At 47.0% G+C, this 72089-nt stretch overlaps 1 protein-coding gene and 1 non-coding gene across 2 annotated transcripts; both read right to left on the bottom strand.

The window, feature by feature from the left end:
* Positions 1–8638: 8638 nt before the first annotated feature.
* On the bottom strand, positions 8639–8720 carry Trnas-aga (transfer RNA serine (anticodon AGA)). The gene has a single exon. It is a non-coding gene; the product is annotated as a tRNA-Ser (tRNA).
* A 31272-nt stretch (positions 8721–39992) lies between these two features.
* LOC125944129 (uncharacterized) lies at positions 39993–41234 on the bottom strand. The gene has a single exon (XM_049664174.1). It carries the CDS (start codon positions 41202–41204, stop codon positions 39993–39995), a length of 1212 nt encoding a protein of 403 aa, XP_049520131.1. The 5' UTR covers positions 41205–41234.
* Between the last annotated feature and the right edge of the window lie 30855 nt (positions 41235–72089).

Raw genomic sequence — 72089 nt, 5'->3', positions numbered from 1 at the left:
TAACTGCAAGTACTAAATATACGAAAAGTAATGTTTTAATTGGCACACATTTATTCACACACATTCAGGCATGCTTTATGATCCGAAAAGTAGGTAGCGAAGGACCGGCAGCGAGGCACTACGGGTACTTCGCTGTTTGTAAATACAAAGTCCAAACAAGAGCCAGCTGTGCGAAGAGCTGCATTATTTATTCGACACAAACAGCAATCTTAGAACTTCTTGCATATTGTAAAAACCAGGCGTTGGGGGATGCGTTATATTGAAACTGAAATCACCCGTAGCAATTAGGGGCACGTCGTGGTCAGGAACCAACGTCTGTGTCAAGAAGTCCCCTATCTTCCTATGTTGCGCACCTGGCGACATATGCAGAGAGGCCTCCTTCGCAGTTACCCACTGCTCACACTTCTGCTAAGTCTTATTCCGGTGCTCCTATGAGTTCTAATTACACACACTCATTTCCTCGTTCGTATATCGCTGCACCCGAGGCCCGGAGCACACCACTATTTGCTGATACGACACACATGTAGCCGGTGATTTCCTGTGGACGACCCTAGCTTATGGAGAAACACAGTAGGAGCGCTTGCAGTATAATTGGGTCGAGCATGAAGTGAAGCCTGTGTGCAGCCAGCTAACGTACATTCAGCGAGCAGATAGAAAAAAAGAGCATATTCGGTACAAGAGGCGTCGACGGCGAGCTGCGGCTTGCACTGCTCTCTACACAGCGGTCTGCTGAGCCTGACGTTGCCTGGTTGCAGCTGCGCTCGTCGCTCTTCGATTGGCTTCTTTAGCAGCGGTTCGTACTTTGCGAGCAGGCGCCATAACGTGTACCGAAGAGTAAGCACAGGTAGCAAGACTACGCGGTGCACATGTCACATCCCTGGTACGGTGGCTACATCGGTAGGTGAGCAGACCGGCGTGTCTGCAGCGTAGTTCACCACTTCTCCGCGTCATGACGCAAAATTGGCGCTGCGGTCATTAGAACGGTCCCGCAGCGCGCGTCGTCTGCTACAGGGGGCTGGCGGCGAGCAAAAAAAAATAAAGCCCGTATTGGAATAGTCGTATGTCGTCTGTTCGTGTCTCATTTCAAAGGTTAAGAGCTCCGCGTCTCTCATACTGCTTGCAAGTTCCTAAGCGATGTGGAATGTTCCAGGTCAGAAAAATGACTGGCGAGATTAGCCGTGGCATTTCTCCACCAAAGAAGACCACCAAGGAGACTTACTGCTTCGCTCCGAACTGCAAGTCAGGCTCTATATTTGTGAGAAAGACAGCGGAAATTTTCGCCCCGGGCTGCTCAGTAGCTTGCTCAGTATCGGCGACGTTAATGAGCAAGCCGTACACCGAAAAGCGTACGTCGATGAGCTCCTCGACATTGGCAATTTGCAAGCCGCACATGAGGTGCTCAGCGCCGGCGACATCGAGCAACGCTTCGCTGCTACAGGGAAAATAAAAGTGACTCTAGGCTTGTATTCTATATAGCAGGCTATGTAGCAAGGAAGTTCCTGCAAATAACCAAGTGCTCCGATTGCTCACGGACATTACTGAATTCAACAGAATGAGATGGTCATGGCTGTTGCTCCCTTCTGAAGCACTAAAAAAACTGGTAGCATTGCTCCAAGACGCCTTCAAGCTGTGCTTCAGTTTAAATAAGTTACGAAGGAACAGTATCGCCGACTTTGCATCCTTTGTGCAGCTGAATCCTCCAAACTTGATCGGCTGTCAGCGGCACAAGAAAGAGTTCACAAACGATGTTGTGAAGTTCTATTATTCAATTACACGCCTTTACTTTGTTGTCAAGGGCAATAAAATGGCGCGCGAAAGCAAGAGGGAGAAGAGGAATCACCTGAAGCGGAGGCGTGTGCTGTGAATACTGTTATGATGTGGTGGACCAGCGTTGCGACCTTGCTGCTGCTAGGCTATTTATGTTGGTGCGTCTGCTGACTCAAGTTATGAGAGCGCTTCTTGTATTTCAAATATATTCATGAATCTAGCCCAAGACGTATTGCTTTATTTTATTGCAACCAGACAGTGAACCATATGCACTTAACAACACAATTCGTCTCGTAACAATTTAAATACCGTAACTCAGGCAGCAATAAACACAATTGCCGGATTTCTCGAAATTGAAAAATTAGAACTCACTAAATATCACGTAAACACATTTCCATATACCGTATAAAACCACTGCAGTATTGTTTTATGCATGGAAAAAAATGCATCTATGTATTTATTGCAATGGCTGGAGCGCCGCGTTTACACCAATAAATGTGACCAATGGCCGAGCTAGAAAATTGACTTCAGCATATCGTGTCTTCTGACTAGACGACAGTAACAAATTCCCCATTCTGGCTTTGCCTACACTGCTCAAAACGGCATTGTATAACGCGTACTTCAAAGCTAGAGCAGAGGCAGCGATACTATCAAACACGCTGCTCGTCTACACAGCGCAGCCGACGTTGCGCGCAGCTCAGCCGTTATACTGTCCGCAGCGCCACTTCTGCGTCATGATGCGGAGAAGTGGTGAACTACGCTTCGTCGGCACACCTACCCATCTAGCCACCGTATCCCTGGTGACATGTTTCTGGCGGTGGGACTGGCGGCGGACAACATTGCCAAGCGAAGCGGCTGTTGGATAAAATCTTACGCTGTAAAACTGATTCTGGATATTCGCGAGAAATTACAGAAACTTGAACTTGAATAACAATACATAAGTGTTAAAATGATATAGCTAAAGTCTGCAGTGAAAAGAAAAAGTTACAGCAGTATCGAATACATCAGCAATCAATGAAAGAAATGTTATTATAAGATGCTAATACAACAAAAGATAAGCTCTTGTAATAAGAAAACAAAAGATTGCATTACATCCTGATGGTATGTAGATTGTAACAAAGCTAACCTGGTACAACAGCCGTTCGCAAACTCATTCCGTAGAATGAAACAGACACATGGCTAAGATCCATGAGGAACAATATCAATTAGAGTGTTGGGATAAATTTTACATATATCCACTTGACTGTTATTAAATTTATTCAACAGACGTGGTAGTATGTTACCTAAAGTTTTACTTTCGTAGTTAGTTGAGCATTTCGGAACGTACCAAAGCTCGGAGTGGGCGCTTGTATACATGGGTACATTGGTATGAAGATGCGCCAGAGAGCGCAGGCATTGATATTACCTCTCATTTCTCTCCTCCAAGTATCAATAATCCAAAACTGGTAAACGCCATAATTTTTAATAAAACTTTACTTCACGAACAAATCACTTACGTGTCTGAAAATACCTTCGTAAGACATTGCGCGCCATAACATGAAAACTTTTGCAAGTCAGTAGCATTTGCTGCTCCCCATTCAAGCTGGAAATAATTCACGTGTGACAAAAACATGGAAATATACTATAATCAAGTGGCAGCTCTGTTTAACGTCGAAAGGACAGCTCATACGAAGCTACCAACACTCGGCGCATGCAATTTGTCCGCATCGCAGATCGCTTTGAAGATGAGCCCACGCGTGCGCGCGCATCGCCGAGATCGCAGATCGATACGGCTCCCGCGCGGCCACGCTGTGAGCAGCATCCGACGGAAGCAGAACGCCCCCCCCCCCCCTCCCTATTCCTCTCCGTTGCCTCGCCCCCGTGCCTTGTGCGCAATAGAGGACCGAACACTTCCGGCCTGCCTTCCTCCCTCGTGTGCGCTACGTTGAGCCACGATTTCCGGCTTACCCTCGTACGCTTTCCCTCGCACACACAGCGTACGGCGCGCGGCAACCATTTTATTGTCGTTGGACTTCATACGGAACCTCACGGCGACAGCGTCGCCTACGGCAGAAATGAGCTTGAAGGGTCCATATAATTGCTATCTGAATCAAAATGTATACTTTAGTTTGAAGGAAGTGTCGATGCCAGCCTATTACTTCCGTAATATCGAGAAAACTTACTTGCAATTGCATTTACCTGATTATACCAACTCAGGTTACTCGAAAAATTCACACCTACGAGTCGTACGCTTTCTACGATGTCAATTTTTGCGGAGCCATAATATAAATTAGGCGAAATTGAAGCTTGTTTACGTATAGCCGTGAATATTACTGATTTGGCTTTGGACACATTAATCTTCAATTGACTTAAAGTTGACCAACACTGCAATCATTTCAGCGAAAAATGTGCTTCTTCAATCATGTCGAATACTACATTTGATGGAAATAGTAAGGTTACATCATCTGCATAGATAATATATTTCGCACTCGTAGACATGTTAACTATATCATTTATATATTGGTTAAAAAGAGAATACCAAGAACATTGCCCTGCGGGACAGCAGTTGTTATTTGTTTTAAAGAAAGATTTATAGTTGTTTTTGCTGGCATACTGAAGGCAGTGTTCAAAGTTTGATGAGACAAGTGAAAGGACCGGATGCCGGAAGCCACATGTGTCAAGTTTTCCCACAAGCTGTTTATGATTGAAATATTCAAAATCTTATAAAAAATCCACCAGTTCACCTAGCACAGCTATCCTATCCTCATACCACCGTAAGATGTATTCCTTTAGCTAATGTAACGCAATATCTGTTCGTTTGTTTTACAAAAAAAAACAAATAAACAGAAATTGTGCAAAACATCTAACTAGGGAGGGCGGGCTTCGGTCATTCTGTTGTGGTTTTCATAAACATTATTCATGCGAGTGTGAATTAATTTTTGTAGACCTTTAGAAAATATGGGTATTATCGTTACCGGTCTATAATTTCATAAACACTTTTTTGACGTCTTTTTGTACAGCGCACAAACTATAGCTACATGCATACGGCGAGAGAACACTCCAGATTCAAGGCATAAAATAAAAATGTGTGCAATCGATGGGGTTCCTATGTTCAATACGTACTTCATTGGTGTAATCTGCGAATCGTTCACATCGCAGCTCTTGCGGCATTTTAGGTTCGCAAAGTGTGCGAACACCTCAGAACCCGTTAATGGATATGTCGTGAACACTGAGTCCAGATTGATAACAGGGTGTGGAACGTTAGCGGGCTGATCAGTGCTTTAAAAATATCTCGTCACAAAATTTGCAATAAATTAATCTACTAGGGCTGCTTCAGATACATTTTGGCCATTAACACTGACCTCGTCTGGAGTGCCACATTGCTTCCGTCGCAAGATAGTAGCCCAGTATTAACACTCTTCCACAATTTGTTTGCGTCACGATAAGATTCCAAAGTGCTGCTATGGTACAAATACCTTGCCTACCTTAGCTCGCTCAATAATTTCTTCCTGTAAGATTTTTATATCACAATGCGCTCGGGACCACGTGTAACACTAAATCTTAGGTACGCTTTATCTCTCGGTTGTATTTATAGTGGCAAACTATCGTAGGGCTTTCTTCGAAAACTACTTCCAATATATTGTTCAATGATATATACAGGGTGTTTCAGCGAACTCTTTCAAAATTTATTTAAGGTTGCCTGTGGCAGATAGCCCAACTCTAGTTAATGAGCTGGTCTACTCGAAGCGGCGGACATTACTTGGGCAAAAAATTGAAATGCTTAGTCGACTAATTAGTAAAAATTCACTAATTAAGTTTTTTAACTAATTACCTGATGGCCCATATTGTAATCTACAAATTGTAGCCATGGAATTCGCAAGGCGGATTCACTTGGAACAAATTCCCCGGATGGCACCGCTTTCGAGATATTAATTCCCGAACTTTGCGAATAAATGCACTGGCGTTCCAGTTAGTTTCTTAGCACAACCTGTATTTATGCATTGAAGCACAAAATTAACTGGAACGCCAATGCATTTCACTGTAAATTTCGGGAATTAATATCCCGAAACGGGTGTCATCCCGAGATTTCGTTTCAAGTGGATCCGTCTTGCGAACTCCACGGCTACAATTTGTAGCTTACAATATGGGCCATCAGGTGATTGGTTAAAAAATTATTTGTGAATTTTTATAATTAGTCGATTATGTATTTCAATTTTTTGCGCAAGTAATGTCCGCCGCTTCGAGTAGACCGGCTCATTAACTAAAAGTGGGCTATCTGCCACAGGAAAACTTTAAGAATTTTTGAAAGTGTCCGCTGAAACGCCCTGTATATACAAATATGTATACAAATATATACAAAATATATAAATACAAATAATATATATACATTATATTGTTCAGTATATATAATACAAACGATATCCATAAGTTACGGTCGGAAGAAGGCAACGCTACCATCAGTACTCGCTTATTTCATACGAGGGCATTGCTGCTTTTCTTAACGGCGTATACTTTACTTCCACCATTATTGGAAAATGCTGACTACAGAGATATCTGCGATTTGATTGTTGCATATACCGCGCCATTACGTCCCCTGCCGATTCAAGTATCTTACAAGTGGACCTTCTAGCAGTGTCCACGTGGTGCCATAGCTGGAGCATGAAATTAAACTCTGCCAAGTGCAATGTCATTCGCTCACTAACAAGAGAGTATCGATTGTTACAAATTACTTTCTACACACAGAAACATTGATTGAGGTAAGCAGTTACAAGTACTTAGGTGTTGTTTTAAAAAATAATCGTTCTTGGAATGGCCATATAGGGAGCGTGGTGTCTAAGGCTAGTCGTATGATAAATTTTCTAAAACGTAATTCCTGGAGAGCCCCCCATAAGTTAAAGGAAACACTTTATTTAACAAACGTTCGTCCGATGTTGGAGTACGGTTGCTCTGCCTGGGACCCGGAGACAAACACAGCCATTAATCAACTCGAACGAATAAAAAAACGCGCCGCCCGGTTCGTTACCGCCAACTATGATTTCATTCAGCGCTCATCACAAATACGTGTTAACTTGGGAAGGCCACTTCTCGGGAACCGACGGAAATAGTTACGACTTAAACTTTTCTTGAATATTTTCACAGGCAAAACTGGTTTGTGCAGGGACATATACATGAAGCAACCAAGTTACATATCACCCAGAACAGACCATATGCTAAAAGTGCAAGAGTTCAAATGCCGCATCAATCCATATAAGCATTCCGTCTTTCCCAAAACTGTACACGACTGGAATGAACTGCCGCATGAAGTTGTCAAATCAACGCCATCTGTGTTTAAAAATTTGTGGTCGCAACATTTGTATGTTTAGTACAAAAATCTGTTTTCCTTCTGATAGAATAGGTCATTAGTCTTTCCTGTCCACGGCTTTTATTCTCCTCAAGCGTATTATTGCCTTAATCGCTGTACTTTTGTTTTTAAATATTGTTGTGTTGTATTATGTACTACATTGTATTTATATAGTATTGCATAATAACCTTAGGTGTAATCTTTCATTAAGTGCTGCATTTTCGAATATTGATATTGTGTTGTATTGTATTGTGTATTAGATGTATTGTTTTGTACCATCAACAATCTATTTTTGAACATATCTATAATATTCCTTTCCCCTGATCTAATGCTCAACATTGGGCGCTCTAGGTATCTAAGTAAATAAATGGACAGATGTTTGCCATTGGTTTATGACAAAATTGGTAATGAACAGAATATTCAGCACCGTGACGTAAAGAGGTGCGCTTAGAACGTGAAGCAAGAGAGGAGCGCTTAGTGAATGGAACAAAAGCGGAGCACTTTTCCCGTGAAGCAAAGGTGAAGGGCTTAACGCGTGAGGCAAATGAGGGGCAGTTAGTGAGTCAAGCGAAAGAGGAGCGCTTTGAGAGGAGTGCTTAGTGCCTGAAGCTAAAGAGCGCTTACCACGTGAAGCAAAAAATGTTCTAAGCACGTGCAGCAAAAGAGAAGCGCTTGTTCGATGTACATGCCTTACGCTCGCGAGCTTTGAGGTTCTGATTACGAGCGCCGTTAATGACCGACTGCTTGCAAAAGTGGCACCTCGTTCTCTGCCCCACCACCTGATCTCCTGCCGCCCATGGTCAGTCACCCCTCGGTCGCCAACCACATCGTAACGTCACTCGCCAAGCGCAAGGTTCCAGGATCCGGCGTCGTAACCGGTTGTGGCGAGCCGCGACACGACGGACGAAGGCATGTAACAAGTTTCTCTTCACCACGGCTTCCACGCTTCTCTTCTCACGAGAGAGCGCGCACATGTGACATCCGGGACTCGAACGCTCTGGCTTGCCGTGGCCGAGGCCGTGGCTAGTCTCCTTTTATAAGTGCTGGACGCATCTCACATCTGGTCCCCGCACAGGGACATCTGGAATGTGCTGATTCCAGTGCTATACTCTGCATAACACTGAAGTCCACAGCAATGGGAAATCACATACTCACTTTGGGACTGTTATCAGGAGCTGGCGTTCTACAGACAGTCACTGTGTCGTCACCCTACAGCCGTCGCCATGGTCATGGCTGACCTTGGCGAGCGAGTCACAGCAAGATTGTTCGTTCCCGGAGAGACAGCATGGCTCGCATAGTCGAAGCAATGGAAATCTCAGATTGACCCCCTACACATTCTAAATAAAGGTGGCTTCAGCAGTGAGGTATGCCGCTACATTGCTTGAATTCCAGTCGCATTAACGTCGACAGTCATTTTGAGATGGGTTACGCCGGAATATTTATTTTATCATTAGGTAATGTGAAAGATATAACTAAATGCAAGAGACTGGCTTCACCTGCAAAATGCAGAATAAGGCCATGCTGGTTCATAAAAAAATGAAAGAAAAAACACGCAGTCGACAGGATTCGAACCTGTGCGGGGAGACCCCAATGGATTTCTAGTCCATCGCCTTAACCGCTCGGCCACGACTGCTGCTGTAAGGGGCACAAGTTGTCACTGCTTTGTACAAAAGCAGTTGCAACTTGCCCCTTTTCTTTTGCTTGCTTGCGCTGAGGTCGCACGTACACGTGACCTGCCAATTTTCCACGAGGTCACATAAGCAGATGAAGAAAAAGATGAAAACTTCATTATATGGCGACTCTAGCCAGAGTCGTTTTTGTAGAAAACGTGAACAATTCTTACGAGTGACATCGGTTCACGTTTGTCTGTGCGCGTGTGACACCATGCTTGTTTATTTAGTAAGCCAATAGTTACTGCAATTTACACGGCTGATAAAACTACAAACCTAGTTCGTGTACCTGTTTTAACTTTCACATCGCTATTAATGGTTAGCCTTGCGGGCGAAACTACTACACATTTATAATGTCACTCTTCCAGCTACCACAATTATCAGTTTACCTCCTCCATCTCCGTTTATTTGGCTAGTAATTATGAAGCAAAACTTACCCAGTAACTATTTTCCTAAAGGAAATTTTCAAACCAAGCGTTTTCGAGCGCACGGCTTGATGATGATTTTCATATTATGGCACATGCCCCAATGACAGATGGTTGAAGAAGCGGGCAGTAAATTTTCGGCAAATTATAATAAAAGAATAAATGAAAAGTAAAAAAACAGTTAAAGAAAAGAAAAAGAAGTGAAATCATGCCGAATTCCCTTCATAATGAATGATATAAAACTCCGAATATAGATGAGAATGTATAAGAAAAAAAAGAAGGATAATGTAATACACGTTGTGTTGCTACTGAAACTCCAGGTTGCTAGGCAAAAGTGGCACCTCTGTGGCTCAAGCCTAGAGCCGAAGCCCCGATAGATTGCATAATTGGGAAGCCAATATGAATCCGAGTTGGTGAAACAGAGCCTAAAGATGACTTTTTATTTGTGGGGAAGATCGACGAAATAACAAAAATAAATCAACAATTGCATCTCATTCATTACAGAAATAACGGAGAAGCGATTGCGTCAGACCAGCCTGTGCAAAAAAAGTTTACTGCAGAATGCGGCATCGCAAGGTTCTAGGTTCAACGCCATAGCGCCTAGGTGGAAACCATTGATAATACCAGGAGAACTACAGGTGCTGGAAGTCAGAATTCAATAATGGGGGATTTTTTAGAAACTTGATTAAGACATAGGTTTATGTGCATTGATAAGAGACGTACGCCGTAACCGGCAAAGGGTTACTGCCGGGCCATCCAGGGAAGCTTTGGCAAGTCAGTCTGCCATTTCATATAAGATATAGTCCTCACGCACACGGCTTGACCTAGCGGTACTTTGGTTCTTCGTCCTTTTCCGATTAGAACTTGCTACAAAGAACCATGCAGCGTCGGCAGTCGTCGAGAACGGGTTAAATTCTCGCGCCTCGTGAAGCAACCGCGCGAGAGCGTGCCACGAGCAAGGCGTGCCCCCGAAATCGCGCAGATGCTCGCTGAACCACGAGAGGTACGACGCAGCATCCTGTTCGGCTCTGTTCCAGGAATTTCGCCTAGCACTGCGCCCGCACCTGGAGGCGATCGAGCTCCGTGGTCAATGATGCCGATGGACCTGAGGCGACGGCGACGCTCCAAACAAAGTGTAAGGCCCTTCCCTCACTCTCAGCTTCGTTGCTGGCTGCGATGAACGAAACCTTTGTTGCGCGCCGCAGTGACTCAGTATTATATGACGCTCTGTTGCTGAGCACGTAGTTACGGGTTTGATTCTCGCCCGATCGAGGCAGTCGCATTCTGACAGTAGCAGCATTATCATCGTCCAAGGTGGAGGAGACGTTCGCGCCAAATTCTAACTCGTGGTTCAAGTTCTATGTCCCCGTCAGTATGACTGGAAACGCGAACAAGAACAAGCTAATCCGAACACTTGTTATCTGTAATCATCAGGCAGGGTTATAACCAATTGATCCGTAGCCGGACTTTCAGAATTCTGCGTACCCAGATGCCACTGATACAATTATGTCTATTTTACAACTACAGGCAAAGCCGGAAACGCAGTAACGCAGCCTAGGCGGTATCGATTTGTTTGCGTTTGAATTGCTGCTGAGAGTACTTAAGAATTGCCACGGCTTACACGATAGTCAATACACTTCACCGCACGACATGGGCGAAAAACAGAACTATACCAGTTATAGAGTCATAATTTCTTGGTGTGTTGCCCTTCCAATAGAGCATGTGAATGTGCAATACAGCGCTACGCATGGTGCGAGGTGCTACACGTAACGAGGTGGGACGCTTCTCGTATGCACCAGGAATATTCACAGCTGGTACATCAGCCACCGTCTTTACTAACTGGTCTACATTCTTTGTTATGTTCAGGTTTAAAGACAAACGCAGCTAATATTTTCTTATGGAAAGTGATGCTTACTTCGTGCGTGCCAAAAAAAGAATGTTTCTGACGTCCTAAACTAAGTTTATCAATTACCTTGCAGCGTAGTGGAGGCTGTGAGGCGTTTTTTTTCACTCGATACTGCCCCGAGAAGGAATAGACAACGCTCCTGATTGGCTGACGCCAGCGGTAGCTTCCATCGCAATTCCTCATTGCTGGTAAATATAGTATTTAAGCAGACAATCTGCACATTGTGCTGTCACAAAGATAACCACGGGACCGTCTGTTTCATCTAGGAAAGAAATTGTACCAACGTGAGCTTTATCTAAAGATGAAATGAATATTTAATTATGAGCAATTTTTGAGTGATACTTGGCGATGAATATTCTTCAAAGAGGGAAATGGCGAAGAGGCGGAGAGTTAATGTGTTCGGGTACCATATTTTCTATGCATCAGCTAGTCGACACGAGGCTTCTTGGCTTACAAAAGTACATTGTGTTCGATTGGAGAAGGCTCCTTTGACATCTCCGCGCTCTACTTATGCCAACGCGCGCAATTGTGTGCTCGGATGCACAAAATGTTATAGCCCGTGAACGTTCTACTTTCTATGCGCACTTGAAGCCCGTGCAACAGAAACCGGGCATTGTCGCTGTGCAATGTCAAAAGAGGCGTACGAGTAGAACAGGTGTTTGTTTACAGGTCTACGAGATGAAGCCATGGAGTGGCCGCCTGCGCGAGTACGCCCCGTACCTGGTCGTCAGCTGTCCGAGCGTGTGCCTGTCGGTCAACCAGGCCTTGTCCAACCTTCGCCACCTGCTGAGCACCTTGAACCCTTGTCGGGTGGATCACGACAAGTCATGCGCGGCCAGCGTGGCCGACTGCTGCTTCCTCCTTGCTGAGCTGTCCGGATGGAACAGATTCCGTTCGATCGTGAACATCGAGCTACGTGAACTGAGACCAGGATGGCTGGGCCTGGCTTGCCTGAGCAGACGCGTGGTTCGCGTCTCGTCCAAAATACAACGCAGGTACCCGTTTCTGTTGGTCCATGGATTGCTCAAGGAAGGCCCCTCCATTGAGCTCCTGGAGCTGCGCAGTTCGAGCATCTCGCAAAATCACCTTTTCGTCCGGGACGGCATTGAGCAGAGCGGTAACCTCGTGGAGATCGTGAGCGCGTACTTCTCCAGCGTTGGCGTGCCCGTGCTCTGCGCGCTTCTCGTTAGGTGTGAGGCCCTGTGCACGCTCGTCTTACTAGAGAACTGGATCTACGTGCCCGAGGCTGACACGCTCACACGCTGCGGCGCCGGGCAACATGGCCTGCGCAAGATTCACGTCGACTCCTGCTACATGCTGGCCGACCTGGTGTCATGCAGCGCAGTCATCGATGAGCTCGTGGTAAGCCGCCGCGCGCGTTGCACGTACGGGAAGTATCACGGACTCGCAACGTTGTTCTCCGCCGTAGCTGATCGGTGCACGCCGCTCAAGACGTTCGAGATGTACAACCTCGAATTAAACCAGGTGGACCTCAGGGACTTCACCACGGTGCTGAGAGTCAACGGGAAAGTAGAGAGCCTGACTGGCACATGCATCGCTGCCACCGCGAATCTCCAGTTATCTCTCGTACCTGTTATTTCGCACATGGCAACGCTCGCCGAATTTCACGTCAGCAGCTGTCTGGTTTCCGTTGTCAACTTGGGTGACATCACGAAAGTGATCGACGGCAATGCGACTCTCAAGAAGCTATCATTCAACCAGGTGTATCTTCGCAACGACGCCACCTTGCGGCTCGTAGACATCCTCACGGTCAACTTGGCGCTGGGTCTACTGAGCCTGGGCATGCTCAAGCAGCGGGGTCTGGCGAATTTCTCGAAGCAAGTCGGCGACAGGGACAGAAGCAGGGTAAAGTTCAAAGGATTCTACGCTGTGATTGACAGCCTCGTGACCTATCTGCAACACGGCCCCAAAACCTGTCAAGCGACATTTCAAACGTCCGCTCCACTTTCCTGGTCTCAGTTCCAGGGACTCACCCGGCGACTGTGCGGCAACGCCTACCTCTCGCGTCTTGCGGTCCGCATGGTCTCAGTCACTGGCTGCAACCTTGCCGTTCTACTTCCGTGTTTGCCAGCTGGGGTTATCCTGCGGGATGCGCCGCTGACCCTCGCCGTGGAGACGCTGTTGCGTTGTTAAGAGAGGCCGGTAGGACCCGCAGCCTCTGCTCCCTCATCTTCGTTCGATTACCACCCGGCGACCGCCTTATGTGAAATGCTATGCACTGCGAGCCCACTATACTATCTCGCATCGCACGCGGTGTTGCCGCAATCCGACGTCTTCCCTATGAGAAGAGCTTTCGGGTGCCCCAGAAACCCGCTACACGCTCTTGAGCATGATAGACTACAAGCAGCGGGACTGCGAGCTCAATATATTCGAGATACGCGATGCGTGGAGAAGTAGCCTGTCCCTGCTGCGGGACCCGAGGTGGGTCGTCGTGCCTCCCGGCTGGAACTCCAAGACGGCGACCCCGGCCTTCTAGAATGTGTGCGAGAGCCGGGCGCTTCTCGCTAACGTGTCGTCACTGGCAGATCTGACCAAAACCTAATCGGCCGAGACCATCACTCGCCAGTGACGATACGTGGACGCGAACTTCCTAGTCCTCGCTACATGGTGTCGTCAAGGGGCAGTCTAACGCTGTCGCGACCCAACCTGCAGCGTCCGCACCCGTCAGCTGGATGAAATCGACTTCGCCATCGCTATTCTTCCGTTTTGACGCTATAGTGTGTTGTTTCTCTTATTGCATTTTGAGGCTTACCTTCGTATTCTAACTGCAAATAAAATAATTATCGGTGAGCGTTTGTTGTCTTAAGGAGACAACCTTATATGTCTCGTTCTGTGGTGACCTTGAAAAAGGGAAGCCCCTAATCGGGCAGAAAATCGGTAAAAATATGTAAAAATATATATATAACACAATCAGATCATTAGAAACCCCATACCATTATATATCAATCGTTGGGTAATTACATGAGGTATATTAATATCGATGTATGATGATAGTCTTTAAATAATTCTGACAATTAGCATGGCAAAGCGGGAAAATGGGGTCGAAATACCAGAAAAGTGGCCAGGAACCGAAAAATAATTATAGTAATGGGTGTAAGTATGGTAACGATGGTAATGATAGAGATAAAAAATGGGTGTACAAAGAGGCGAATGAGGTTATTTAGAGTGTATTGATGGTGAATTCAAGAGGTTGAGTTGGATGATAGGTGTCAAACGAAAGGTAATGATGAGATAGCGTGAGCTAAGATAAGAGTTAATGAAGGTGTGATGAGCAAACCAATTGTGATGAAAGTAAAACCGAGATGATAGAGTGAGTGAAGGTGAACAAGTCTGTGATAGGGTGAATCAAGAGTGAATCAAGTGTGAAGTAAAAGTGAATCTAGGGGTTATGGAGTTGGGGAGTGACTTGGAAAAAATGTGTGAGATTTGAGGGTCCAAGTGAGAGTGACTCAGCAATGAAAAGTGCTTAGTAATGGTTCGAGTTTGGGGAATCATAGAAAGGGCGACTTGCAAAAAGCATAACTTGCAAAAATGACTGTAAATTGTGGTTTCAGAGTGATGATTACTCACAAAAAAGTGCTTAGTAACGGTTCGAGTTTGGTGAATGATAGGAAGGGCGACTTCCAAAAAACATGATGACTTGGAAAAATGACTGTAAATTGTGGTTTCAGAGTGAATATGACTGAGCAGAAAAGTAGTCGTCGTTTCATTCAGTTAGCGGCGCTCGGGCTTTCGCCTTTAAGTCGTCTTAGTTGCAGCATAAGGGACCTCTAGTAATTTTTAGCACATATTTCTCAGGTCGCGAACATTAATGTGGCATAATGCTTACAGCCAAGATTTTTCTTTTCGGACTTCTTGCGAACGCTGGAACACGCGCTCATTATGTTCACAATGTATGCTGCACCTATTTCAGCCTTAACGCGTCGCTGTACATTAGCTTCCCGGAGAAATTTCTGAACAATATTGGTAACGCGATCAGTTACATTTTCGCTGTTGTATGCTCCATCCTGAAGTGAAATAAAACTACTTGGAAGAGGGTACAGAAGGGGGAAAAGATTTTATTCTTGAATATACTGCGCTTGGTGGCTTTTTTGGGGCCTTCAGTACGCGGCCTCGCTACCAACATGGCTGAGAGCCTGCTCACTAAATTCAGACAGCTGCGCTGAATCGAGATAGATGATCGCGGTAGTCAGGAACTCCGGAGGGCGTGTGTTGAGAGCAGGGTGTCGAACCGAACCCAAACGCGAACCGAAAACCCTATCCGAACCGCAATTTTGGACGTACCTTAACCCGAACCGAACCTGAACCGCAAGAAAATAATAAAGATTACCGGTTCGGCACGAAACGGTTCAAGCATGTAAGGCGACAACGGGTGCTCAATAGATTGCACGACTGTTCGAATAATTGTACTTCTTCAATCGGTGCACCCTAGCACTAGCACTAGCAGTGCTAGCACCCTAGCAGAGCGTTACGACTCCCGATTTGCGTTTTGTGCGAGAATGGAGATAGACGATGGGTACGTGCTGGTAACACAGCAGAAGCGAATGCGCTCCTGAATTCGGTCATGCCAGTTGTGTTCCGCAGCCGAAAAGTGGTTCCACTGCTCCGCGGAATCAACATTTCTGGTGCCGCTCCCAATTCAGCCATAAGGTCAAATTGTTACAAAAAATAAATAATTTGATTAACACGGAAAACGGAGAATAGACGGTCCTCGAGGAGGGAAATCAACGAATTCAGCGGCATGACTTATTGTAGCCATAACGCTGCGGTCACCATTGAATGCCGTCCCCTTATCAGTCAACCGTAATCGCAACTCTAAACGGCACGCAAAATCTGCTTTTCTTACGTGCCATGGTTCAACGCACGTTTGGTGCTTAGCCAAGCAGAGTACACCGCCATTCGAGTTTTGAAATGACTCGTGGGGAACGTACGTGCTTTTTTCCATAGGTCGGCAAACAGAGTCATGAGTCGACTCCCTTACTCGGACCGCGACCCCTGAGTCTGAGTTTGAGTGATCCTGGCTGAATACAATTTTGGTGAGGTTAAGTCCTCGGCTGAGTAGAACATTGATGAGTTTGAGGCAGGCCGGTTTAGAAAAATTTTGGCAAGACTGAGTCCGACTGAACTCTAAGGAAATAAATATATATATTGTGAGCGAATCTGAGTCGGTGCTGTTTATTTTGACGACACAAAAAAAATCGCTCAAGTCGTCGTGACCGTGGCAAAGCGATGAAGCGCGCCGTGTACATCGCACGAATGCATAAAAATAGAAAATATCAAGGACGGGAATACAAAGCCATCGTTCACATTGTCGTCCAGCTCAGCGCTGTACCCGCCCATCCTCCTGTACGCGCGCTGCCAGCTCTGAGCCTGTCCTTATACCGCAGCACCTGCAACGCAAGTTGGTGCCGCTAAGTTCAGCCTCAAGGCGCCGCACGTATATTCCCACCTCCATGTATACCCTTGCCTCGCGTTTGTCTACTAGCCACGCCTCCGCGGCATGCTGGAGGCTGGTTTAGAAGGGAAATGGCGAAAGACTCGCTGCGAAGCGCGAAACATCCAGGTACATGCGCGCAGTTTGTGTGCTGTGTAAAGTTACCCGTTCACGGTTACGACAAAGGTGAGACAAAGCGCGAGGCGCTGTGGACTGCGGTGCTGCGAGAAACGAGCTACAGCGACGTCTCCGAGTTTCTCGAGTTTGGTAGGTTAGGTCGGCTCAGTTACTGTTTCCGTTAAGTGTTCGCTCGACCCCTCCCCTGTTTTTCGTCTGCACTCCGCTATTGCTTTCGCGCGGAAGCGGTGACGGCTGGCGTTCAGCGCGACTGACGACTGATATCATGGCACGGCTCCTTGGCTGGTCGTGCTGCGCGTCTATGCTATAGATATTGGCAATTTTTATACTGAGGGGCACTCGTGTTTCTTCTGCGGAGCAACCGGACTTTCCAAGTGATCAGTGGTAAGCGCAACCTTCGACGACAACGAGGTGAGCTGTATTTAGAGCTGTGCTCTCGTGAATCGTAGTTCGATTGAATGTCGGCAGTTTAGCTTTCTGGCGGACACTTTCGTGCCTTCGAGGACGGTAACAAAAAAGAGAAAGCTAGGAGGGAGCATGACGTCAAGCATCTGACCTTGGCAAGCCAGCCTCCTCTGACGCCGCGCCACCACTTTCTCTACGAGGCCTATCTGTGGGATGTCTGTAAGAGGGTAGATCCCCCCCCCCCTTCCTTTTAAAGAGAAAGTTTGGTACGCGGTGGCTCTCAGTGGTGCCTTCGTCACAATCGACCTTCGTCAAGCCACTCTACGATCTATCCTCTTGCGTACACTCCGCGAGTTGAGCGGCTAGAAGTTACCGCTTGCGCATCACGTGGTGATGCGCAATTTCCCGTGAGCCTTTCCTTCTTCTTTTATGGCTATGCTTCAATATGGTCACGCGACGCTCTCTCCTAGTAGACTCCCTTGCTCCGTGTTTGGTGCTCGCGTTCAGCGCTATTGATATTTAATATGGATATCAGCAGCGCCACTGGTGGAACTGCGCGTCTGCAGTTGTGGGACGTATACTGTCATAGACAGAACTACAGCTCATTCGGGGGCCGATTAGGACCTAAGAAATTTTCAGCGCTTCACGCCATGCGCAACAACTGAAAAATCCAGACAGCGAGGCATACTTTCTGCAGCACCATCGTTAATCGCAGTTAAAAAGTAGCACAACCTGAAGTCAAGAGTTTTTCGTGTGTGTGCGTAATCTGTGCGCGACATTAGCTCTTTTGCGCACTATTCTGAACAAAAGTGTCCTCTTTGATTTACGAGGCAGGCGTTCAGGCCACACAGTGCTAGAAAGAAAGGACCCAGTTTTATCCTGACCTACAAAAAACGCGCGCATGCATGCATATATGCCCAAACACAAAAAATAAGATTTTCCACATATTTAAAGGATCTCTTTAGCATATTTTATTTATGCTTAAGGGAAATACTTCCAGCACTGCCAACATCGTGTGTCATACTTATTTGTTTCTTATTAGACATTGTGATGCATAGAAAATAAAGAACTTGCATGTATGTTTAACTTATGAGATGCTCAGGCAGAACAATTGCTGGCAAAGCATGCCAGGCTAATCCCACCTGCTGCTACACCATCCCCACCATTACCACCACCACCGCCGCCATAGTGTGCATCATCATCATCATCATCAGCCTATATTTTATGTCCACTGCAGGACGAAGGCCTCTCCCGGCGATCTCCAATTACCCCTGTCTTGCGCTAGCGTATTCCAACTTGCGCCTGCAAATTTCCTAACTTCATCATCCCATCTGGTTTTCTGCCGACCTCGACTGCGCTTCCCTTCTCTTGGTATCCATTCTGTAACCCTAATGGTCCACCGGTTTTCCATCCTACGCATTACATGGCCTGCCCAGCTCCATTTCTTCCGCTTAATGTCAACTAGAATATCCGCTATCCCCGTTTGTTCTCTGATCCACACCGCTCTCTTCCTGTCTCTTAACGTTAGTCCCAAGATTTTTCGTTCCATCGCTCTTTGTGCGGTCCTTAACTTGTTCTCGAGCTTCTTTGTTAACCTCCAAGCTTCGGCCCCATATGTTAGCACCGGTAGAATGCAATGATTGTACACTTTTCTTTTCAACGACAGTGGTAAGCTCCCAGTCAGGATTTGGTAATGCCTGCCGTATGCACTCCAACCCAATTTTATTCTTCTGTAAATTTCTTTCTCGTGATCAGGGTCCCCTGTGAGTAATTGACTTAAATAAACGTACTCCTTTACAGACTCTAGAGGCTGACTGGCGATCCTGAATTCTTGTTCCCTTGCCAGGCTATTGAACATTATCTTTGTCTTCTGCATATTCATCTTCAACCCAATTCTTACACTTTCTCGATTAAGGTCCTCAATCATTTGTTGTAATTCATCTCCATTGTTGCTGAATAGGACAATGTCATCTGCAAACCGAAGGTTGCTGAGATATTCGCTGTTGATCCTCACTCCTAAGCCTTCCCAGTCTAAGAGCTTGAATACTTCTTCTAAGCATGCAGTGAATAGCATTTGAGAGATTGTGTCTCCTTGCCTGACCCCTTTCTTGATAGGTAACTTTCTACTTTTCTTGTGGAAAACCAAGGTAGTGTGCATACTTTTTTCTAAATGTTTAGCTTTTGTAATCCCTCTGCACGTGTGATATACTATCTAGTGCGACGCTCTTTTATTCAGTGATGATGTTCAATTCTCGAGAACGGTTGAGTTTGTGAGGGTCGGTAGGCAAAGTAGACTTGCCTGAGTCTGATTCTGGTGAGTGAGTCCGAGCGCGCCCGGCTGAATGGAAGTCTGTGGAGTCTTGAGTCTGCGTCAGACCGGCTCACTAGAATTTTGGAGCAAACTGAGCAAAATATCAAATGCTGCCTTCTTGCTTTGCTACAGAGTAGAAGTTTGAAGTTGTAATTTGTATTATACAATGTGAATTCGCGCTGTCTCTAACACCATACGTCGCATGTCACAGTTCGCTCACCACCATTCCTGTAGTAAAAGCCAGAAGCTGAGTCTGTTGTTGTCAATTAACTGAGTCTGTTGTTGTCAAGGTCCTTGACTGTGTGCAAGCTACGCAGACCTAACGCTGATGCAGGGATTCTCACTAATTACCTCTGCCTTTAATACTTACATGAAAATACCTCTCCATCTGTGTAATTCATTCGTAAATTTTGGCTCCCCTTGATGAAACTTACGCCGGAGCCATGCCGACAAGTCGATAGTACTATGCAGCAAATCGCCGTGGGGCAAGATAAAATCGACTGCGCCGAACTGGATTGCGAACCACTTCAGTGTTGCGAACCGTTATACATTTTTTTATTTCTCTGAACCGGAACTGGGGCTTATAACGTAAAACTATTCTAATCTGTTGTTATTCCTATCTCCTTACGTAAGATTTTTGTAACCACCAACGTAAGCATCGGGCGGTAACCCGCGGCGTTGTTTGAAGAGTCCAATCAAATGCTCTCCTCGTTTATAGGAGGTCACTTTTGTTTGCTTTTAACACAGACCTCGCCTGGAGTGCCACTTTGCTGCGGTCGTAAAATAGTAACCTAGTATTGACACTCTTCTAAAATATCTATGTGTCACGACAATATTCAAATGTGCTGTTATGATGCAAAGCTCTTGCCCACCTTAGCTGTTTCGTTACTTTGGTGTTATAAGATGTGTATATCCCATATTATATTTGAGCTCGGGATCACCTGTACTAATAAATATACGGTACATTTTATATATGTGTTGTATTTTGCGCAGCAAACTTTGCGTCATCCATTGCTTGAGGGCTTTCCTCGGAGGAATATATGTCTTACAAGCAAAGTACTTCCAATATACCATACTGCTCTGAATTTCGTTAACACATCTATCGTACACGCTGTTTGCGTCCCTAAGCAAACATCGTCAGAACATCTAGCATTCACAAGTTCTTGTCGAAAGAAGGCAACGCTAGCATCAGTATTCGCTTGATACACACTAGCTACGGCATTGCACCCGCCGGGGTGGCTCAGTCAGCTAAGGCGTTGCGCTGCTGAGCACGATATCGCGGGATCGAATCCCGGCCATGGCGGCCGGGATTCGATGGAGGCGAAATGCGAAAACGCCCGTGCGCTTGCGTTGTAGTGCACGTTAAAGAACCCCAGGTGGTCAAAATTAATCCGGAGCCCTCCACTACGGCGTGCCTCATAATCAGAACTGGTTTTGGCACGTAAAACCCCAGAAAGAAGAAGCTAGGGCATTGCCCTGCTTTTTCTTAACGGCGTGCTTTACTTGCACCATTATTAGAAAATAGTCGCTACGGTGATATTTGAGAAAACAGGTACGACATCGGTTTACATCAAAATTGGTAATAGACAGATCAATCAGCGACTGTGTAGTGTTCGTGCCTCTAGTAGGCCAAGTAACGGTATCACGCAGCCATTTGCTGCAATGAACAAGATGAAATCTCTGGAAATGGCACTGTCGGCTGCAAGGTTGATATTAAAATCACCTCCCACAATCACATTATATTTGTTTTATTTTCATTCACACAAGCAAAAAAAACAACCATGAAAAGAAAAACGTCGGTAACACTTTTCTTTATCTTTTTTTATTTTCTTTTTTCTTTTTGGTATTAACATCATAATTTCTTTTCAAGTAACTTTTATCACTCGTAGGGCCCTAGCCCAAAATAAATCACCTCTCGGCTGGCGAAATAAAAAATCGAAGAACCCGGAACCGTTGTCGTAACACGCGACCACGCTGCCTGTTACGATGGCGGCAGCTGCCATGTCGAGATAATGGCGCGAGCGGAGAAGCCAGAGGGCAGTGCGCGCGCGTAATGGTGACACCGCGCTGTCATATCTTGATTTCGCCAGCCGAGAGAGGAAGGGTGAGGTGTCATCTCTTTGCCTATGCCTCTGCCCTGTTGTAAGACTAAATGCCTCAAGCAACAGCCGCGTCACATCAGGGAGGAGCTTTGCGCCGATCCTCACTGTCGTGCGTGCGTACAATCATGCGAAAGACAATTAAAATTTGGAGTCGCATATATCGGAGCACAGACATGCTAGAAGATTTCTTCCAAATGAAACTCTAGAAACACGATTGCCTCTAATTTTTGAATACAAACATACACACTTACTGCAGTCAATAAAAAGTTAATTATTCAATTTTAGTTCATTCGGCTGCTGACAGCGATAATTGTCATCTTACTTTGTGTCCTCTGGCCACATAACTTATTTGCACAGGTAGTCTTCGCGTGCCTCCCAGTGCATAATTTTAAGAAAACCATCAAGCTTAATTTTGAACACCCGGTATAGAAAAATGCTAGAATGAAAAGCATAGCTTATTAACTCTGGCATGCTAAGTGACTATTTGTCACCGCCCCGTTTCAAAGTGGAGGCCAATAAATCATCATCATTATCATCATCATTGAGTCGAGGTGGAGTATTGAATAGAGGATCGTTCTAGAATGCGGACGTAAGACAAAACGAGGCACAGAAGCCACAAAACCTCGTGTCATTGGATTGGCCGAAACAATGTTACTTTAGTATCAACAGGCTTTCCCTTCGCGCATGCTCATCCATAGTGGCTTCTTATCGCTACCATTATCTAACAATAACAATGCAACCCCCCCCCCAAATGAAGGTAATAGAAAACTCCATAACAAAGCAGTCAAATCATCCAACCCAGCCATTTCGCAGTGCAGGAGGGTTATCGACAGGCTGGCTCACGCACTGATTTCCAGTTTTCCTGATATACCTGTAATAGTGACTCCATTCTTTCCCCTGCTATTGTATCTCTGTGGAAGTTCCTGCGCCTGCGTTCCATCTAGCTGCGACAGTGTGCGCCCAGATGCGAGTGGATGGGTGTCTTGAGAATGTGAAGGTGCTCGTTCTCGCACAACTTGCTATTGTCCGAGTATTTTTGTTGTCTCATGCTGCGGCTTTTAGTCAGGCTGAATTACATTTTCTGTTCATCGCTGTACCCCCTCTCCTTCTTTTTTAATGTGGCAGAAATCGCCGGCACAGGGTTTATATGAATCCAACTTCTATTTACGAAGATGTAGCACCGGTGATGAGGCCTCTCTTCACGCCACTTGACGCAAAGCTAACAATTCCAGCGTTTACCGGCTAACGTCTGGCGGCCTGCTTAATGCACAGTTATTTAAATAGAGCCTTTTTTGCCTATCTTTCCGTCGTTTGGCGTGGGTCCTCGATTACTGTCCTGATAGGCAAGCGAGCCAGGCTCCATGCAAATCAGCTTACATGGCACTGAATGTCGACCGACCACGTAGCGCCAATGAGCACACCTCCGTTATGCCTAACAAAACAAGAAATCATGACAAAAAACCTGTACATATGATGTTGGCTTATAGTTATCATTAAAGCACACATACTTCTTACTAGAATGGCGCATGATATTCAGTGGCTGTGATTTTCTCTAACTTCTTATTTGGGGCTGCCCCATTCTTCGACCCTTCGGCATGTGCCACTGAGTATGCACCCATCCTTGGCCCATCCTACAGAATGTGTGTGGCCAATCCTGCAGAATGTGTGTGTTCCACTTTACCACAAGGACTATAGAATGTTTAAATGTTTTAGATACGTGTCGTACTTCTATGCGCATGCGCCTCCCATCGCCATTCTTCTCTCGACAGACATCATATACTGCCTTGGTTCTTGTGACGTCACTGCCTCCACTACTTCCGTGTTCTGCTGCCGTAAAAGTCCGGAAATGACTCGGCACATTGCAATGGAACCAAGTCAGGACCGCCAGGGAACGTTCACTCCAGAAATCCTGGGATTCAAAACTGATGGAAGCGTCAACTGGTCAGCCGTTGAGATAACCAATATACATTTTAAGCGTTGGTGGAAAACAAAGCCGGGAATAGATGGAGCCGCTGTGGTTACTCGCATAGGTAACTGTACAATGTAGAAATAGAGGCTTTAGGTGAGCGATAGACTGCAATGCTAGACTGCAATAGACGCCGTAAAACCTGATTCGCTCGAGCAGGCTAGGTGACTATCTGGCGCAGCCCCGTTTAGAGGGAATGCCAACAGAAATCATCATCACCAAGAACACTTTTATACCGCATGATTTGGTGCTTGCTTTTCTCCACATTTTCTGAACGGTGTGTTGCATAAGCATCACCCGAGGTCAAGTTGAAACCTGAGCAATGTATAAACATAAACAATGCAGAGATTACACTCTGCATCAAACAAACATAATCACCATTGTACTTATCGCGTATGCTGTTAAAGAATTTAAATAACTGCTGCATTTAAGCTTCGCTTGACACAGATTCCAACACATGCTTTGGATCTGCATAGTTGTTTTGTTTTGGTTAATCTTTTTTTTTTTCGTTTCGTCCAAAACCCTTTACAGAACCTGCTCAGCAACGCTAATGACAATTACCGGTAGATCAGTGCCACGCTAAATCGATCAGGACGATTTGTTTTCTCTTTACACCGTTAAGGGTATCTCCTACCACAGGAACTTTTCTAACACGTATTTGTTTAACATTCCGCTATTTTTTCACCGTTCGTTTTTCTTTTTCCGTTACCAGGAAGCCGCGAGGTTTCACTTTCGCGTGAGTGCGCCGTCAATCCTCGCAATTCCTGCACGACGCGCGTATACGTTAATTAGATGAAGGGTTACACAAGGAACTGATATTGATTGATTTTCAAAACTAATTACAAATCCTTTCTTTCTAATCTCCAGCGACTTGGTGCGCGTTTACACGCTGAAAAAAAAGCGAACTAAAGAAAGCCCCACAGCAATGAAGCTCCGCCAGTGCAACAATCTTACTCTCTTCTCCTAAACCTCGGCAGCGGCGCCGAAAAAGAGCAAGCTGCACACCACAACTTCTCCTTATCCGTTCCCTCTCTCACTATATATATATATTGCGCACGCAGTGGCAGACGCGCCGTCGCCGCGGTCGTGATCATCCATCAGCGGGGAGAGTGTGTGCCTGTACCCTCTGCGGCGGCGGCCTCGGGAAGCCTTCGGTGCCGTCACTTTCATCGGGGGCGCTCGTTCTAGGGAATAAGAAGGGAAAGCGGGTAGCCGAGCACCGTCGGCTCCCGCGCGCGCGCGCGCGTACGGCTTTGCTCGAGATTTCTCGCTACCGCAGCCTGTTGATGGATCGCGCACTCGGCGAAAGAGCAAGCGCCGACCGGCCGCCCAATCCCTTCGCAACCGCCCCGCGTCACCCTTCGGTATATCTACTCCAGCCCTTTTGCCAGCAAACCTGGCGCCGTCGCGGCGCCAGGTTGTCGCCCGGGGTAGCTTTGAAGAAGACGCCGTGCGGTGCGGTGGCCTCCCTGGATGGGTGGATAGCCGACGCCGGCATTTGTCATCGACCGAGGAAAGCCTTCGACTTTCGGCCCGCGCGGCAGAGACGGTGGCGGAATAACAAGAACAAACAATAAAGTATAAAGTATGCTGCCCATGAAACAATAAAGTATAAAGTATGCTGCCCATGAGGAACTGAGAATGGGGTTGCGGCCGAAGTGGCGCGAGCAGTACAATCCGCTCTTTGATCGCCGTCTTTCGAGCGGAGCCACGGCTTGGAAGGAACTAGTGCCCTGTTGTTTCACGATGTAAGGGATGGCTCGCCCAAAACGCGAACTGCGACTTTCCGACGCTGTCGTCGATCATTATTCGCCCCGTAAGTCCAGCGCAGCACGTCCAACTTTGATATGTAAGAAACGAGAAAGAAAAAAAACGTTTTTCGCAGTGAAAGATTTGAACTCTCTTTCACAAAGGTCGTTATATATTTGCTTGTTTACTCTTAAGAAAACATTACATCGCTAACATACCGCTTTTTTTATTGCGCTACTCTGGTGTTTCGAGGTATTTCGCGCTTGGGATCGAACCGTTATCATCTAATCGGATGGTTTCCCTCGAACTGCTGAAATTTTCTTCGTTTCCATCTGAATACAAATAATCCACCGCGATTTTCACTTTTTTTCTCCCGTGTGACCTCGTTTAAACATGACAAAGGCCTGGGGCTCCCTCACCAGTTCAGTACGCCATGTATAGGCGGTTAGGCTACTCTGATTACACAACAGCTAATTAAATAAAAATTGCTTAATTTAGGTGGTGGTGGCAGTGGTGGTGATGTGGCAGCAGGCGGGCATACATAGCCGGCAATTGTTCCGCCTGAGCCGCCTATGAGTTGAGATCAGGGGTGTGTCACCAGGTGTCGATGAGCCCCGTGTCTCGCAGGAAGACAATCAGCAGTCGTTGGCTTGATTGCCGCGGGCTGTCCGGGGAAAATGACATCTTCAAAGGTCCTGTGTGTAAGACCGCTCTTTTGCAGGCTGTCGACCATCGCTTTTCTTTCTGTGTCGAACTGCGGGTCATCGCCAAATGAAATGTTCAATGTCTCCGATATCACCACAGAAGGCACAGAGCGGTATTTACAATTTTTTTTCGTAATCCAGCCAACATCCATTTATAGCAGTGTTCATGATGTTTTCCGCGGTATACCTCGGTGTTCAGCGCAGTGAACCAGGTTTTGACTTTTGCCGTTGTTACGATTGTTAACGACAGGGCTTCTATTGGCGACTACGCCAGCAAGCACAGAAGAAAGAGTGTACCATAGTGCTAATTTGGGCTAGTTAGTTCAACATGGACATACTGAACAGCGCAGACAACAGGAGAGAGATAATTGTTTATTCGTTGCAAAAACGGAAGATGCGGGCATTATATTATACAGCAGAGTGTCCCGAAATCCAAGACTGCACCGGGACCCTCAACAGGAAATAGAAAGAATTAATACATTAAAAGCAGCATAACAGGTATTATTGCAGATAAATCAGCAATAAAATCAATCCAACTAGATAGCAATAAAAATTCAAAATCATTGATTGTAATCTTCTGAGCAAAACACAAGCAGCAAAAGGACACATACAACAGTACAATTCCCTACCATGGCGGCGTAGTAGCTAAGGCGTTGCGCTACTAAGCCCGAGGGCTCGGGATCGAGTCCCGGCCGTCCCGGCCGCATTTCGATGGGGTTGAAATGCAAAAAAAAAGGCCCGTGTACCGTGCATTAGGTGCACGTTAAAGAATCTCAGGTGGCCAAAGTTAATCCGTAGCCCCTCACTAATGCTTGCCTTATATTAAATCGTGGTTTTGGCACTTAAAACCCCAGAAATTATTTGCTTAAACGGCTATACCTTGTTCTTTTGTGTGAAGCGCCTAAACCAATGAAGTCCGCCAGTGCTCGTCCCTCGATCGACACTCTCGAACGTGATGGTCGCCAGCCTGCGCAATCTCTCCACTGCCTGTTATGCCCTCCGGGGCGCTTATAGACGGCAGTTGTTCATTACGACAGTGGTTCATCTGCACGTCTGCGTAAGTATTCAGGGGGTCTGTTCGTGCTCGGCAAATGGGGGCAGGCGAGAAAGGTTTGGGGCGTGCAAAAGGTAATCATCTCACCTCCTCCTGCCTCTTCCGATGCCACTACGGTATAGCCTTGCAGGCTCTGAAAACACCTAGTGCGCAAGCGCGCAGTTGGTTTTCGTCGGCACAGGCGACTGATCAGTGCCTTGAACGAAAGCAGGAGGCTACCGCTGGAGCCGGCAATCGATCGAGAAACTTTACTGACAAAGCGTAAGAGGGCGCCTGCTAGTCGTCACAAGAAAACTAGGGCGTCCACAGTTTTTCCTGGGCTATACGATGGCGCTAAGTGCAAGTTTGGAGCCGCTTAGTGACAGCACCACTGACCGCGTAACATTAAACACGTACAATTTCCGCCGCTCCTTCATCTGCCTCTTCTGCTTCACCGTGTACGTCCTGCGAAAGTTTCTTTCCCATGTTCTGCAGGCGGTCATAGATTAGTGAAGAGAAAAAAAAGGACGGGGGGGGGGGGGGGGGGGGGGGGCTGCTATTGCTAAACATTACATGCGGCAGACAACGGGATTTCCTAGCCCGAACACACAGCGTTCGGTACAGTTACACACTTTCCCCCACCTTATCAGATAGAGAGTAAGGAGTCAGGGCTATATAACGAAAATGTGCGTCCCAAACAGGCCAAAGCATTTCCATAGACGTTCGAGATGTATGTTGCCACAGCCGCTTAATTTACCGCGCATCTGTCTGATGCCCGAATGTGAGGCTATATTCACCACAATTGAATTTTGCACCACTCACGGCCGCATTTCCCTCTATCTCGCTGGCTATGAAAAGTAGCAGGCACCTGTTCTCTGAAACCGTTCGTACGACTTTCGTAGGTCATCATGGATCTTACATCTAAACTTATCACAGTTAAAAGGTAAGAAATCAGCTGGCTACGCTGTTCAGCTGCTACCGCTATTGCAAGGCAACATAATATTGGCGCAGTAGAAGTTGGAAAGCGGCGTCCCTACTATATACTGCAACTACCATTCATCCGACTAATTTCAAATGATCAAAAAAAACGGTCATCCATTCCTTAATAATTTCCTATGCAGAATGATCTGGTATATCCCACAAATTTCGCTGAGTGCGTGCTTTCGCCACAGCCTTACGCATTGGTGATTCGGCCAGAACCCAACTTCCAAAATCACACCTGAAAGATCGGCCACTGTACGCAGACACCTGTCACAAGCATGCCGACTTTGTTGCTCATACTTAATTTAAGTAAGAGTAAAATAATGATTACGCGTATGCTGAATTCTCCTTTCAATATACTATAACTTTGAGCCGTAACCACGAAATGTATTTTTGTTCATCAAACTTGCATTTTCTCTTTGAATACATTTCATGCATTTAGACCACAAAAAGGTCGTAGTCAAGTGTTCGACAAAATTCGTCTGATCCGGTAACATGATGATTAAAAGTTGCGGTCACTGACCAAATAAATTTTTGGAAAACACAGAGACGCTTCGGAGCGCATACGCGTTCCTTAGTCACACCAAGGCCGACAAGAACAGTTTATCGTTTTTAGGGGCGAAGCTCCTTGTAGCGGCACCCGTTCCGTCCCCGTCGTCGTAGTAGTAGTGTGTAACCAGTCTGAGAAAAATGAGAAAAAAAAATCCGAAGTTGTGTCCGTAGCGCGGAATCGAACCAGGGACCCCTCGCTTCCGAGCGCGCGGCGTTAGCCCACTACGCCACGAAGCGGACATGGACACACGCACCACGATGGCAATAAATACCCAACATTAACCAAAGGCCGCGTTTCTAGCGCGTTTCTAACGCGTTTGTGCTAGCGCGTTACGGCCCGTGTAAGAAGCTGGTGTAAGACGCTGTGGCCTCTCCGCCTTACCTTCAACGCGTTTCGAACGCGCTGCCCAAAGCGGTGGCAAGTCAAGTTCAAGTCCAGGAGCGTTTATGAATACGGGGGGTATACTCTCTCAGCAGTCATGTGATGACGTCGGCAAACGCGGTGCACGTTCCGGCATGTGTAAGACGCTGTGCCCGCTCCCCCTTACTAGAGAGTACTGCACGTTTCTAACGCGTTTGTGCTAGCGTCCCCTTAAGTGGGAGATCCGATGAATCCCTCCGGAGCTTCGCCCACTCATCATCATTCACCCCGTGGATATGCTGTGATTTTTTATTATGCCAAGATACGACTTGGTGAACGGCAGAGCTAGGTTTTCATCTGTCCTTTTGAGAGTGTGAGCCGTCGTTTGGATCAATAAAGGTTGCAGCAGAAGCCGCGGCTGTGGGTTCGTTTCATTCGCTATGACGGCGGCGTTATCCCAATCGATGCAGTGACCGTGATTATCGAGGTGCTCGGCAAGGACTTTGGGCGCTTTCTCGTTCTTGGCGACGTCCTTTTGATGCGCCTTGATTCTTCTTGGGATTTTGCCGGTTTCGCCGAGGTAATTGCACCTGCAGTTATCACACGATATCTTGTACGACCCACAGGGAGAATATTTGGTGTCAAGCCAGTCTTTCACATTCCCAAGCTATTTTCTTTGTTTGGTGGACAGCAGGAGCGCAATTCGAAGATCGCATCTTGAGAAGACACGACTATCCTCACTGACACCAGGGACGTTCGGAACGCCAGTGCATCTTCGGAACGATTTCCCTTGAGACGCCGTAGGATGGAAAACGTGGCTTTCACTTCCGCTAATAAACTTGTTCTGGTACCCATTCGTGAACCATTCGAAGCGAATCGTCTTCAGTTAATTCTTCATTTTGCCATCCTTTTAGCGGATGCATGTGGCTTGCGTCACAAGAAATGGGACAGCAGGCCACTTGCGACAAGCCAGGTGTCTTGCCACATGCAATTCAAATTCATAAAATGTCGAGTATGAGTTGTCTTCCTGTACACAGCATAGGAGAGCCCTGTGCCGGTTTGGTGTACGAGGACGCCGAGGAAGGAAAAGCTGTTGTCACACTCGTATTCAGTAGTGAATTGCATAGCTGCTTCCAGTGAGTTGAGGAGACGCTGAAGGCATGGGGCATCCTGCTTTCGCGCAATGCCGGAGCAGTCGTCTACATAGCCGACGAAAACTTCTGGCCAGGGGCGAAGTCAGCAATGGTCTTCCGTTCAGTGACCTCCATGACCATGTTGGCGGTTCTGACGAAAATAGCGGCCCCCATTGGCAGTTCCGCTAATCTGTCTGTAAACATGTTGGCCGCATATAACATCCGGTACACCCAAAGGAGTCCGCTAAGTGAGTGCTTTGTCTGCAAGCATGGCATATCTGCACGTGGCTACGTCCACGTTGAAGGGAACAGATGTAAAGAGCGACTTGACGTCAAAGGATACCATTATGTCATTTCCCTCTAGGGTAATGTGGCTGACGTACCTACTCCACGAAGGACGAAAAATTAGGAATATGCGTTGCTGTGTTGCCGGCCAGTGAGCCCAACGCTTTCTTGGTGCAGGTGACAAGACAGCCGATCAGGTAGCACACTAATGAAGCCGCGGTAGGCAGTAGTGGAACGCCTGGCTTGTGCACTTTTGATAATCCGCATATTGCGGGCACAGACCCGTTTGTGAACACGAGGCGATAGTAAGGATGCTTTTGGTGTGGCGGCACAAAATGAAAAACAAGCTTTTGTAGTTATGTTTGCAGTCTTGCTGTGGAGTCTTCCTGGATTGCGACGTAAGTACCTTCGTATGAGAGCAAATTTATCATCTTCTCATTCTCGTTGTATTCACTTCTGTTGAGCAACACGGTGGCGTTTTGCCTTATTCGAAGAAAGGATGGAGGCAATGGAGGCATTGCTTCGGAGGCCCTTGATGCCTTGTTTCTCCAGCCATGAACAGGTAAGTGTGTGAGGTTACGATGGCTAAAGTACTCATAGTTGCCCAGGATGTGATAGTTGCAAAGGGCACGTGCGAGTTTTATGCAGCACGTAACATAAATGAAAAAAAAAAACAGATTAGAAATCCCATGTATATCCAACTAATCAATAATGTCCAAATTTAACAGACTCTCCAAAGTAAGTCTATCCAGAAAGTACGACGGCTAGTTGTTTTAATGTGGCTCCTCCCATGAAATATAAATTAGGGGTCATCAATGTGATTCGGGTATCTAGTCAGTAGTTTGCATATATATGTGACGCGAGCAGGAGGTTACGGGAGTAGACAAACATGGTCGCCCTAACACTGCCTTTAATCTGCCTCTTCGCTCCTTCCTTCTTTCCTTACTTTCTTCCATCCACGGTTTATCTGTATACCGTTACATATTCCCCCTCCCCCCAAGAGAGCCCGAGCAACAAACAACATGCGAAGGAACATGTACAGGCTGATAAATGATAACGAAAAATCCGCAGTTAGTCCATTGTCTCAAGATATTTCTGTAAACTCATCAACTTCATAGAAAAGCGCAGCTGTCCGATGACGTATATAGCATAGCTTTGGTGGTATAGCATAGCTCTCAGGTAATTTCCCCTATGTAGTCTTTGGTGTTATTGTTTGTTGGCTTCTTATGATATGCAGGTAATTTCCCCTATGTAGTCCTTGGTGTTATTGTTTGTTGGCTTCTTATGATATGCTTATTAAAAAAATCGGGCCCCTCGGTTCCCTTTCTTCTCATAGCTCTGGTGGGCGGGACTGACTGCAGCGTTCCGAGCGACATATGGCGCCCAGCACATGAATACAGCTTATGTTACAACTTGTGCCCTGGTCGCAAATGAATAAGGTTGGAGTGGGGAACCATGTAGCATTGGCAGATCGGCTTAATGTTGAGGTCTTTAGGGACAGAATGGTGCATGGTGTGGCCTATACTTGTTCCATGACTGTGATTTCTCGTGTGTTTTTGGCCTCGGTCCACTTGTCGCGACTGGTTGACATGTGCTGTCTCTCGCTTGAAAGTTCGTAGGACGAGCTTGCTAGAAAATGGCCCGTGTCTTTTATGTGGTATTGTGTCGCGTAGCCGTTGATGTCTTCCGTGTAGGCCAAGTCTTGATCGCTGCCAAAGCCGCTCTCGTAACGTTCCTTTCTGGGAAAACGTCGTATTCTTCGGGTTGAGTGGGCTTGCGCGTTGACGTTTTTCTTGTCGCATCTATGCCTTCAGCGACGCTCTTCGTCGTCGTCTGTTTCGAATTTTTCTTCGTGTCCGCTTAAGTTGTTCTTGAAGTTGCTGATGTTGATCTTTGTGATGTTGCGACAGTTGTTGAGGTAGCGCATCTATTGGTTGATTGGTGCATTTGATTGATTACGCAATTTGACTTCGGGACCAATTGGTAGCTGGTACACTGCTCATTTTTGTGAAACTTGTCTGTTGACGAGTGTAGTATGCCAGGCTTCTCAGACGACTCTCCTGACGCTGCTGCGACGTCATTCAGAATAGACGCTTCGATAATTTCACAGTGCGCGGTGCTGATTTGTGCGTACGATGCTTCTGCAGTGGCAGAAGTTTGATGCGGTATAGTACGCAGAAGAAAGCTTGATAGTCGCGAAGCAGCTTGATCTCCAGATGTACGAGTATGTGGCTCCAACTTGTCTTCGCCTTCAAAGGTACGTGCGTTGGTGCTGGCGCTTGTACTCTGCTTTCGTTTTGGCAAAAAGTAAGTTGGCTTCTTTTCATCAGAAGAACTGATTGCTGCGGTATTTCCTTGATTCTTGTTGCTGTTTCCTTGATCACAAGTGATCATGTACGAGCCTAAACCAATTATTAGTTCATCTAAGCGGCTGTCTACCACTCGCTGGCGCTCCCACGTGTCTTTTTCCAGTCGTTGTTGGTGAGCGCAGTCATGATACAGTTTTGCAAGTGCAAGTGCAATACTTTATTTTTCTTCACAGAAACATGATTACACAGATATCTGGACCGGTAGCCAGGGAAGGCTAGTTTCCGGTCCAGTGTCAAAATATAACAGACAAGTCAGGTGCCGAGTTTAGCAGCAAAGTATTCCGGGACATATCTTGATTGATAACAGACAAGAAACATTAAGAAATATTCCTAATTAATTGATGCAAGTAAGTTAGAGATTCTGGTTGTCAAGAAAAAATAATTTGCTACACTGCTTGAAATTACCTGCGGTTTAAACTCTAGGGGTAAAATATTCCAGATTTTTGTGCCACTGAATTCAATTACCCTTTCGCCGTATAGATTATAACACTTTATTAAATTGAGGTTACCTTTCAAAGCATGTCTAGTACTGCGATTGGGAAAAGAAAAGACCTTTCGATGAATAAGAAAGTTAGTGCACAAAAAATTATTAACTGAAATTGAGATCTTATGATTACATAGTGCCTTAACCGATAACACATGTTGTGTTTGGAAAATATCATTAAATGTATCACTGATTTAGGTTGAAGTGCTAATTATTTTCAGAGCCATTTTCTGTAGATTATATAAAGGTTGTAAGTACGTCATCTAAGTCACGCCCCATGATTCCAAACAATAACTAATAAGGCTATGGCAAAACGCATAGTAAAGGGATTTGAGTACTCCCCGAGGGAAATATTCTTTTGTTTTACTTAGGTAGTGACAACCGTGTGCGACCTTCTTGCATATACTATGACTATGCGCTTCCCAATGTATATGTTGGTCAAATATGACGCCCAGATATTTAAACGAATCAACTTGGACCATTCCTTCGAGGAGCAGCTTTTTCAACGCCTGAAGCGTGAAGGCCATGTCATCGGCAGTAGCGAAGCCCTTGACGTGACTCCACGCAATCACAGTCGGTTTGAGCTCTTAATGACATGGGGTCAACGGAACGACGTCGTGTCGGGCAGCAGATAGGTTTGCACATTTAGGTGGCACCGGCTGCTCTCCGTAGATTTCCAAAGAAAAATTTTATTGCAATACTTGTCACAAAATGTGTCATCAATGTATGACAAACGACAGTCAGTCAATATGAACACAAAGTTCTGTAGATGAGTCCAATAATCCACAGAAGATCAACATGTCTACAATTCCACATGTAAACACAATACTTCGAATGGCCGAGAACACATTCAGACTTTTGCCTCCTTGCTGACGCGTGCAGGAAGGCTAAGTACACATACAGAACATTTGTACAGGCGACATACCAACCTCCGACTTATATCCTACCTACATCTTTCAGAGGCCACTAAGATTTATTATACACCTAAGGTGTAGATATTTTCTAAGGAAATTTTAAAGTGAGTATCAACCTCCAAGCGACGGCAAACAACATTACCTTGGTTCTGTCCAGCTACATGACATTTACATATGTTTAAATCTTGGTGCATGATAGTTGGGACGCCCTGTATATTAGCGAACGAAACATTATAATCATGAGTGAAACTGAGAAACTATTTCACGGTGCGTATAGGAAAAGGATGCGTTCCGGTTTCCTTCCTTGCTTGCGCTTCATTGCCAAAAGAAGTTTTCCCCGAGTATACCTTCATTTGCTCTCTAAACAACACCGCTGTCCTGTGAGCTCTTAATAGAGAATTTTAGTTTGCGTTCCCCTAATCTAAAACTCTCTAATGCTACGAATATCATTCTTCGAGCCAGGCCTCGTCTTCCATCACAGTAATGTGTCTGTAGTTCATCGGCAAGCTCAATTAAGAAACAAAGACGCTCTCAAATTTCACTGAGATAGGTGAGAAATAAATAGGAAGGACGCAAGAGATAGCATTGAATCAAGAAAGCATCGGCTTCGCTACCCTTGGATAGGGGAGGGAGAAATTAGGCAAAAGGCAAGATTGGCGACTGTGACCTCCATAGAATAAGTGCAGGCGAGTAAATTAAGTGAGAAAACCCCGCCACACGTTCTGATAAATACGAATAGGAGTCTCGTGATCAATGCGCACTGTGAGTCCGCAATAAACTCGCGACCTCGTTCTGCCCCTGGGATCAATTTTTTTTTTTCCTTTAGGGCCTAAATTATTTAGCAGCGCCTGACGTTTGCGTCCGTCAATCTTCCATCTTTTCCGCTGCATGAAATTACGGCTGTACAGGCAGCAGTCCTCCCGTGAGATGAATCATGTTGGGCATGCTTGACCTGCTCAGCGCACAAGAAGCTGCAGTGTGTTCTTCAAGGAGGATATATTCTTGAGTATTTATATTTATTATGACATTTCTTCACATGAAATTCCGTAGATAAACTAGAAAGAGTTCAAAAGCAGGATTTTCTGCCATAATGACAGCTTTTTTTTGCAGACTTTTTTTTGAGATCTCAGAAAATTTTGCATGGAAAATTTTGTCCTGTTACGTAAGAAAGCGTCTAGATCTAGAAAATGGAACATACGCTGATCAAGGTGAACAAGTTATTAAAAAACTTGACATGTAAGCTTTCATACCGAAGGCTTGTTCACAATAAAGGGGTAACAGCCTCCACCTTCGTCAGCATCTATTTTGATTTTTTGTGATTCTTCGCTATAAACAAAATTATGTCCCGCTCTCGACTTCACAAGCATAAGGATATTGGCCATTGAAAGGAAGTTTACAAAAACATGTCATAAGGTATTTGGAGGAAACAAATGTCAGTAAAATAAATCTCACTTAGCCGGTGTTTAACAGAGAAACGTGTCCTACTGTCATTGCGGTGAGGCGGGCTAGTTGGTTGCTGAAGCTCGCTTTCGTGTATGCAGTGCGAACTCAACTGAACGAGCGCTCGAACTGCGCCCCAGGGGCTTCTACTTCTAATCTTGCCCTCCATACGCCCTTTTTGATGTTTCAGCCTCTTTCCGTTTATTGTTTCTCTTTTTAAATGAGTACGCATTTCTATGCCTACCCTACGAGGAAACCAGTTGGTCCGTCCATCACGTAGGGAGATCGCTTTCGAAATAGGTCCCGCAGCAGCGAGCGAATTGACCTTCGTGCTGCCTTTCGCTTCAACGCGAACTGAGCGGCGAGGACACAGCGCTCACAGAGCTATCAGCACTCGGCGCACTCTGTCCCCATCGCAGATCGCTTTCAAGAAAGAGCCCGCGCAGCCGAGCCATACGAAGCTGCCGCCGGAGTAAGGTTGGCAATGGTTCGCATCCAGAGGAGGCACCGTCATCGACCACGTCTACGTACAAGGTCTACCGAACATGACACTGTTCAATTACGCCACGTCACGCATCAGCCAGTGCTCGTCTTCCACAAAGCAGCGGCATCATCCAAACGCACCATCATATTGTAGCACTCTTCAATGAAGCGCACTAAACGAACTGGTTTATTGTGGGCGAACTTGTGCCCGAAAACTTAAGACTCAGACACATGCACACAATTGGCGAGCAGAGTTAACAGCGTCCCGTTCCACAGTCAGCCACGTCCGAAGATTGAGCACACACGCAGCCGCGTTCGCGTGCACGAGAGACACGCACTGTCTTGCCATGCGCGAGGTGTTGCTGGCGCTCTTCTAACGGCGGTGCGTTGAGACGCCTGGAAGGATACTTCGCGTGGAGAGATCTCTACGGCATTACTCCCCCTCGGAAAACGCATCGTCCCGATGCGCGTGAAGGAAATTTCATACACAGAAGTGTTTTCATTGTCTGTCGAAGTACGGCTTCATGCGGACTACATGTATGACCTCTGCAAGGTTGTGGCGCTTTGATAGCGCTTGTCCATGAGGAATGACTTCGTAATTCAGGTCTCCTACTCGGCGAACAACTTCGTAAGGATCAAAGTATCGGCGAAGGAGTTTTTTGGATAGGCCGCAACGAAGCAATGGTGTCCATACCCACACATTATCGCCTGGCTGGTACTGAACTTCTCTGCGGCGCAGGTTGTTGTAGCTGGCGTCCCTACGTTAATGCTGGCGTATACAGAACCGTGCCAACTGACGGGCTTCTTCAGCTCGTTGTAGGAAGTCGTCCACATCGTATGGGTTGTTGTTGTCAGCATCTACTGGTAACATAGCAACCAGTGTGATTGTGACTATGCGGCCATAGACCAGTTGAAATGGAGTGACCTGAGTTGTCTCTTGGACATCCGTATTATAGGCGAAAGTAGCGTAGGGCAAAATTGCGTCCCATGTCTTATGTTCGAGATCGACATACATGGACAGCATGTCGGCCAGGGTTCGGTTTAGACGTTCCGTCAGGCCGTTTGTTTGGGGATGGTATGCTGTGCTTTTCCTGTGACTGGTGTGCGTCATCTTCATCAAGGACTGCATCAACTCAGCTGTGAAGGCTGCTCCTCGATCCGTAATCACGACCATTGGTGCACCATGTCGCAGGACTATGTTATAAACGAAGAACTTCGCAACTTCAACTGCCGTTCCTCGTTCAAGGCAGCCAGTTTCAGCATATCGTGTTAAATAGTCTGTCGCTACTACGATTTCCATCTCTTCCCTGTAGATGACGTTGGGAACGGTCCAAGCAGATCCATTCCAACTTGCTCAAATGGAGTCTTCGGTGGGTTTATGGGTTGGAGAAGTCCGGCCGGTTTGACGGGTGGTGTTTTGCGCCTTTGACATTCCCGGCATGTCTTCACGTAATGCTGCACCGACGCTAATAACTTAGGCCAGAAGTATCTGAGTCGAATTCTGGCGAACGTCCGGCTGACACCTAAGTGACCCGACGATGGTTCGTCATGGCAAGCTTCCAAAATTTCCGGTCGCATGGCTAATGGCACGACGAGTAAGAATTTTTCCTGATTGTGTTCAAAGTTTCTCTTATAGAGTGCATTATCTCTGAGGCAAAATGACAATAAACCTCGCATAAACATACGCGAAACTTGAACGTCGTGTCCTTCGAGGTGCTTGATGAGTGGTAGGAGTTCTGTGTCGACCCGTTGATGCTCAGCGAGTGATTTCCGAAGCTGTTATCACAGTAAGGAACGGGAAATCTTCTTCGTCAGAAGGAGTAGACTCCACTGGTGAGCGGGACAAGCAGTCAGCATCATGATGTTTTCTCCCGGACCTGTATACAACCATAGTGTCGTATTCTTGGAGCCTGAGACTCCACCTCGCAAGTCGTCCGGATGGGTCCTTTAGGCTTGCCCGCCAGTAAAGGGAATGGTCATCGCTGACTGCACGGAACGGCCTGCCGTAGAGGTACGGTCGGAACTTGCTGATAGCCCATATGACAGCCAAACATTCCTTTTCCGTCGCAGAGTAGTTTGTTTCAGCTTTCTAGAGGGTGCGGCTAACATACGCTATGACTTTCTCTTCCCCGTTTGCCATTGAACTAGAACGGCGCCATGACCAAGATTGCTTGCGTCTGTGTCCGCCGTCTCGTCGAAGTGGGCGAGGATCGGTGGGGCTTGTAATCGACCCTTTAATTCATTGAAGGCAACCTTTTACTCTGCATGCCACATGAAGGGTGCGTCTTCTTTAGTAAGTCTCGTTAGAGGTTCGGCAATTTTGGAGAGGTTTCTACAAATCGCCTGTAATAAGCGCAAATGCCCAAAAATCGCCGGATTGCCTTCTTGTCTTTCGGCTTCGGAAATCGCGCAACGGCAACAGTCTTGTCAGGATCCGGGCCAACACCTTGTGCGCTGATTACGTGACCCAGAAAACGAAGTTCTTGGAATCCAAAGTGACATTTTTCAGGTTTAATGGTCAGGCCTGCGGAGCGGATAGCTTGCAGCACTAAACGCAGCCTTTGCACATGCTGGTCGAATGTTGCAGAAAATACCACCACGTCGTCTAGGTAAACCAAGCACGATTGCCATTTGAGACCCGAGAGGACACTGTCCATCATGCGCTGGAATGTCGCCGGCGCACAACAGAGGCCAAATAGAAGTGCTTTGAACTCGTACAGGCCGTCTGGGGTAACGAAAGCAGTTTTTTCGCAGTCTCTTTCGTCCACTTCAATTTGCCAATAACCACTCTTGAGGTCTAATGAAGAGAAAAATTTGGCATGTCGTAGCCGATCCAAGGTGTCATCAATGCGTGGCAGCGGGTACACATCACGCTTGGTCACGCTGTTCAATTTCCGGTAATCAACACAGAGTCTCAGTGTATTGTCCTTTTTTTCTCACAAGAACTACGGGTGACGCCCACGGGCTGTTTTATGGCTGAATGACATCGTCCTCAAGCATCTCTTGCACCTTACTCTTTATGATCTCTCGTTCAACCGGGGATACTCGGTATGGGTGTTGGTACACTGGTCTGGTTGCTTCGTCTGTTATGCGGTGTTTAACAATCGGTGTGCGCCGTACCTTTGACGAAGTGGAGAAACATTCTGCGAAGTCGTTGATGAGCTCTTCCATCAATTCGTTCTGGGCTGGCGACAGACTTGGGCTGATTGCAACTGACGTTATGGCGTCATGCGTAGTTTGTGCAGCAGGCGGCGTAGACGCTAAGCTACATACATCTGTGACTGCAGTAACGCTGTGTAGAAAGGCGATGGCTGTGTTCTTTGCGACATGCTGAAATTCACTTCCGAAATTCGTCAGCAATACATCAGTACACCCATCGCGTAGATGAACGATTCCCCGGCCTATACAAATACATTTATTCAACAGTAGCTCGATGTTGGCATCCGCTATACCTTCCAAGTCGTCGAATGCTTCACTTCTTACGCGAACTAGCATGCTGCATCGTGGTGGCGCGGTTACGTCATCGTCAGTAACCCGCAAGGCAATGTGCTCTGGCTCCTCTGACTTTTGCATATCTATAGCCTGCTTCGTAGAAAAGGACACACACGAATTCTGCAGGTTGATGATTATGGCACCGTTTGCTAGAAGAAACTGCATCCCGAGTATTACATCCTTCGAACATTCCGGTAGTACAACAAAGTCAGCGACGTGAGCAAAAGCTCGAATTCCAATTCTCGCTGTGCATCTACCCAGGGGTGTAATGAGGTACCCACCACCTGTACATATCTGGGGTCCACTCCACTGCACCAAAACCTTTTTCAGTTCCTTTGCGAGTGCATATCTTACGACGGAATAATCAGCACCTGTGTCCACTAAGGCATTCAGTTCGCGACCGTCTATGATAATGCGCAAGTCTGAAAAAAGGCTCTGCTTAGTTATCTTACTCACGCGTCTTTGTTCGTCGCTGCTGCTCGGTAACTTGACGGAGGATCTTGAATTTTTTCAACGCCAGCGGCCTCGCCTCCACAGGTCGCTCGTTTTAGTTTTCCTGTCGTGGGCTCAGTGAACGACGTCCTGGTGAACTCGAGGACGGCCGTGGGCTAGGTGACCGGAAGCGTGTAGACGCTGGTGATCGCGGCTGGTGTTGGTATCGAGCCGCCGAGTCCTGTTGTCTGGACAAGTAGTCCTGCATTTCCACGGGTCTTTCACCATTACGGGGGCAAGTTGCATTCAGCGTAAAGCCGCGAAGACCTGCCCTGCGATATGGGCACATTCTGTAAAGGTGTCCAGCTTCTCCGCAGTGGAAACAGAATGGCGTCCGGTCGGGTACACGCCACACGTCGCTTTTTCGTGGCCTCAGCTCTGCCAGAAGGGGTTCACTGCGCGGAGTCGGCTGGCGGCTGCTGGGAGCTGCGAATGGAGCATTATGCACGGATGGCTGGCATAACACATCAGCGTACGTCGGCATGCGACGTACCGGTGGCATTTGTTCGAGATGCACAGGCGGTACCTCAAATCCTGGCTGCAGAATGGCATGCCGAACTTCATCGCAAATGACGGCGGCGAGAGTTGAAACTGTCGGCATGGCTTGCGATGACTGCAGCTTTCGAAGCTCTTCCTTTACGATAGAACGCGCCAGTTCTACTAGCTCTTCGGTGTTGCTGCCTGGGCTTGCTGACAGGAGGTCGGCTGGTGCACTGCTGACATCACGATTGTAGTGATGGGCACGCTGCTGCAGCGCCTTTTCTATGGTCGTCGCCTCGGTGCGAAACTCAGCAACACTGCGTGGTGGGTTGCGAACGAGTCCTGCAAACAGCTCTTCCATTACGCCACGCATCAGATGGCGTAGTTTCTTATTTTCGGTCATGTTTGGGTCCGCGCTCTTGAAGAGGCGGGACATGTCCTGGATGTACATGCCGACACTTTCGTTAGTGCGCTGGTTTCTGGCTTGTAGGGCGTTCTCTGCCTTTTCTCGCCGATCGGTGCTGGCATATGTGGCAAGCAACTGTCGGCGAAATTCTTGCCATGAAGACAACGCTGCTTCATGGTTCACGTACCATGTCCTCGCTGACTCTTCTAACGCGAAGTACACGTTGCGAAGCTTCTGTGCCTCGTCCCATTCATTGAAATCTGCGACTCGCTCGAAATGTTCTAACCAATCTTCCACATCTTCGAACGCATCGCCATGGAAGGACTCAGGTGTACGTGGTGGGTACACGATGAGCGGCGACGATACCACCGAGCTGGTCATGGTTGTGCCGTCGCTGGTAACTGTTGCCTGCAATGCGGCAGCAACAGGAAGCGGTCCGAACTCCGGCGGGTCTCCTCGGAGGCGGCGGCTTGTGCCCTGGTGTACTGGAGTCAGCTCTCCGGGTTCCAATCGCCGAGGGTCAGGGCTCCACTCTCTTGCGCACTGGGGACTTCCAATCATACCACGCACCTCCACCAGAAACATGAGTGAAAATTGCTACTACGCGCCTCTATACTTCGTCGTCTCACGTCATCTTCGTCGTTTCAGTTAACATTTCGGCGGTTGCAACCGCGCTTCTACGTTTCACGAGCCTTACGCGGTGTTTCTCGCAATTATACCAAACACAGCAGCATACGACGACGAAACAGCAGGGGATTAGTAGCAAATGCTTACGCATAATTTAGATAACTCCAACAGGAGATTCTGCGTGTCATTGTTTTGAGTCTTTTATAACTGGAATAGCGTGCACGTACTCATAATTACAGTTATGTTGAAGCATTATCATTTTGCAACAAAAATGAAACGGTTTGTTCGAGTATAATGATAGGTATATAATGGTTGCACACGTCTACCCTTACGGGCGCACGACGGAAGTTTGCAGCTACACGTCCGTTCCAATGCATACGTTCATTTTAGGCACGCGTTCTACGCAGCCAGGTGAGTGTGTATTGGGCGTTTCATCTTCAGTCTAGAATGCTGCGAGTATCGAGTGCAAAACGCATGCCTTGTTTCCAAGCCCTGTTTCATATGCATATATATTGCCAACTCCATTTTTTTGGCTTTCAGCATAATATACACCACACACGCTACAACGCATTGAAACACCGTTCGCGCGTTAGGCTCCCCCCCCCCCCCTTATTCGAGCGCATAATTCCTAACGAAACGACTTGTCAAAAATATTGCCGGCTGAGGCCCCATGTGCGGCGTTTAAGCGTTTTGCAAGAGGCCTTCGATACGCGGGCTAAGCATGGCCGTATATACCTGTACATGGCAGTTTTCTCGCCGTTCAAATTTTTTGCTCCGTTTTGTGAGTTCTAGCAAAATGGCGTGTATTGTTTTACTGCTTCCTAGGGAACGTCTTCATTGCGGCAAACTCCGCGCGAGCAGCCGCTTTATAATTTCCTCGCCCGTTTCACGTCGCCCACATTGTCGCGTGAGAACGAAGCGTAAGAGTAAAATGAGCGGTTTCGAAACACGCCGGCCTGACGTCCCGCTAAGTTTGACCCACATTTCGCCTTTTCGGGCCAACTTACTCCGCAGTCTGCCCCCCCCCCCCCCCCCACCTTGCTTTCTTTTTTTTTTCTTTTTTTTTCTTTTTTTTTGGGGGGGGGGGGAGGGGGCTAATGGCGAAGACTAGCTTAAGTTTCCGAAATTTGCTTGTCATTTCTGTGTAAATTATCTTTTGTTGGCGCTTGCAGACACCGCCATACGAGAGGTCAGGAGCGGGCAGGAGTTGCCAGGGAGCGGTTCTCTATGCGAATCTGGGCTCGCAGTAACAAAACACTCTTACGCTAGAATTGTTCGGAAAAGAAAGTGTCAACCAATCCTGATGTTGTACGTATTATTAGCCAAGGCGGCCAACCAATGGAAAAGAGCACTTGCGAACAGAACGCTTTATGAATTCGGCCGCTAAATTTGTGGCCGAGAAGCTACACCTGGCGCACGTGCATACACGTCGCTTTTGGGCCCACTCTCGCAAATATCACGATCCTTTCGCGGAGAAGGTTAGCATGTAGATATATCTCTGCCATTCTGGAGTAGAATCTTGAAAGTAAAAACACAAATAACAAGGTCAATTTTTATTTCTGTAACTAATATAGTAGAACGACACTTGGGCCAACGTTCTTCTTTTGGGCGCGCGTGTATGATAACGCGAGATGAAAATAAGAAGGCGCTTGAGATTGTGGAGACGCTTCATAAGGCAAATAATTTTTATGCAGTAGTTGTTTGTTAGTCCCATATATTAACATTTTAAAGAGCGAGATTCATTTACTTGAATACGCGTTGGATACATTGAATGTATAAGAACGAAGGTTCTTGTTTCGACTTTCGCATTTACTCAGTGTTCCTAATAAAATTGGCGTGAGCCGGCGCCTGTCTCGTTCGCTTTTCTGTACGCTTACATCTCTTTTGCGTTGCAAGCAAAACAAAAATATTTTCATATAAACGCGAACAATAAAGTCGAACAAGTAACTTCTACTGCGTTCGCAAATGACCGCGGGCAAGTAATGGCACTGATGTGGTGGGGTAAGGCCGTTCCAGTCCGTGGCTGCTGGAAAAAAAATTAAGTCGAAAGCTGTACGGGCAACCTATGGGGACGATCCGTGCATCGAGATATGCGTGAAGGTGCTGTGACATAACTTTACAGAAGGTGCGCTGTTGCAGAAAAAAGTAAAGAAAAGCTTGTGGAATAACGATGAGCTATGAAAGCGACGGCGTAGAAATGTAATGAGTGTATAAAAACTTAGGAGACGCTTAAGCTTCACGTTTAAGAGTAGAACGCGATAGCATTAAAGGGTCCCTGACTGCTTCTCACGCTTCCTAGCAACTGCAGCTTATGCAACCGTAATGTTTACCTGCCAACGCTAGCGGCGAACGCTATGCATGAAGGTGAGCTTTCTGGTTCTTTTCTTTATTTTTCCCGCACGGCCCGCTGCCGCGGATGGCAGAAACGCGGCGCGGCGCGCTATAGGGTTGGTAGAAAGCACGCGGCGCCGTACTCACTGCGCAACGGGGTCCTTAAAGCTATCGCTTCAATATAAAAGTAATCAGTCAATGTCACACCGTGATTTGAACAGTTTCAAGTTCTTTAGCATGGTAGGATTGGTGCGGTTACTATATAACATGTGCATATTCCAGTTACAAGTATCTTGAACACAAGCAGCTTTGCGTGTATTAGCGACTACAAGTAAATGCTCGCCACCTAGCGGCCGAGACGAGAAACAGCCGATCCAGGTTCAGGCTTGAAGCTGAAGAGAGTGTATACAGCATGCGCTGAATGCTTCGTAGTTCTCAAATCGTCGTGATGCCGCCGCGCACAAGCCCGTAAATGAAAAAAAGACCGATGTCGAAAACTTTTGTTGTGTACGATCAAGCGTCTCATCGCGGTGTAAAGATGATACTGTATTTCGTCTTTTCCTGAAAGAAGCAGACGACGCGCATCAGAGAGCGGCATGGATAAGAAACTTCCGCATTGGGAAAAGGTGACTGATACTATACCTGTTTGTTCGGAACGCTTCCTTCAGGACGACTTCGTTCTTCCGGCGAGTAGATCATTGCTTTCTTCTTCTGTGTTTTAAATATCTTGCTGGCGTTTCCAACCACGGAATGTACTTTGTTCAGGCAGGCGCTTTAATAAATTAATGATGCACGATTAAGCTTCATTTGGTTTTCTTCGTTAATAGTTTTCTGCCCCATTATTAGTGTGACTAATGCTTTAAGCAGCGTGAATATTCTCGCTAATGTACTTTTGTCTGCAGGTACGGTAGCAGGAACGATAACTACCTCGGAAGGTATCAAGTTGATCATGCGAAGTTATGTCGCGAGGAGATATATTGTTTTCATAGCTTGCCTTACTTTAGTTGTGCAAGCAGACGATTCTGTTTTCTCATTCAGCGTGGTGAGTTGTCAGTTTATTTTCTCGCAAGCAATTTAGACGCAACTACAAACAGTGCTTGTCCTAGCTTTGGAGCGTTCGACCTGCAGACCACGCTTTGCGACACTGTGCACAGAGCTAAATTCCAATTACAACTGGTTCGATTCGTTTCCAAGTCATGCATTTACACTAATGCAACTGACTTTGCAAAAAAAACCTCACTACATTTTGGAAACCTGTTGGAAGAAACTGAACTTGGTCCGGTTGATTGTTTTCACTTCTCACGTTTCACCGGGTTTGAGAATTCCAGTCAGCTAAGGCGTTGCGCTGCTGAGCACGAGATCGCGGGATCGAATCCCGGCCGCGGCGGCCGCATTTCGATGGAGGCGATATGCAAGAACGCCGGTGTGCTTGCGTTGTAGTGCACGTTAAAGAACCCCAGGTAGTCAAAATTAATCCGGAGCCCTTCACTACGGCATGCCTCATAATCATAACTGGTTTTGCCACGTAAAACCCCAGAAAGAAGAAGATAGAAGAAGAAGGGTTTGAGAATTTGTGCGGCCGGCAGGTGTCTGCTGAGTTCCCAAGCCCGGGCCCTACCTGGAACACTGGGTACTGCGAGCACGAACAAGTGCCAGTCGTTTGACGCTGACGACCTCATCACACCTATAAGCTAACTACAAAAAGAAGGCGTACCCCGGCTCACAAACGGAACTCTCGTTTGTTTTTGTACCAAGGCACACTGACCATGTAACTTTAAAACGTTTAGCCTTGATCTAGGAGTGCAGAATATCCGTATTTAGCTTCTGAAAGCACGACAGACGTTACTGCTTATATATTGTGAGAAGTTTATTGTGATACACTACAACACGAGTCACAGTGCGGAGTTGCCTATGAAGGTCGAAAACAGTCAAGTATTGAACCTGCAGAAGTGGAGCAACGCCGCGAAGAAGTGCTTGCACCTTTCGGAGACGCTCGCTACGCACAAAGACTCCCTTTTGTTACATCCAGCTAGCTTGAATAGCTCTTTGCCTTTAAAAAAAGCGTGATGCCGCTCCCTAAGCAGACCGGACGTTTGCACGCACAGCGCAACTATTTCCGTGATTTCGCCGCCGAAATCCTTCAGACCGATCTAAATAAGGTGACCGGCAGCAAGGACTCTTTCGACTTCCACCAAACACCTCGATTCAACGCAACAAAATAAAACGTGACCACAGCACCAAGCGAAAGAGCCGCCGTGAACCTGGATGTCGTAGCCATCTTTGTTTATTTGAACAGTATTGGCAGCTTAAGTAGCGGATTCTGGAGTTGACAATAGACCCTTTTCACAGCGACCCGCGGGCGCCGCCATGTTTGATCACGTGGCGACGCGTCCATTACTTGTCTCAGCTGCCTCCGTGTTTACAATGAATGTGCGTTACGGCGGTGCCACTCAGCGAACTTCTGTCTCGGCGGATATGGTGGACAGTGAGAGGGTGGACGACACCAAGCTTTGGCCACAGCTTCAGAGGACTTGCTTTCGAAGCTCATTCTGTCTTCTCCAAACGATGCGGGCAGCTTATGCACACCGTACGGTGCCTGTAATGAAAGCGGGGCTAGAAATGTATTCCGAGCCATCCATGCTTTCCGCTTCTGAATAAATCAGGATCAGTGTCTGTTGCTTTTTGTTATTTATTTTGAAAACACTTTGAACCAGTGGCTTGTCATGTTTCTGCCTCAGTAACATTCCTCGGTGCGTCCACTGATTCTGAATCTCTGAATCGCGGATCTGAACGTTTATTTTCTGCCTAATCGCTCGCGGGTGTACTCAGTTGCCGTAGACTTGTTCTTGCCGCACCCCTGGCTTGGAACGCAAATGTTCTATACTTTGTAATAGCTCTTAGCAAACAGGTATTATCGCTAGTCACTCGCTTACTCCGTGGATTGTCACGAAACGTGCAGCTTCGAACATTCGTGCGCTGTCTGTGTAGTCCGTCACCCATACTGGACCGCATTGATTCAAAAGTGCGCCCGTTCCCTTATTGTTATTACAGGGACGATAGAGTGAAGAGTGAGCTTTAGGTTGAGTGTGAGTTTGGGTGTGTTGGTTTGGAAGTAAGCTGACGTGAGCAAACACACACTAAGTTTGTTGAGCTACAGATGACCTGCCGTCATATTTTGCCAGGAAATCTGCCTGTGGTAATATATAAACTCTGGAACTTCTAGGGGCGATGGTGAAGGAAGTGCGCTACGCGCAAGGGCTGTAGTGACGGATACCGTGACGTCTTCGAGGCGCTTGGACAGCGCCGCTGTGGCCTGTGTGAACGTAGCGATATCGCTGGAGGCCGCAGTGGAGGGGTTACAGACAGCGTCCACCGACGATGCAGTAGGCGCTGAAGCCGCGGAATCCACGTCCAAGGGAGCGTGTACGGCGTCCCTTGGCAGCACAGCGGTTTGCATAGAGACGGGACGTGAATCCCTGACCTGGGTAGTTGGGACGAGAGGCACGGTAACGACGAGAGGCGAGGCCGAGGAACCGTGGGCGTCGTGTCCGAGCGGGGCGGCCGGCGCTGGAGCTGGCGCCGCAAGATGCCGGAAGACGCCCCCGCTCCGCAGCACGGTGGACGAGGACGGGTCGTCGAGCAGAGGTTCGTTGAGCGGCTGCGCCATTGTAATGAGGAGAAGCAGACAGACAATTGGCCTTCCGCCAGAACGCCTGGTTTACTTCTGCTTCCTCTTTCTCGCTCGCGGTCCGAGCGCGCGAGCCCCAGTGTCCATCTTTGTCTTCACAATATATATATATATATATATATATATATATATATATATCCTTCAAGATCTTCCACTATAGCAAAACTTTAGTTTCTTTCTCAATCGAGTCGACTGCGCGCGTCATCATTCCACAACGTACCGTGAAGGCTGTGCACTAAAACTCTTTTTTGATTCGTCGGCGGTAGTACTTAACTGAACTTTGTAAGTACAGAAACAGGACTACAGTAGAATAATCGAGGTTCACGGCTTTTGCCAGGCGATTTTTTGTTTGTTGATGTAGGCGAAATAAAGGTGCCGATAACTGCAAAACAGCAACCATTTCGAGTGGACCGGTTTTGTCGCGAATGACGCGATTTTGAGGCTCGATCGCGGCGGTTAAAGCAGGCGACATTACAAACTAAACGGTGTTGAAGGCTAAAGTCACGGTTCCGGTCAGACGCGGTGAGAAGCTTACTATGCATGCATGACAGGAAGCAGCGCTGCTTCCTTGGTCCCTGTGTACCGAGCGGTACTCATTCTTAACGAGGTTCCGGGTTTGAAGTCCTTTCTTTGGAAATTAGCACTCCAACACAGGCGGATGAGCACTTTTTTTGCCTTTCTTTTTTTAGCCGTTCTTCGCGAAGATCCAGCAACACAGGCAGTCCTTGGGGCGCAGCGGTCCGTGAACTTGGCCACACAGAGTCAATTCATTCCGTAATATGCCAGTGACTAATTTTGCAGCCAATTGTTTCACACGTCTTCTTTCTACCATTCCGCATTTTGCAGCATGGCGTTGCCACGTGTTAGTGATCACCCAGTTGCATTTCCGACAGCTAATCGCATGGTAGCAGGGTAGCAGGGGTAATGGCTTCGCATTCGTGCACCTTCGCTCGACGCAACGTGTGGCGTGGAGGCTGAAAGCGTCATCTCGTTGCTCTAGGGCAAACTATTCCGCGAAAATGGTCTGTAGACCTCCTTCATGTTTGCAAACAATGGTAAGCGCCGTCGATATATTCTAGCCACTATAGGGCTGTTATGGTGCCGTCGGCGAGAGCGAGTGAACGACGCGTATAGGCGACACTCAGATTCGCCGTCCACGCCTGTACACTCCAAAGGCCTTTTTTTTATTTCTGGGGTTTTACATGGCAAAACCATGATTTGATTATGAGGGACGCTGTAGTGGGGCTCCGAATTAATTTTGACTACTTGTTTTTTTTTTTTAATTGCACCCAATGCGCGGTACACGGGTGTTTTAGCGCTTCGCCCGCATCGAAATGCGGTCACCGTGGCCAGCATTTTATCCCGCGACGCTCGGAAGATCTTTTAACACGTTTAGGCGCGTTTTGACATCCACATTGCCATTATTGCAGTTATGACCGTGCAGCCTTCTGACTATGTGGAACTGTGCTAGGCTATCTACACTGCTAATGTGACTTGCCTTTGAAGTGCATCCACTCGGTCCACCTACATTCAAGGCTAATCTTAATATCACCCTCCTATAAAGAGGTAAGAAATTGTAATCACATGCTATTAACGATCCCAAGCAACTTTATTTGGCAATGCACGCCATACGCCATGCAAATCGCAAAATATCACAGAAGCTTAACAGTTACGAAATGGTTGGCGCATAGTCTATTAGCTGTTATCGGAAACCAACTTGCGCCTTCTACCATGGCTGCCCAATGCTTGCAGCGGTTTTCATCAACAGGAAACCAATGAAACCTTCAGCATCTTGTATCTTTCGGCGCAACCCACTATGACGCAGCTCGTCGCCGTATAACTGTGTTTCCTTCTTTGCCAAGCTGTGTACCGCACAGACACCTGCGAAAAAGCTGCTGCACCGCATCTTTGTGAGGTAGCGCTGTGAAGGAGGTCTATAGGTGGGCGCCACAAAAGTTTTAAATTTCCCTGTGTTAAATTTTTCTGGTGAGATCGCGCTAGTAAGATAGGTGTACGCGGAGAAAGGTCGGAATAGAGTGTAAAACCAATAGATACTTCACGGATACAGCAGAGATGATCTTAATTGTTTAGGAGAAGACAAGGAAATTAGACCATCGGCAAACGGCATTACATTTGTTTTAATTAAATGTCAGCACATATTTGTGGTGCTAATTTTCCACATCTTCAAGATCTGATTGCAAGGCAAATAGGTCAGAAATATGTGTGATTGTACAATATAACGAAACTGGCAAACATACGGATGTGAGTCGCCGTGAACAAACACGCGCATTTTACAAAAGACTTGCAAGCTAATTTGTAACGAAGTGTCTGAAAATACATTGTACCTTCTCGCTAATGTGCATTAACAGGTACATCAGACCGATCCACACTATATACATGGGAGCACTGTATCAAAAAGAAAACAGAATACATTTTCATTTAATAATAGAACCACTTGGTTCGTCTCAAAATAACCTCGAACCGAGTCAATACACCTGTCCAACCTTTTCTCCCACTATTCGAAGCAAATCTGTAGCTTCTCAAGCCTAATGCTGTCAAGTGGCCCAAGCAAAGTAGTCTTCACCTCGTGCAGAGTGGTAAGTATTCCTTTATCATATTTTCTTCTTTAAAGAAACACAATCACAGGGAACCGAATCTGACGAATAGGGTTACGTGGGAAATGCCGGCCCATCCCTGGGAGGCTAAATGCTACGTCATTAGTACTGTGAACTGCTTCACTGTCGTAATGGCGAAACCAATCACCCGCATTCGAAGATCTTATGCCTTTCCTTGGCACATTCCCTCTTAATCGTCTTAATACCTTGGTATAAAATTTCTGACTGACATTCTTTTGAGGTGAAACAAATTCCCGCTACACAATTTCAAAAACACCACAGAAGAAGAAGAAAAGAAATGGAAGCAACGATCATCGTTTTCACACGAGCCCACTTGTATTTTTGTTTTCGCGGTCTTGAAGAAGGACTCTTTAACCGGGTCCAAACTTGCTTGGTTTCGTGGTCATACCCATATTACCAGCTTTTATAAGCAGTGACGATCTTCGAAAAGGGTTCAGTTTCAATGTGATTTTTTTTAATCCTGGCACAAATTCAAACGAATGGTCTTTGATTTGTCTTGCTGTCCTTTGTGAGCAGGCAGAGAACAAGCTTCGCGGCAACGCTTCTCATGCCTAATTCCACGCTCAAAATGCACTCACAGGAGCTCCAACTAATTGCATCAGATTCATAAATCTTGTCAGTTGTGTAGGAACAACTCTCCATTTTTTCAGTTTTTTTTTTTTAAATCTCGTAGGCACGACTGGTTGCAGGTCAGCCGCAATAACGGCAGAATCTAACCTCATTTCTCCCCTTGGAACCACCCAAACCACTCAAAAACTCGTGCACGGCTCACGTCCATGTTGCTTGAGGCATTTCAAATGTTTCTTCTTTGGTCGTTTTTCTTAGGACGTATAAAAAAAAGCAGTAGGAAGCCCTAAACTTTGACTTAGGTGTCTCTTAATGGCACTCGCACCTCGGCGTTAGTGTTCTGTGCATTGGTGGGCGGTAATCAGTGATTTATAATTAATTCTAATTATTCCAGACACTTCCGTAACTCAATTTGTAACTAAACTTATGCTATGATATATCTATAATGAAACCCGTGAAATTTGTACTGTACTATTTTGCACTTCGTCCCCGGTCATCTCAGGAGGTGAACCGGAAGTTCTGCGCAAAAAACAAGAGTGTCACTCGATGCTTGTGCCACTAATATTAAGGAGATTCGCTGCCCGTTACGCACAGGTGTCACAATTCGCAAGAGTAGTGCGACAATAATTGGCACAACTGTCGCCATAAACGAATGAGGCATTCTACGGTGGCGTGTTGCTACTGCCTTGTCTCACCCACCTAGCGGGAGAACACAGTAAAACTAGGAAGACATCCATTAAGCCAATCTGTTTTCTTTTCTTTTTTTTCTTTTTTTTTTGAAAGCGGGGGGCGGGGGGGGGGGGGGGGGGGGGCTCTCGTCATACATGTGAAGTCCATGGTGGGTGCTTGTACCCGTCTTGATTAGTCAACGATACACTGGATATGTGTGTCGAAAATTGTTCGTTCAGTCACGCTACGCGAAGTCCATTGATTTCGGCACTTGTGAATTTCTCACGCATTTTACAGACATACTACAGAAAAGTTGCATCTACGAGTATACCACAGTTAAAACTCATAAGACAAAAGGTTCACAGGAAGATAGAGATGAAATGATCGACCATGGGCGAACAAGCGAAGATTCAGCTTGAGCCAATGCTTCGTCAAAGAAAATTGTCGTCGTTAAGGCAGTCCTTCAACCCAGGTGAGGGCAGCAACTGCTTTTAACAGCGGAGCTCTTGTAGGTCGAGGCTGCGCAGTCCGTCCGTCCGTCGGTGTCACGCAGGTCACGTGACCAGAAGAGGATGAGAGCCACGCCGGGGGAGGGCAGGTCACGTGACCCGCAGAGGAAGAGAGACGCGGTGGGGAAGGAGCAGTGTTGCCAGGTTTGGCAATCTATAGCCAAATTGTGTGACAGGAAAAAATTTTTGGCGTCGACTTGGACGAGTTGGCTATGTGGCTATATTTGGGCTACTGAAAATCTGCGACTTGGCTTTGTTTGGGCTATAAGTGACGCCCTAATCCACGCTCTAGAGGTGGCTCTGATCGGGTAGAAGCAAATCTCGAAGGCTATGTTTTAGCTGGTTGAGCCGGCCATGTGGCTGTGCGTGTGTAAGTGCGTGAAATGACCCCCCCCTCCCCCTCTCCTTCCTTTCCCTGTCTGCGCCGTTGTCTGAGCCGGTGGCTTTGATCTTTGATGTACTTAAACTTACACCCCGCTTGACCGTTATGCACCCGATCCCCCAGCATCGGGATTAACCTGGGAGTAGTGGGTTTTTCACAGTACACTGTACTAACATGGCTATGCTCAGGAAGGGAGAGCAATAACATAGGGTCGGGGCCGTCGGGCGCTCCTGGCGCCGACATGAAAGAAGGGAAGCACGGGTGGATGACGCCCCAGTGTGTTCATGGCCATACATAATTCTGGGTGAAGTATCGCGCCGGGCACAGCTTTCGACCTATTTCACGTATCTCTCGCGAAGCTTTACTGCCATTTTCCTTCTCCTGCTAGTTAAATTTTTGTTCGTGCTTACATTTGAGATTCATTTCGATAGGTTGGACGTAAGATCGGATCCTCCCCAGTGAGGAGAATCCAAACATGGGGAAGTGGGCCAAGTATGCGACAACGTGAGAACGTATAAAAAGAATGGGAGCAAGACGCCGAGCCAAAGGTGGGTTCTGGTGATTTTACTTCTAGATGGTTTTCCCGTAACGTCACGGATGCAGATACTCATTCTGATAATATCTAAACATGTTTGCCACCATGACATCAGTGCACCACGTGACATGAACTTCACCCACCGTGTTAGCTTAGCTTGTGAGGTGTCGCGCTGCTGGCTCGAGGACGCGGGTTTTATTCCCGGCCACGGCTGCCGCATTTCGATCAAGGCGAAATGCAGGAACACCCATGTACTTAGATTTAGATGTGCGTTAGAGAACCCGAAGTGGCCAAAATTAATCCGGAGTCCCCCACCGCGTCATGCCTCCCAATCACATCGTGCTTTTGGCATGTAAAACCCCAGCAATGTTTAGTTGTAGAATAGGGGCCTCAAAGGTATTGGGGCCTCAAAGAAATAGCGTCGAAGCCACTGCGCATGCGCAAGACGCAAACTGTGTTTGGATTTTGTGTCGGGCACGCTATTTCATCGATTCAGCGGAAGCCCCAAAAGCTGCCCCAAAAGCTTTTGTCGACAAACATGGCGGCGGCCATCGAAGCAATGGCTCTAACCTAGCACCAATCTGGGCTCGATTCGTGGTAACGCGTGAAGTTCGTAAGCTAGCAGAAGTGATTGAGGTCAGCGCTTTCTCTCAACTAACATTTGTAATGAAGATTGATTCATTAGACGCCGCCAATTCCGAATTCATGGCTCGTAGGCCTAACACGGATTGACTTGGCTGGGTGAAGGTACGTAAAGTTGGTTACTCAAAACTAAACGCAACAAGTTGCTTGCTGCTAATAGAATAAGTTCTAAATTGTAATTAAACACGAAAATCTAAATTACTCTTCTCATCATAAAATGGTATACTTTATTTTAATATTTATGCCCCAACGCTAACACCCGCAAATCTCTTTGGGACCCCAAACTTTGGGGGCCCCTATTCTAATACTTTACTAACACATCAACATGGTTTGCCTCTTGACAGTAAGCGGTTTTCACAGGATTGCTACTGTTCTCAATTTGTTGTTTACCTTTGCTCTTTGTGCAGCGTCGGGGCTTTTACCATTTCAAGCGAGTTACGTTCGGGACGTGCTCGTCGCCGAAAACGACTGCGCGCTTCTTACACTGATGTACCGTTTTGCGCAGTAATTTTTTAAACCTTCGCTTACATCTATTCAGACAGCGAGTGGCATCTGTTGTCTGACGCTTTATTTTAACGCATGTTCTTGCCGTGCTAGAGACCTAAGATGGCGGCCAGGTTGATGCAAATGGACAGTATATAGAGCATGTATCAGCTAACCCGGGCCAAGCTAATTGAAAAAAAAACAAGAAACAAGATAGGACGATGAGACAAATAACACGAGATATCATAGCGCGAAATACTTGTTTTAGCTCATAAAAACAGAAGCATTAAGCACGTCACAGATCGTTGGACAGCTGAACTTCTACGCCATAGGCAGAGATGACGTGAGGGATCGATGACGCTAAACATTATTTTGTGTTCACGACAGCTAAAAAGCAGAGTTCGTAGTTAACATTACTGTAAATAACTAAAAATAATAACATAGTACTATCTGTCATAAAGTAAAAGCACTGATTTCGCCCTCTGCAGCAATGCGCTGGAACTTAAGAGCTTCTGAGCCCAACCAAAAAATGTTATGTGCAAGGATGATGTCTCTGTTGATGTCAAGGGCCAACCGCCACGGCGGCATGGACATTTTGTTACGACGGGTTGTGCAAAAAAGGAATCCCGTTGTCGAATGTGAAAATGTATGCACAAATAAAACTGCAAATAAACATGGCTATATTTGGTAACGAAATTTTTTTCACTTTTTTGTGTTTGGCTACATTTGGGCTACAACTTCTCTAGCTTTTGGCTACACCGCCTCGTCGGACCTGGCAACACTGGGGAGGAGGCGACCAATGTGAGGCCGCGCTGGGCGCGAGGAGGAGAGGCGATGGGTATAAGAGGTCTCTCTGTGCGGCGCGCCCTTCCGGATAACGCGCAATGCGCAGAGCTGCTGCCGATGCCGTCCGCGTTTCCCCGCGTTCGCGCCGAACGCGCGCGGTGTCCGTGACTGCAGCCGATGCCTCTGGCGGAGGCTCAGCAGGTTTCGACCAGACAACTGGACACTCGTCCAGTAGAGGCGGAAGTCGCTGCCTTTTTTTGTGCCTCGCAACGTTTCAATACAAGTTCGTGTTGTAGAGCTGTGTTTACTTGTGTTTACGCAATTCCATCACGTGCAACACATGTAACACTCGTAACACTAGGTGTAACTAACGCAGCTTCGCTGTTCGACCATCTCCACGGAGTGGAAGGTAGGTATAATTTTCCTTGGTAGCTTACAATTCGACCAGGGGGGTCGTGCATAACCGGGTGCGCAAGATTGAAGGAACCAAAAAGGAAGGAATCGTTATTGTAGCCATGGCATTTAGGATGTTTTGCATATTCTTCTGTAAAGTAGGGGTGACATAAAAAACATGAACACTTACATGTAAATGAGTTGTCAATCGGTGGTTTTAGTTTTCTCCATAAAGCTGGAAGTATACGCAAAGGCCTTCGACAATGAAAAAATGAATAGCAAGAAAAAAAAAGAAAATGTTGTATCACAAGGTATTCAGTTAGGAGTGAAATGTGCCATGAGAAAACGAAATCAGAGAATAAAATAAATGTTTTGAGAGAAAGAAAATGAGGATAACCGTACATAAAACAGGTCTTTAATCTAGAAAAAGACGCTTAAGTTTATTGAAATGTGATAATGAATTAAAAAGGAGAAATTGGTAAAAGAAAAAGAAACATAAAGGAAACGTGACTTGTAAAAAATGAGAGAATTCTGAAAAATGAGGGATGTCGGGGAAAAATATTACTTTAGTTCTGATCAATTATAGGACTGGAAAAAATTATAAGTGATGTTTATACAGGGTGTTTCAGCTAACTTGGCCCAAGTATTAAAAAAACAAACATAGGTGCTACGTGTGTCGAATTGCTGCAGTATTGTTCTGAGCCGTATGGAGCACGGCGTCATGTTTTTTCCAAACAGCCAAGCTGGATAATTAACAAAGATTGCCTAGTTAACTATTTAAATAGTAACTCCAGCGAGAAATCTTCAATGCTGGCTCGTCAATCTGCGTGATCCATCTGGTAGGCTTGCACGTTGGCACTCCGTCTACAGGAGTACGACTTCACCGTTTCCTATAAAAGCGGTCGACGGCACGCCGACGCCGACTGCCTGTCGCGGCTACCGCTTCCCACGACGGACTGTGACGCGGACAACTTTTACCACTACATCGTATCCTTGGAGCCAGCATTTCCTGATCTCAATACCTTTGAGACTGAGCAGCAAAACGACGACACTTTAAAACTGCTGGCTGCCAAACAGAAATCAGCAGCCAATCTTTGTTGCACATGTGATGGGCTTCTGTACAAGAAGAATTATTCTACCACAGGCTCACGCTATCTACTGGTGGTCCCGAAAAGTCTGCGCACTTCCATCTTGCGGGCTATGTATGACGAACCAACCTCCGGTCATTTGGGAGCAGCTAGAACGCTTTGCCGTCAAGAACAATTTTACTGGCCTAATATGCGTCAGACGACGCGGCAGTACGTGTCTAGCTGCAACGAATGTCAACGGCTATAACGTCCCAACTCCTCCTGGTAGACTACACCCTGTGCCACCCCCAAGGACGGCATTCGAGCAAGTCAGGATCGAACTTCTCGGCCCGTTTCCACGGTGCTCTAACGGAAATCGTTGGATCGTTGTGTGCACTGACCACCTGACACGCTACTGTGAGACGGCTGCAATACCATCGGCTACTGCAGCCGAAGTGTGCCTTTTCTTGCTACGATTTATCATTCTCCGACACGGGCCTCCTAAAGTCGGTATTAGCGATAGCGGGCGACAGTTTACTGCAGATGTGGTTGAAGAGATGCTTCGTCTATGTTGTTCAAGTTTTCGACACTCTACGCCGTACCATCCCCAAACAAACGGCCTTACGGAACGCACCAACAGAACTCTCACGAACATGCTGTCCATGTACATCTGAACAGATCACAAGAACTTGGACAGTGTTCTACCTTTCGTGACTTATGCATTTAACACCGCCCAGCACGAAACTACCGGCTACAGCCCCTTCTTTCTCCTTTACGCCCGGCCGCCACGTTATACCCTTGATACGATTTTCCCATTTATGAACCACGATGATGCCTCCATATCTGAGACCATCTGTCGTGCAGAAGAAGCCCGACGCCTTGCTTATTTGCGTACTCTTGCTTCACAAGATCGCTCGAAGGCACGTTACGACCGCCGACACCGACACGTCACATATGATCCCAGTGGCATAGTGTGGCTGTGGACGCCTACCAGAAAACGTGGGTTGTGCGAAAAACTACTGGCGCACTATGTTGGACCTTACATTGTGTTAGACCGTATAAGCGAATTGACATACCGCATAGCACGTCTCCTTTCTAATGGTCGACGCTCTTCAAAGACTGAAGTGACTGATGTTGCCCGCTTGAAGCCCTGCACCACTTGAGATGCTGTTTGACTTGCCCGGTGGGCTTCGCCTACGTGGGGGAATGAGTTACAAAGGTGAGTGTCTTGTATGATTTGGGTATGTGCTCAAGCAGTAGTGGGGCAAAGGGTACGAGGGGGCAGAAGAACAAGACGTTCGCCTAGCGATAGCGGAACCTCGGCTGGCGCTCAAGACCTACGGTTGCGTCCCAATAAACCCTCTCTTCACGGAGAGTTACTAGTAACAATATAAATGTTGTAGCGCTTGCTCATAAACATTCGATTATTTCATCTATGCTAAGGTAACTGCCCTGTTTAATGTTTTTGCAGACTTTAATTAAAGTGCGCGAAATTTAAAAGATACCGCGTGACTTCCGGCTAACGCGCCGCGCTTTTAGTGCCCTCAAATGCAAGTTGAACGAATTAGCCAAGGCTGCTCCGCGAACAGAGGTCGATTGAACAAGCTGTCGGTGACTGTGATAGTGGTTTTTATCTCCGTCCTTCATCACACTGTCATCTTCCCCCCCCCCCCTCCAACGTGTTTCATCATTGGTCCTTAAAAACAAATGCCTGCGCTGCGTCCGGTCTATCATTCGCACGTGGCGCCCACTTTTTCATTGAAGAATTTGTTTCTTAAAACGGCACGCCCCTTTTGTTACTTAACGTCCATCGCAGTCACAGACAGCCTGTTCAAACGACCTTCGTTCAATTCGTTCAACTTACATTGAGGGCACTAAAAGCACGGCGCGTTAGCCGGCAGTCACGTGGTATTGTTTAAATTTAGCGCACTTTAATGAAAGGCTTGAAGAACGTTAAACAGGACAGTTATCTTAGCATAGTTGAAATTACCCGATGTTTCTGAACACGTGCCTCAACTTGCATTCAAGATTTGTCGATGGAGTTACTATTTAAAAAGCTAATTAAGCAATCTTTGTTAATTACACCACTTGGTAGATTGAAAAAAATAGCATGACGTGCTCCATACGACTTAGAACAATACTGCGCCAATTCGACATGCGTAGCGCCTATATTTGTTTTTTTTTTAATACTTGGCCCAAGTTAGCTGAAACACCCTGTATTCTTGTCATCAGTTTGCCGAATAAATTCGGAAGTTGCCTGTGAGACATTGGGCGTGTTGATTGCAGATACAACCTGCATTTTTGCAAAAATGTGACGCGAAGACAAAGAAGATTGCATTGGTAGCGTTTTCTGAAGTTTCAATTCTTTTAAAGAAGAAAAAAATGCATTCAAAGCGCCCTCCCCCTCCATCCGTTTGCCGGAGGAAAGCATTCCCGCTTTTCAGATATACCTATGTTTACTATAATTGGCAACATTGCACCAGGCTTCCTCATTAGGCGGAATCGGTGCACTTCTTGCTAGTGCGCACGTGCTTATGCGTGTGTACGTCATCTCTTATTGTAGTGACGTAGTAACCAAAAATATTATCACGTACAAGTGGGAAAGGCAGGCGTTGCACAGCGCCAAAATCGGAAGTTGCCTATCGGGCGAACTTTGTCCCCGCAAGAGAAGTACAACTCGGTGGCACTATTGACAATAGTGACAGCGCAAAGGGCAGTCGATCGGATCTAATGAGACTGCGGAAGTTCATACAGGCATTATTGTACGTTACAGAGCACTCGGTGCTGCTGACGTCAAAGAGAACTAGCCTATATATACTAACAAGCCTTGTCTTGTGTTAGAGCGTCTCGTCATTATTCAGCGTTCATGAGCCAGTTCCCTCACTTTTTTTAGTTAATTTGCCGTGTAGTCTCCTTCGATTACGTTACTTTCCCCAAATTCCTTAGTTTCCTTGTTAAATTGCCATCTATAGTTAACTGCCTTTGATCGCGTTAATTATAGTGCTGTCTCTAAATTGCTCGCACAGTTTTCCTACTTGTTGGCTCATTGTTAACTCAACTTTTGATATGATACCAGATGCCTTTTTTTCGAACAGTTGTGTTTTCTTTTTTAATATTTGGTGGAACAAATAGAGCCATTCAGCCTGTTCAGATGTATTATTTAAAAAGGCGACCATTGCGTGCAGCATGAATCACATTGTACAGGTAGCTAATTAAAAAGGTTCCCTAATTCACTTCTTCCGAGCGTGAAAGAAGCCCGCGAATACACGCAAAATCGCCGCGCGACTCGCCGCTCGAAGCACTTTGCGTGTGTTCGCGGACTTCTTTCACGCTCGGAAAAACACTTTTATGTCGCACGTATTGAGCAACAGAAAGCTATATCGGGAGTTTGTCATATTGCTCTACAGTTTTCTCAGCGACACTTTTCATCGAAGTATAATAATTGAGAAGTTGATTAATTAATTAAGACTAGTTATCAAACTAGGCTGAATGTAAAAAAGTTGTCGCAGTTTCACCTGAAAGGCGAAGCATCAATTGCGATAGCAAACTTGTAGAGAGCTATACGGAGTAATGATATTAGCTTTATCAGCTGTATAAACTTGGACATGCAGCAGCACCGGCAACACGCAGAACTATTGTCGACGCCGTCGGCGTTTTGCCCGCGTTCGCTCAAAATGCGTGCGGCGTTGGTGACTGTTGCCGGAGCCTCTGATATAAATAGGCACTTGGTGCCGCAGCTAAACGTCGCCTCCCCTCCCTCCCCCCTCCCCCACGGCCTCTCGCGCGTCGGAAGAAGGCGCGTTTGCTCTACATATATTGTAAAGGAGGAAAGAGACGCCTACTTCTGCAGCCCTTAAGCGAGCACGGAGCAGAACGCGCGTTTCTTCTCCGCCGTGCGTTCACTCCCTGTGAAAGCGCGCGCCCCTCGCGCCCTTTCACTCGCACATACAGCGTTCGGCGCTCGGCGACGATTTCATCTCCATTGACGTCATACGGAACCTCACGGCGACGGCGACGGCGACGCCGACGGCAGAAATCTGCTTTTGAGTGTCCATATAATTGCTATCGCAATAAAAGGATCTGAGTATCTCCAAGCGACGGCAAACAACATTACCTTGGTTCTGTCCAGCTAAGTAGCATTTCCCTATTTTTAAAGTTTGGCCCAAGTTAAGTGAAACACTCTGTGTAATAATATTAGAGTCACCACCAACTACAAGGTTTAGTTTGTTTTCTGTTTTAAAATTAAACACACGCTCAAGAAACATTAAGAAACTATCAAAACATCCAGCTGGAGGTCTGTACAAGTCAACGAAGAAATACATACAAGAAAGTAAAGCTACTGTATCATAGTGATCTGATACAAGAGTAAACTCGCTTTCAATATTGGACTAAAAAATCTTTTCAACAAGAGCTGAAACGCCACCTCCTTGCTTTCTAAATTGTGTTACAAAGAATGACGGCATATTGATGGCACGTACATTTCCGAATGTCCACCATACCCCATTTCCGTTAGTATAATTGCAGCAAACTGAAATTTGAGGGCATGAAAAAATATGTTGATATCATCAACTTTGGATCGAGCAGAACGACAGTTCAAGGTTATGAAGGATTATGAAGGCTCTCCAAGACGCATCTGGTGCGCCAAGCTGCTGATGGCGGGAGGCAGGTGGACTACAGGCCGACGATAGCAGGCCGAGCCGTATTTTTCCCACCAGCTGCGCATCCGAGTCAATTAGGCGCATGCGCGTACTTCGCTGAACACCGAGCCAGCCCCAATCACCATGTCCTTTTGTTCAGGTGTGGTCGGACAAAAGCCTACCTTCGCGGTGAAATCAATGAGCCTTTATTTCCTGAATACAAGTAGCACTTGCATAAAACTCTGCGCGAGGCACCGTGCCGGTCTCACGTGAAGAACGAATCTGGCAAACCGTGGTGCATGGGATCGAACTCTCGGCAAACACACTGCATGTGATAGTAGTGACGTCACAATGCTACATATAAATCTAAACTTTGTATTAGTTGTTGAGTAGATATGGAATATGTTATGCATGTGTCATCTAAATCTAAACTTGTCACTAGTTGTTGAGTAGATATGTAATATGTTATGCATTTGTACTTCCGTTTCGTCCACTCGCCTGATTAATTGTGAAGTTACGTATGCGGTCTCAACAATGTATTTACTGTATTTACTGATGCAAATGCACACATTTGTCTTCCATGCCTTACTATGTGACTATCATCTGTGTTTTCCTGGTCTCATGTGCACAAATCTGTGGTCATTCTGTCTGACTGTATTTCTTCAGTGTTTTCCGGCACATTTCGTGGTAACATTTTGATTTGTCTTGCGCAACACGCTGTTCTTTTATTTTCTCTCATTCGACCGCATCGGCCTCATATACGTCACATTGTTTATTTAGTGATAGGGAGTTAGTGAGTTATTCCCCTACGCATCGCTTGTACGCGCACTTTTCTGTCTCTTTATCTCTCTCTTTCTCTTCCCCTCTTTCACCTTTCACTCCCTTTATCCCCTTGCCGGATCACAGGTCCCCCTCGGCCCTTTCCTCTCTTTTTCTTCTTTCCTCCTCACATGCCAAGATGATAGGACCCCACCGTACTCCATTACCATAAAACAAACATATCTGTCAGTGCAGTACACAGTACACTCATTTGGACTCACTCGGGCTGTGGCTCACAACGGCTCAGCTTGACTTACATTCACAATATTTTTACGCGAATTTGACCCTGAGGATGTCTATGAGTGGGTTTATGAGCGAGAGCGCTGACTTGTGGTGCATCCCTAAATAAAGATAGACGTCCCATTTCGCATGTGAAGTAACAAACTAACAGCCTCTCTTTATCGAAAGTGTACTTGTTTCTCTCAAAGCTTGAGCAACACTACAATCAATGAAAGTATTAAATACAGACAACTGTTTCACATTTAAGTTCTTGAGATAGTTTTCTTTGACGTTACTGTTTATGACGACGTCATCTCGAAGATAGTTTGGTTGGTAACATTATTTCTGTCAAGTATCGAAACTTCGAAAGTCTTTAACATGCGAACTTTACTGGACTTCTGCAGAGTAAAAGAGTCCAATTAAATTTGCAGAGCCAGGAAAAACCTTGGAAACTTTTTCGAACATCTCATCACTATCGAGGTGTCCGGAAAACAAAGTTGAAATGGTAAGTTTTTCCCCGGTAAGTCATTCTTCTTCGGCGAAGACGCAATAAGAGAATTGAAATGGCGAAGATACCAGTCTATTCGAATTTAGTGTCCTCATTTATCGTCGCTTTTAAAGCTGTATTACCACCAAGTGATAAGGAATGGAGCATGTGGCATCATAATCCTGAGAGTGATAACAGTCGATCACGCCCACGCTGCTGAGCTCGCAGCATATATCCCCTTCAGGGCTTCTACTACCGTAGTCATTGCTTATAAATCACCTAGCTTGGAGGTCAAAACTTCCATGACATTCTCATTAGGACAGGAGTGAACCAAAGCAAAAACCAAGCTATCTCCTTGTTCAACCATGCAAAGCCCTCCAGCAGTAAGCAGGTACTGTAGGGGAAAGGTACTTCTCCTGTATATTTTTGCGCAGCATCACCTTCTACGAGCAAATTAAAGCTTTAAAAATATTTTCGAGAGAATCCAAAGCACGATTGATTAATTAATAATTATGAATAAATAATTAATTAACTTATAATTAATTAATATATAATTAATCATAGGGTTTGTCGTACCAAAACCAGGACATGATTATGAGGCATGTCGTAGTGGAGGACTCTGGATTAATTCTGACCACTTGGTATACTTATCCGTTAAAGCAGACGGGTCAAAGTGGGTCACGATTGGAGGCGTGGTAAGGAGAATAGTGAGATGAGAAAATGATGCTGCATGATCAGGACCCCAAGAAAACGGGACGACTTTCTTCAAGAGAACGGTAAGGGGACGTGCAATGGTCGCAAAATCTCTTACAAAGCGCCAGAAATAGAAGCACAGCCCTACGAAACTACGAACGTCCTTTGTAGACTTCGGGACAGGAAAGTTCGTAACGGCGCGAATTTTGTCTGAATCAGGTCGCACGCCTCCGGCATCCACGAGGTGTCCAAGGACAGTGATTTGGCGGCGAGCGAAGTGACATTTTGAAGAGTTGTACTAGAGCCCGGCGGAACACGCCAAGAATTCCTGAAAGACGATCGAGATGCGTGTCGAATGTGGGCGAGAAAATGATGACGTCGTACAGATAGCACAAATAGGTGGACCACTTGAACCCCTGAAGCAAAGAGTACATCATTCGTTCGAAGGTGGCCGGTGCGTTACAGAGACTGAAAGGCATCACCTTGAACTGATAAAAACCATCAGGGGTAACATATGCAGTCTTCTGTTGGTCCATGTCGCCGACGTATATCTGCCAGTAGCCGGACCGTAAGTCGATAGAAGAAAAATAGGTGGCACCGTACAGGCAGTCTAGAGCGTCATCAATATACGTAGCATGTCCTTTTTTTGTTATTTTGTTCAGGTGGCGATAATCTGCACAAAAGCACCACGTTCCATTCTTCTTTTTGACAAGTACGATGGGAGAAGTCAAGGGTCTACAGGAAGGCTCGATAATGTCCTTTTCAAGCATCTTTTTTTACTTCCTGTTGGATAACTGCTCGTTCCAACGCGGAAACACGATATGGACGTGGGTGAATACGGTTCACATCGCCAGCATTTATGCGATGGGTCAGGACAGACGTTTGACCTAAGGGTCGATTGTCCAAGTAAAAAATGTCGCGATAGCCATCAAGAGCGCGGCAGAGGACTTCAGCTTGAGTAGGTGTAAGCTCAGAGGAAACCATCTTCTCAATGTCGACGCCACTGCCATGGGATGACGTCGGGGTATGAGCTGAGCTGTAACAATCTTCGACTGTGAAGGGCTCAACCTGATCATCATGCAGAGCACTAATTACAGCCTATTAGATACCCTGTGGCAGGACTTGCGTGGTTAGCGCGAAATTGACAAGGGGAATGCAAGTGCGATTGCCAGTAATTGTCAGCACAGTGAGCGGAACAGTAACAACATGGCTAAGCCTGACGGCCGGAATTGGTGCGACCATGCAATTGCTGTCAGGTACAGCTAGTGTGGAAAACAAGTCGACGTGTGTCACAGATTTAGGTCGTAGGCAAATAGAATCCATGCAGCCTAAACGGCTTGGAGGCGTGCCCACAGGGTCGGCAAGAAGAGGATATAGTCAAGGCGAAGTGAGCCGGCCGAACAGTCAATGAGGGCAGAATGACTGGCGAGAAAATCCAGACCGAGAATGAGCTCTTGAGGGCAATGCTCAATGACGGTGAAGAGAACGATGGTGTGTCGCTCAGCAATGGTGAGTAGGGCTGAACACATGCCAACAATAGCGACAATCCCAGTCGCGTGATGTGTTGGGATACCCAGCGGCTTTTCGCATGCTCGAGATGGCGGCAATTCTTGAGGATCGTATTGATGCTGGTGACGTTGGTAAATACCAGTAAATTGAAGGCGTCGTCATCAATGAATTTGAGGACGTGATTAACCTTGTCCTCCGACATGTTCGGGTCGGCCTTGGTACAAAGGGCCAAGACGTCGAGAATGTACGACACGCAGGACTCGGTCGACGTCTGGACACGTGTGGCAAGGGCCTTCTTGGCAGTGAGTTGGTGAGCGAACGGATTGCCAAAAAGGTCGCGGAGCTTCTCTTTGAAGAGATCCCAGCTCGAGATCTCCTCTTTGTTAGTCGGAACCATGTCCACGGAGCACCGTCGAGGTATAATAGGACGTTGGCAAGCATAATAGTCGGATCCCACCTGTGAGTGGTACTTATACGTTCGTACAAGCGGGGCCAGTCATCAACATGAGGACTGCAGACTCCGGTGAACACCCCAGAATCCCAAGGGGGGGGAACGGTAACGAAGGTCGGGGCTGCAGGCGTAGATGCTTTTACGTAGATGAAGCGCCGCCAGCAGGAGCCGAAGTTGCATTGGCAGCGTTGCGACCACTGCGAAGCTCCATGGCGTGTAACTTGTTACGTGTAACTGATGCACAAGGCTATTTACAATATATTTACACGTAGGCCAACAGTAGATAAATGGCGATGCTACATCAAGCGGGGACACGTCGTCTTCCTCCTCTTTAGTGCAGCCACACTGTGGCGGCTGTTCCGCATCAATATTTATATATAGGACAGCGGGACAATGATGAACGGCCAGGGAAATGGTGCGCTCGGCTCACTCTTGTCGCATTTCCCGCACAGTTCTTTTTTTCTGTTTTTTTTTCGTTATCAACGCGCTAAAACTGTACGTCATGCACGTACCGTGCTGTGGCATTTAGGCGTCAGCATATGAACATTTCACTTAAACTAATTCTGGGGTTTTACGTGATAAGAGCATTTCACTGCAATATTACAAACCTCGTTCTGCGAACGCCTTCCGGAGTTCGAAAATTATTTCACTGTGCAGCTTGTGGGGATGCGCGACTGTCACTGGACCTCTGATGTTGTTTTCCCCGCATGGCTCCCGTCTCTTGTAATCCGACTGCTCCGCGTAGCTAAGCGCCAGCGGCGGTCGGCGTGGAAGTTACGAGAGAGGGCGCGAGGGTTGCGCTGCGAACGCCACCTGACGGAGGGAGTTACGCCGGCACAAAAGGGAGAAGGCTGTTCCTCTTAGGCATGGGGTCGGCGAGCAGCACGCACGGACGTTCCGCGCGTGCGCCGATCCACGTTTCGCGAGACCGTCTCGCGAGGCTAGGAGCAAGACAACGGCAGGGACAAACTTGGATCGTTCGAACGCGCCACCGTTCGCGTGACCGTACACGTGAACGACTAGGCGATGGTATCATAGCATGGGGCGAACATATTCGCTCGATATCCGGTCGCGGTGAGTCGGACTTCCTTGATTTGTCGCGCGCCCATGTGAATGTTCTATGGGTAGTAATTCGGCTAGCATGCAGTAGTGTTTGAAAGGTGCAATAAATGCCCTTTTGATTGTTTGCACTACTGTGTCGTCGTTTCTTTGTCCCAAGAGCACGTGTGAGATCCCACATCTGGCGCCCAACGTGGGGCTATTGGGGCATTGGACAATAAGTTTGACAGTTTTGCTCGGTTCGAGACAATCTTTGTTTCAACCGAAGCATAGTCCTAGCATGGATTTTGATCGCTAGCATCGGCGGCGTGCCTTCTTGAGCAAGGCTACGGTTGCTGTAGCGTATTCGAGCTTTTCAACATACTAAGCCTTTTCGCAAGTGTTTTGAAGTACACTCGTCGGTACGAGATCCACGTGGTTTGCATCCTGGGAGAGCGAGGCCTAGCGCCCGCGGAGCATTGGCAAGCCTGAAGCGAGTGAGTACGGAAGCCTCGTGGGTGGACCGAATTTCTTATGTAAATAGCTTCTTCTATCTCTGACTTCGGAAGTCGCGGCTCTGGGAGCCGGGTGGCCGCGTGCCATGGGTGCCGCCACGGGCTGTCTGGTATTGCGGCCTGGCACCGGGCGCTCCGACACCGTCTGGGACGGTGGGCGCCGTCAACTCGGATGCTGTGTGCACCGAGCGGTGTAGGACCACCTCACAGAGCTAACGTCTCCTCGCGGCTGCCTGTTCTTGTGCCTATTTTAGGTGGTGTTTTTGGATGCCGGTTGTTGTCAGGGTAGCGACGCATTAGGCCTAAGGCTTTACGAAGCCGTCTGTCGCACGTGGAGGGACATAACCTAGTGGAACGTGGTGTTGAGGTGTCGCTTTTGCTTCCCTCATTCTAGTTAGCCTCGCACGAATTGAAATAATTCATTCGACTCAAGAAAGCGAGCTTTGTTGACGTGAACTTAGCGTCTGAGCAGCCGCGCTAAATTTTACTAGCCGAATTGAACATCGTACCACGCGGGCGATGCGCATGCCGAATTCCTCTCCCTTGCACTACTTTAGTGTTTGCCGAGTGCGTTGAGTGTGCGCAGCGTAAGCGGAGTCAACCCTGGTTTGCGGCCACCTGCACATTGCCTGCACTGCTGCCGCGGCCTCCGAACGAGCCACCCCTGGCAACGGAGATGCCTGTGGCCAGTTCGGCACAGCGACTTCGGCGGCTGCCTGTGTCCGGCTCGCCACCCTCGGTGGCTGGGAAAAGAGCCGGCCGTCACTAACGGCTACTGCGGCTCTCGCCAGCAGAGCGCGCCGTTTCCGGATCCTGGCTTGGAATTGTGCCGTCGAGTCTGCATAGCTGCTCCTGTGACCAACAGATGGCAGCGGTGTGCTCCAGAGACATTGTCGGCGCGCAGGTTGTGGACAACGCGTGTACATTTCCTCGGCGCGGCCACTGCCGCATGTACTACCTTTTGTTCGCGACGTGCGCGTTGACAGACCGTGTTGACATGTTTCGCCGGAGTATGCAATGATTTAAGGTTGGGGGGGGGGGGGGGGGTCTGCGGATGCGCGACTGTCACGCGTCCCTTGATGTTGTTTTCCCCACAGGGTTCCTGTCTTCTGTAATCCGGCTTCTTCGCGTAGCTAAGAGCCGGCAGTGGTCGGCGTGGAAGTTACGAGAGAGGGCGCGAGGGTTGCGCTGCTAACGCCACCTGACAGCGGGGGGTACGCGGGCGCAAAAGGGAGAAGGCTGTTCCTCTTTTGTGCTTGGGGTCGGCGAGCAGCACGCACGGAACGCACCGATCCACGTTTCGCGAGACCGTCTCGCGAGGCTAGGAGCAGGACACCGGAATGGACGAACACGGATCGTTCGAACCCGTCACCGTTCACGTGACCGCACACGTGAACGACTAGGCGATTGGTGTCATTGGTGTCTAGCATGCGGGCGAATATATTCACTCGCTATCCGATCGCGGTGAGTCGGACTTCCTCAATTTGTCGCGCGCCCATCGGCGTAGTAATTCGGCTAGCGTGTATTAGCGTATGAAAGGTGCAATAAATGCCCTTTTGATTGTTTGCACTACTGTGTTGTCGTTCCTTTGTCCCAAGAGCACGTGTGGGACTCCACAAGCTAAAGATAATGCGCCGGCCACGGGGACATGCGGCCGCCCTTCGAAATGATTCAACCTTTCTTTGTGAATTATTTTTGATGTCTCATTACTTATCATAAGTGAGCTGTGAACCGCAGCACGGCTGCTTACACTTTCATTCTCAGCCTGTTCCCCTACCTCTGGAGCGTCCGACGCACCAGCAGTACCCACATGATCCCTTATTTCACGTCATACCCACTACAGCGCCAGTCATTCCAGTGGTGGCCCCAATACCTGGCCCCAATACCTGTCTTACGAAAAATTTTTAATTAACTGACTTCTTTGGGCATCGTTGTGTTACCTGATAGGAAAGCCTCCCGTGAAATTGCTTGGTCTTATCACTAATAAAAAGGTTCGCCTTCCAATTAAGAACGCAGTTGCTCGTTTGAGGTTGCTTTAGATTCTTTTGTGCATGCTCCGTTACGGTTTTACCTCGCTGTCGCTTGTCCTTCTTCATTGCCTATCGCGCACTGTTTCTCATATAGCACCCGACGCTTACATTTAACAGTAATCGAGAGCAATCACTGTACCCGGGCGGGCCGACCGTGTGGGCTTCATTGCCTCTCCGTTTAAAACAATACCCTGCACAAGCACCACGTGTGTGCCTTCTCGTTGCTCCGCTGCTCACATTCTTCTGAAATTCTCGCTGTTGTCTTACTTCATTACAAGTACTGTTCCTTGTTTATTTTCTTTCTGTTCTTTTTCGCTACGCCAACGAATTTAATTCCGAGCTCCGCCTGTGATTGAGGCACAGGATTTCTTCGTTTTTCGCTTGCCGATGCTTTACCGCAAGGGAGAAAAACGCCTGCAGCGTCTACTAGTTCGCCTCATTGAACCTTTACGATGAGTCCGAGGAGATTGAATTAATCCGGCAGTTTGCCCTTTTTAGCTTACACCTTGAATATAGCAGGGACCATCCAAGTGAGTATTGGAGCCAGTGCGAGCGGGGGACTCAGTCAGTATCCTCCCATTATGCTTTCATTCGAATGATGCAGGCGGGATCGTGCGCAACAATTGGACTCTTTCTACTGCTACGATACAGCCACGAATAAATTTTACAGTGTGTTCTCTGTTTTTTTTTTCTTTTGACCCGCTGCGGTAGCTTAGTGAATATGCCGTTGCGCTGTTGAGCTCGAGGTCGTGGGTCCGATCCCGGCAGCGGCGGCCGCGTTTCGATGGGGGAGAAATGCCAAAACGCTCGTGACTTGGATTTAGGATGCACATTAAGGAATCCCAGGTGGTCAAATCCAGGTCCCTAATCCCCACTAAGGCGCGCCTCATAATCGTATCGTAGTTTGGCACCGTAAAGCCCAATATTTTTTTTTTCTTTAATATATCACCTACATGTTTTGCTATTGCCCATTTTTCTGTAGTCTGTTCCGTTTGCATGTATTCTGCTTCTGTCAGTAATGACTCTGCTTTGCTCGGAAAGAAGGGGCATGTCCGGCCACTAATTCCTCTTGCCTTCCCTCGCTCGAGGTTACCCTATTGGATGCTTTGTGCCACTGCGTGCGAGAATGTATTACAAAATGTCAGTGTGTTGGATGCATGCTATACTATTTGTTAGAATAAAACATGCCTCGCTCTTAGTGTAGTACACTTTTGTTTGGTGCCACTGATCTGAGCCCGTATTCACAAACCCGCTCTCTCGTTAGAGCGTTTTCTCATTAAGGAGCGTTCGAGTGCCCGCCAGTAATGATAGCGATCCCTGTAATATTGAGAAAACCACTCCTGCGATGGCCAATGGCGGACAGCACTTACAAAATATAAAAAGCCTCCTGAGACCCGAAGTCAGGTCAGGGACATAATCAGGGAGTCAAACCAAAAAAAAAAAAAAAGATACCGGTTCCGTACAGGTTCGGGTTCCACGCGCTCTGATTTCGTCCAGTTCGGTTCGATGTGGGAGAAATAAAAACTTACGACGGTTTGCGAACCGGTTCGCAACACTGAACCGGTTCGAAAGCCGAATAGGCATAGTCAATTTATCCTACCCCGCGGCGATATGCTGCATAGTACTATCGAGTAGTCCGCATGGCGTATGCACGTTTCATCAAAAGGAGGCAAAAATCTACGAACGAATTACACAGATTGGGGGGGGGGGGGGGGGGGGATTTTCATGTACATATTAAAGAAACGTAATTAACGAGAATCCTTGTGTCAGCATAAGCTCTTCGTGGCTTCTACACTCGTTACTTTGACAGCAGCTGAGTCGGGTAATTTTCGTTTTGCTTCAAGTTTTTACTACACGACTGGTGGTGAGGGAATGGCGGCATGTGATCTATTGTGTCGAAGGCAGCGCGAATTCAGATTGTATTACATAAATACAACTTCAAACGTCTAGTTTGTAGCGAACAACGAAGCCAGCATTTCACACTTGGCTCAGTTTTCTGCTTTTATTAGTAGCAAGTGAGGACATTGATGCTTCTTAACGATGAACATGGACGGTTTGTGCGGAACTACACGTGCCCCTTTCATGCGCATCTGCACGTTGCGCGTAGTCTTGTGCTAAATAAGGGCGGACTCAGAAGTCAAAAGCACGCACATTGTGCCCCAGGAATAATTTCTACAACTCTAAGAGTGTTTTACTCTGCTTGGCTAAGCACCGAACATGCGTTGAACCATGGTACGTAACATAAGCACATTTCGCGTGCTGTTTTCAGCCGCGGTTACCACTCACACAGAAGGCGATGGCATTCATTAGCGACGGCGGTGTTATGTTTACAATAATTCATGTAGCTGAAGTCGTTGATATTCCTCTTCGGGGGCATCGTCTTTTCCGCTCTCCGGGTTTATCTAGCTTCAGTAACACGTTGACCTAACGGCGAGATTGGGAGCGTCAGCGAAGACGTTGATTCCGCGTAGCCCCTGCAACAACTTCTCGGCCGCACAACACAACTGGCATGGCCGACTACAGGTGTGCAAACGCCTCTCCCGACGAAGCCGTAGTTACTAGCACATTCTATCCCCATTCTCGCACACAACGCATGTCGTGAGTCCGAACGATCTGCTAACAGGGTGCACCGATTGAAGAAGTAGTTATTCAACAAATAATGCAAACTACTGAGGCGGAGGAGGAGGAATAAGGAGCAAGGAAAGGCAAGAAGGTTAACCAGACGCACGTCCGGTTTGCTACCCTACAAGGGCGAAGAAGTTTAAAGGGATCAAAAGACATAAAGGAGAGAGAGGGAAGAAAGTACTCTCAGTATGAACACGTGCTGTTGTCCAACACTTCACAATTGGTCACTGAGGCCAGTCGCCTTCATGAACTGTAACAATGCCCGCGTCGCTTTGTGAGCCTGCTACGCGTGGGGCCATGGTCCAAGAATGTTTATCTCTGAAAACGGTCTGCTATCTAATCGGTTTACCACACTCCGAAGAATGTCGCGTTTGATGTCATAAAGATGACAAAAACACAACACGTGTTCGATCGTCTCCTCACAGTTGCATGAGTCACAGATTGGTGTGTCGGACATGCCCATAAGGAATCAGTACGCTTTCGTAAAAGCCACGTAACCAGAGGCGGCAAAGTAAAGTTGCATCACGGTGGGGGAAGTTCGATGGAATCTGCAGCTTCAGTGTAGGATCCAGCAGGTGGAGACGACAGTTCGAGAAAATCGAGGTGCTCCATGAAGTTGCAGTCTTAGTTGGAGCGAGTAAACGAAGACCCCTCGCAGCCTCTGTCCTTGATAAGGGTATAGGAACTGTCAGGGTTTCCTAATGGGCTCACCGGGTGGCAACATCAGCAAGGTCATTACTGACGATGCCACAGTGCCCCGGCAGCCATTGAGAGATGTCATGTCCATTCATGAGGGCTTGATGGAGAACCTCTCTGGTCTCAAACACCAGTTCATGGGTCTTGCGTCGTAATGCTGACTGCAGACTCTGAAGGGCTGCCTTGTAGTCACAAAAACTGACCCACTTTCGAAGTGGTGCTTCTACGATGT

The sequence above is a fragment of the Dermacentor silvarum genome, chromosome 1, assembly GCF_013339745.2.
Source record: "Dermacentor silvarum isolate Dsil-2018 chromosome 1, BIME_Dsil_1.4, whole genome shotgun sequence".
In the NCBI taxonomy this organism is placed as follows: domain Eukaryota; kingdom Metazoa; phylum Arthropoda; class Arachnida; order Ixodida; family Ixodidae; genus Dermacentor; species Dermacentor silvarum.
Note: the sequence above shows the minus strand (reverse complement) of the source record. Positions and strands in the feature narration are given on the sequence as shown.

Bases quoted from the DNA above. Each gene is read 5' to 3' on its own strand.
- LOC125944129 (XM_049664174.1), bottom strand. From the start codon at position 41,204: ATGACCAGCTCGGTGGTATCGTCGCCGCTCATCGTGTACCCACCACGT.